At 39.2% G+C, this 72089-nt stretch overlaps 3 protein-coding genes across 9 annotated transcripts; 1 reads left to right on the top strand and 2 right to left on the bottom strand.

Annotated features, from left to right (window-relative positions):
• The first annotated feature begins 17284 nt into the window (after nt 1–17284).
• Nucleotides 17285–65718, top strand: Lyzl6 (lysozyme-like 6). Of its 7 annotated transcripts, none has more exons than XM_013503532.1 (7): nt 17285–17368; nt 24887–25019; nt 52875–53127; nt 62062–62275; nt 63115–63273; nt 64185–64263; nt 65379–65715. In XM_013503532.1, exons 3-7 carry the CDS (start codon nt 53062–53064, stop codon nt 65446–65448), a joined length of 588 nt encoding a protein of 195 aa, XP_013358986.1. In that variant the 5' UTR covers nt 17285–17368; nt 24887–25019; nt 52875–53061; the 3' UTR covers nt 65449–65715. The 7 variants fall into 7 exon arrangements, with proteins under 7 accessions (XP_013358986.1, XP_005402610.1, XP_013358985.1 ...); XM_013503531.1 differs by lacking the exon at nt 17285–17368 and adding an exon at nt 20738–20826 and having other exon boundaries at nt 24887–25011; XM_013503530.1 differs by lacking the exon at nt 17285–17368 and adding an exon at nt 20738–20826.
• On the bottom strand, nt 19374–20786 carry LOC102027848 (olfactory receptor 1D2). The gene has a single exon (XM_013503529.1). The coding sequence runs from the start codon at nt 20764–20766 to the stop codon at nt 19828–19830; it is 939 nt and encodes a 312-aa protein (XP_013358983.1). The 5' UTR covers nt 20767–20786; the 3' UTR covers nt 19374–19827.
• On the bottom strand, nt 41715–42662 carry LOC102003872 (olfactory receptor 1A1-like). Its single transcript, XM_005402915.1, has one exon. The coding sequence runs from the start codon at nt 42660–42662 to the stop codon at nt 41715–41717; it is 948 nt and encodes a 315-aa protein (XP_005402972.1).
• Nucleotides 65719–72089: the final 6371 nt, after the last annotated feature.

The raw sequence follows: 72089 nt of genomic DNA, 5'->3' as shown, positions 1-72089 counted from the left end.
ATGAGAGAGAGGTGGGGACCAGCAAGTGTCTTGTGGGGGTAGAGAGATACTTGTCTCTCACTGAAGTGGATTATTATCATTATCACAAGTGTGGAAAAAATACCTGTCTCAACCAAGAGGACCTGACAGGAAAATGAAAAGGAATCACTAGAAAGAATGGCATAGAGAGGCTTACATAAACCATGAAGCTTGAAAGGAGTAGTTTGAGATGAAAATAGATTATTGTTGCGAGAACCACGTGAGCCTCCTGTACTAAAAAGTACTGGGAGAAAAGATGAACATCATGTGGGAAACAGATGGAAGAGATTTGGTGAGAAGAAAAATCAGAGGCTGAAAGAACTGAAAATTAAATTGAAATACAGGTACAGCCACTTTCTTCAAACCAAAACAAATTGTCAGAGGGAAAGTGGGATGTGAGACTGTGGAATGCTACTAGCAACCAAGGAACAGAACGACAGGTGGAAAGAGATGATACTCACACCCAGGGGGGCGAGTGTTCCCTACTTCTAATGATGTTAACAGCAGAATAAACTAGTAATTCCAATAGAATAAAGAATGAGGTGATGAACTGACTCCATCAAGTGGAATAAGAACACAAAAGAGCCCATTTAAGAGAGCTAATAAAAACAAGCTGCACCATAATCAGCTCCACATGAAAACATACAAATAAATTATTAGACAGATGCAAGACTGTCTTGGGAAAGACACAAAGGCTCCATAAGAAAGATGGTAGAAAGCTTGCTCAAGTAATTGGATCAAGTGAATTTTGCTGGTCCCCTTGCAAGACATAACATTAAGAAGTATGTATATAAGACTAACAAGGAAAGCTTTGTGATTTTGTTCCAAAATACCGATTGTTAGCTTTTATAAGAACTTACCACTAATGTGGCATCTGAAGGAATGGAAATGAACAATTGTGTTTAGGTGGAATCCAGGTATGCCACTTAGAATAGTGAATATAATGGAAAAAGGATTTTTTTGTTTGTTTGTTTTTCTCCGGTACCGGGAATCAAACTCACGACCTTGCACTTGCCATGCAGGGGCTGTGCCACTGAGCTAAATCCCCAGCCCCCAGAAAAAGGATTTTAAAACTTTTAATTATAGAGCTTTCCATTTAGGAAAGATTCTGAAGAACTGAAAAGGATAAAACTAGGAGATAAGAACAACAGTATCCTGTTACAAGAACTCACCAATGACCCAGTTATTATCTACGATTTTAATTCAGTGACTTTGCTATTGCTAGCCAGTCTTGATTTGCCCTCTTGCATATCTTCTGCCTCTGCTTTCAATTTTTCCTCTGTGCTTCCCTGTATTTTCTTTCTACTGGGTTGTGGGCCTTTTCTTTATGGATTTGTGAGGATTTTATTTAGCATTATTCTCTCCTTTTAAGAAAGCTGGTGTCAGCATCAAATTTTCCCTTCATTCCCCCAATCGTGAAAATAGACCTGGACCCTTTAAATACGTTTCCTTGGCCAGCTGGGACCATATTAAGTTTGTCCGTGCAGGGTGCAAGAGGGGCTTGCAAAGGGAAAGAGCCTTGCTTCCTGGTTCTTTTGTGGTTGCCTGGCAAGCTCTAAGCCTCCCTTGGCAGGCTCCTATGGTGTGTGTTGCATCTCAAAATCTGGCTTCTGTAGTGTGGGCATCTCCACTGCCACCAGATTCTGGCGGTGGACTCAGAGTCTGCTGGGCATAGATCCTTCAGTGCTTGGCTTCCAGCAGTACCCAGGGGCCCGCAGCTTCTCTAAGCAACATCCCCTTCTTGCCCCTATTCCTTCAGTGGGCAGGTGGTCTAATAGTGAAGTGCCCCCAGTGAAACTCCAGTATGTGAATACAGAGCAGATTTCCAGTGAGTTCCACTGGTGTGGCAGCCACATGACATACCCATCCAGTGATCTGAAGTGCCTTAGTTCTGAGAGCTATGCAGCTCTTTCTTGGGTGCTCTATCTCAGCCCTGGGAGTAGTGTCTGTTCCTCATTGCTGTCATCTCTGTATTCATATTAGTAGCCAACCCCTCATCACTCTTTGTATTAAAAGTTACATCGCGGTTTCTCTTTTCTAATTGGGCTCAGCTGATAGACCAGCTTTCTCAGTGTCTGATAAGAAGCCTCTGTAACACACAAGGCCACATCTCCCACATTAAGACTCATCCAGGGGCCGAGGATATAGCTCAGTGGCACAGCGCCTGCCTGGCAAGTGTAAGATCCTGAGTTTGCGTCTCAGTACCAAAAAAAAAAAAAAAAAAAAAAAAAAAAAAAAAAAAAGAGTTCATCCAGAGACAGTATTGTGTTCTATACCAGGGCAAGTATTATGTTCTATTCCAGAGTTGCATAGAGGAGAATGTGCTGGCCCAAAGTTAGGTGATCATCACCTACTGCAATCAAGTGTACCCAGGAGGGTGTCACATGTGGCTGCCATAAATAACCTAGTGGGTGATAAGTGCAGTTAAGGGTCATGGCGAGCAGTAGATGTCTATTACAGATCTAGTACAGCTTACTAGAGATAAAGAAGGTGTTTGGAAATTTGAGTTATGCTGATAACCAAAAAATATTTGTTTAATGAATATGGAAACAGTAGTGATACTGAAGTAATACTGATATTGCCAAGGAGCCTGCTGATTTTTTTCCTGCTGACTTGATTTTTCAGTGCTGCTAGGCAAGTGCTATATGACTAAACTACCCCAGCCTTTCTTCTGATTTAATACTTCCACTTTACCCATCATTTTATGTATGAATGTATGTGTATGTATATATGTTTGCATTTTGTGGTGCTGGGGGTTGAATCCAGGGCTTGCACACATTTTTTTAAATAGCTGTATGGTATTCCATTTTATGACATATGGGTGGTTATTTTTTTATGGAAAAAAGGTGAAATAAAACTTCATAACAAAATAATAGGAGAATAACTATAGTTAATACATTATATATTGTTATCTTTAAAGTAGTTGTTCAGAGTACAAGATATGGGCATAAAAATTTCTCCAATCAATATTAGCACAAACTTTCCTTTTTAATGAACTAAGAGGCACTAATAGTATAACTGACTTGCATTTTCCCCTTTTCCCTACTGTCCTTTCCCCTTTCACCCATCCTACTTCCTTTTTTCCTTTTGAACAATTTCTTCCTATTTCACAATATCTATTGTACATCTTAGAACTTATTTATTCTTCCAGTTTCTCACACTAGGGAGATAATATGATGTTTATATATGTGAGTCTGATTTATTTCACTTATGAGTATCGTCCCAAGTTGCATCCATTTACTTAGAAAGGCCTCAAGTTTATCCTTCTTATGGCTGAGTAATATGCCATTGTATAAAAAGAACACATCTTTTTTATCCATTCCTCAGTTGATGGGCATTTGGGTTGTTTCCAACATTTAGCTATTACAAATTGTGCTACTGTAAACACGGGTGTGCATATATTGCTGTGGTATGATGTTTTTATTTCTTCTGGGAATATACATAGATGGGGAATAGCTGGGTGCAATGGGACCTCTAATCCTAGTGTTTTGAGGAATCTCCACACTGATTTCCACAGTGGTTGTACCACTCTGCACTCCCACAAACTGTAGAGAAGTGTTCCTTTTTCCCCATAGCCCAACCAGCATTTGTTATTGGTTGATTTCTTGATGATAGCCATTCTTTCTGGGGTGAGATGGAATGTCAGTGTTGTTTTAATTTGAATCTCTCAATGACCAGTGATGTTGAACATTTTTTCATGTATTTATTTGCCATTTGTATTTCTTCATCTGAGAAGTGTGTATTCATCTCGGATGCCCATTTTTGGATGGGGTCTTTGAATTCTGTGTGCCTGATTTTTTTTTTTCAATTCTTTATAGGTTCTTGATATAATTCCTTTGTCTGAGAGACAATTGGCTAAAATTTTTTCCCATGCTGTGAGTTGTCTTTTCACTTTGTTGGTGATTTCTGGAAATGGTTACAAGCAGTGATTGCAAGACCAGTTAAGGCCAAGTTAGTAGCTGTGCAAAAGCTTCTTTTTTTTAAGAACAAATTTTATTTTAAAAAAGATCTCAGTACCAATGAAATGCCAAGAGCTAGTTACTATAGTAGAAAAACAAAAGGTAAGAGGAATTTGCTTTACTTTTTTTCTGAAAATACAGAATTACCATTGTAATATACTGCCAACTCACTTGTTTTTATTTGGATTATTCTTTTTACGGATTTTCCAAGGATGTTTAAAAATTAGTGTGGCTTCTGCATGATATTAACATACATCTGGATTGCTTTTATCTTCAAGTAAATACATTCTTAAGGAATACAAAGAAAATTGGGCACTTGCTTACATAAGCATAATTAGGAAGACAAATTATGCTCACGAAATGTATTCCAAAGTAGTATAGTTTTGTTTTACCATTTCTGTAGATTACAAAAAACTTACATTCAAAGTACTAGTGCTTGAAAATAACAAATTATACTACTTATATACAGAGAAAAAACATAACTACATTATTTCCAAACCAATCCAGTGTGGATTTCATGGTGACAAAAAAGAGGAAACTTTCAAGGCAATGACAATGGTAATTTAAAAGTGATTTTCTGGCTGCAAAGTGCTAAAGAAGCAAGTATTCAAGAAAAACTTCAGGCTGGTTCTGAAATACCAAGAATGCAAGATGCAAAGAAAGTAAAATCCTTCATCACTTTAAAGTCTGTTTTAACTGTATTTCATAAAGAAATGAAAGAAGTGGTTGCAAGACCAGTTAAGGCCAAGTTAGTAGCACACAACTTACCCATCAGCCCACATTTCTTTTCAAACTAAGCTAGTCATGTATGTTTCACAAAATTTCCTCTATACTGCATGTGCTATATAAACTTGACTTTATCCACATTTTAGAAAAGGATGTTATCCATACTTATTATATCAGTTGTCCACAATGTACAGCAAACAGAAATGATCTTTTCATACCAAAATTCTCAATATCTGACATTCTCTGCAAGCCAAAAGCTGATCACAAAGTCGTATTTTATTCTTATTGAGTGTTGGTACATATTCTTTAGGAGATCTTGGGCCATTTTTAGATTTGTGGCAACTGATGTGATTTACTTTGGTCCTGAAGGTATAAACATCTTGGTATTTAATGACTGAATGACTCTTTTGTTAAAATTTGACCCTGAGTTTAAGTTCTAGAATATAAACTGTAAAATTAAAACCACTTCAAAACATACTCCTTGATATTGGCATTTGTATAACACTGTACTTTTTCTCTTCATTAACAAAGTGCATCTAGAAGTAGCTCCCCTTTAACAATGGAATAAGATGCCCAACCTAAGGAAGCAGGAAATGTCCTGTGTAAAGTAAGAATTTACTCAGATACATTTACTTAAAGTATAAAAATGTCATTTCCTAGTTCTCTTAAACTGAGTGTATGAAATGAAGCATTTTTACCCTGCAGGTAGAGTAACTCCCATAATCCCTGGCTTAATAAATCTATAATTCTGACAATACAGAATTCTCATATTGTTTTGGAAATCTCTTTTTAAAGGTAGATGTGTTTTCAAAATGTACAATAGATGATAGGAAAGGAAAAGAAATTGCTCAAAGGAAGGAATGACTGGGATGAGGGAAAGAAGAAAAAAGAAAGAAGGCAAAAAAAAATATATATATATGAATAGCTGTGATAAATGTACTGCTGATATATGATGGTTTATTTAAAGGAGCAGTTAATGCTTAAAATTTTTTATGTTCTGACCAATTTTGCATGCTTATATCCGGTAATCTGAGCAATTGATTTGAAGGCAACAATATGCAATGGAAGAGCCATGGTGAATTCCTAACATCTTGTCTAGTGAAACTCTGTATTATCTCTAATGATTTATCTAATAATTATTTTCTTATTCTCTTTCATGGTTTGAACAATCTTCCATTCTTACATCTGGTAATCTGAGCAATGTAGCTGAAGATAACAATATGTAATATAACAACCATTGTTAAATCGTATCATTTTGTCTTGAAACCCTGTATCACTTTAAATGTTCTTGCTTTGGTTTGTTTATGTTTGTGATACTGGTATGCTGCAATTGTTCTTTTTTTTCTCTCTCGTTTACTATTCTCTTTAAAATAAAATTAAAAAAAATAAAGTTAAGTGTTTTTATATTCCACTACAAATTTCTGGACATTGAAAGCAGCTCCACATTTCTTTAAAAATATTCACTAAATATAAAATTAACACATGAATAGGAAATAGAAGCAATTTCTAGTGAAAGCTATCCTCACAGTAGCAAATAATCTGTCTCATTTTTTCTGTAATGCCAGTCTTACATTTGAACCCTTAAAATACCATTTTAGCACTGTGGTTTGCCTAAATTATATAGAAAAAGAAAATTATATCAACTCACATTGAAACCTTAAAAGAAGTTATTAATAAAAATATAAACTTTTCAAATGCTCCATTGAGTCTCTTAACACAGCAAAGCACAGGCATTGCTTGGGGTTTTATTTTCAAGATTCTGTTTCTAGACAAAATACCATACCTTAAAATATAAGGTATTGAAACTTTCTTAAATTATGCTTCAGACCTGTTTTACTCAATTGTGTAACTTCTTCCAGCATTAGTAATCAGGTTATATCGAGCTCTGCTAAGCACCGGTTCTTTATATGAGCAACAAAGACTCAGGATCCTGAGTGCTACACTGAGCTCCTTAACTGTAAACCCAGATGGCACCCTGCCCTTCAGTGATGTTTCAGTTTCTGGTCCAATGTGACCAATGCCACAAAAAACATGAGATAGGACTTGTCTTACTTTGATGTATTTGCTAAACGTGAATGTAACCATTGTATAAATGATTTGTAAGCTCCAACTATTCATTTGAATGTTTAAACTAAGACATTTTTATCTTTAGTAATGATGAAGAATCTTCACATATTTATGTAATACAATATGCTCTATGTACCTGGCCCATTTATACTATTTAAAGAAGAGAATATTGTTTTAAGTGAATAAACCAAAATTGTAGAGTTGCATCAATATTTTTTATGTCCTTTGTTCTTGGCTTTCTTAAATGATGGCATCATATTCATCAATGGTTCTATACCAAATGCCTTTTCTCAAAAAATACATTTTGCATCCAATATGAAGAATAGGTAAAACTCCCAGTGTCGATACAGTACCATCAACAAAGCTGTCAGTATCAAATTTTGATCCTCTATTTTCTTTAGAATGAACAGTTGCTAGCGATGTCACCAAACTATTATGGGTTTTGGTCCTCATAGGTGTTGACAACTGGAATATGTTTTGCAAAATACTTGTTGCTTTAGGTGCTTGAGGTGGTGGGAGTTGTACTGGTTGAGACTCCTGGTGTTGCCATTTTAGAAGTCAGTGTGGATTTCATGGTAACAGCTGTCACATTGAGACAAAGGAAATCTTGGTTGTTCATGGTTTCACAGAGCTGCTGCTAATGTTGGATTTGCTTGTATTGTTGGAAGACACAGTCTGTGTTAAGTTACCACTGGAGTTGTGCAGAGTCATAGGAATCTTTGGAGATCCCTAAGGCTTGCCGGCCAGTGGGAGAACCAGCACCTGCAGTGACTCCAGGAGCAGAGTGGCCCCACCGCTTAGTGAGCCAAGGCCCATTGTGCTGCAGCAGAAACACAGCCTTTGCTATTCTAGGTCTCTTCTGTTTCCAGATGAATTTTAGGAGGGTTTTTTTTCTAGTTCTGTGAGGTATGCTAGTGGTATTTTGATCGGGATTGCATTAAATCTGTGTAAAAATTTTGCGAGCATGGCCATTTTCACTATGTTGGTTCTTTCTATCCATGAGCAAGGAATATCTTTCCATTTTCTGATACCCTTTTCAATCTTTTTCAGAGCACTGTACTTTTCAATATATAGATCCTTTTCTCCCTTTGTTAGATTGATTCCTAAGTATTTCATTTTTTGGATGCTATTGTGAAGGGTATGGTTTCCCTAATTTCTCTCCCAGTGAGTTTGTTGTTTGTGTGCAGGAATGCTACTGATTTTTTTTTTTCCGGTACCGGGAATCAAACTCATGAACTAACCCTTGCCAGGCAAGCGCTGTGCCGCTGATCTAAATCCCCAGCCCCAATGCTATTGATTTTTGAGTGTTGACTTTGTATCCACATATGCTACTGAATTTGGCTATTAAATCTAGAAACCTTTTGGTGGAGTTTTTGGGGTCTTCTATGTAGAGTATCATGTCATCTGTGAATAATGATAATTTAACTCCTTCCTTTCCTATCCTTATTTCTTTTATTTCTCTCTCTTGTCTAATTGCTCTGGCTAATGTTTCCAGAACTATATTGAATAGGATTGGTAATAGTGGACATCCTTTTCTTGTTTCTGATTTTAGAGTGAAAGCTTTCAGTTTTTATCCATTTAGTATGATGTTGGCTGTTGGTTTGTCATAGATGGTTTTTATCAGACTGAGAAAAAGACTATCTATTCCAATTTTCTGTAGGGTTTTAAAAAATTATGAATGAGTGTTGGACTCTGTCAAAAGTTTTTTGTGCATGATGAGATGATCATGTGATCTTTATCACTGGCTTTGTTGATATGATGTGTTACATTTATTGAGTTGTGTATGTTGAACCATCTCTGCATTCCTGAGGTGAATTCCACTTGGTCATGGTGTATAATCTTCTTGATGATTTGCTGCATTCTGTTTGCTAGTATCTTATTGAGGATTTTTGCATCCATGTTCATTAGGGAGATTGGCCTATAGTTCTGTTTTTTGGTTGGGTCTTCCTCTGGTTTTGGTGTCAGGGTAATACTTGCCTCCAGGAATGAGTTAGGGAGCATTGCTTACCTTTCAATTTCATTAAAGAGGTTGAGGAGTATTGGTATTAAATCTTCTCTAAATTTCATGTAGAATTCAGCAGTGAATCCATTAGGACCTGGACTTTTATTTGTTGGTAAATTTTAAATTACATTTTCAATTTCATTAACTGATATTGGTTTACATAGGATTTTTACATCTTCTTGATTCAGCTTTGGTAATTCATACTTATCCAGGAACCTGTCCATTTTTTCTGTGTTTTCCATCTATCCAACCATACCCTTCACCCTTCCAATCCCAAATTTTTGAAGTAGGTATTAATGATCTTCTGAATTTCCACACAATCTGTAGTGATTTCACCCTTTTCATTCTTCATTGCATGAATTTGAATCTTTTCTTTCCTTGTTTTGATAAGGTTGGCTATGGGTTTATCAAGTATGATATCCCAACTAAAGTAGTATAATTAACACTATCCATAGCATTAAGCACAGTTTAGAAACTGATAAACTGTGGTAACTATTCATTTTCTACCTTTAACCATAGAAGCAAAATCTACAGTTATTAACAGAACTGAATGTAAATTGGGAGGTTGTATGCAAAATGTTTCCCCTTGGTAGAGTGGTTTTACCCTGTGGTGGGGAAATTTAAGAAGGATAGTGGATAGAACAGATAACTGAAAAGAAATAAAATAGAAGCCAGGCTGGAGGATAAAGGATGATCACACAATATTTGGGACATTAGAGAAATGGTCAGAACAGAAAGAATGGAGTAAGCAAGGGATTATTGAAGTTGACCAGAAAAATTAGAGGGACTATTCACACATTTGAAAATATGATTAAGTCTACAGAGGTAAACTGAGGAAAGGGGGAAGGAAGGGGAATAGATTAGAGCAAAAATATAGGTAAAATGCAAATAAAAAAGGAAAAGGAACAGGAAACAAACCAGCAAAAAAGAAGAAAAATAAAATTTCTCTGGTGTCCACTGAGAGTCTAAAACTACTGGATAACACTGCCAAGCCTGCAGCAGAGTTTGCGCTGGATTTGAGGCTGATCTTGGCCTCCAGATTGGGGACCTGAGGCTAGTGTCTTCAGTCAGTGCATTCTGCATGTCCCTTAGCAGCCATCCACTTCTTAGTCTGTTTCTCTTTGTGGCGTCTCTCTCAGCGTTGCTGTGTTGTTTTCAGACAGAGACAGGGGACTGTTCCCAGTGTCACTCCCTTTTGGGTCCTACTGTTTCTTGCTCAGCCTTCTGTGTTCCTCTTCCACTGGAAGTCTCTGCACTCTCAGGTCGCTTATTGCAGAGTGGGGTGGGATGCTGTGATATGGTCTGGTCCTCTGCTCCTGCTGTTGCTGTCCAAGGCCGCTCAATCTCAATTCTTACTCCTCTCCCGAGATGGGGTGCCAACTTCTCATTTGTTGCTTTAAAAGTTCCACTGCCACCATCATCCACCTCTACTGTAGCCTGTAACTTCCCCAGGTGGGGAAGATGGGGGGTGCTGTGGGGTGCCTTTCTGCCCCCACCCCTGGCAGAATGGGGTCAGCCTGGGGCTGCACAGTCCTGAGGTGCAGGGCTGTTTAATTCCCCATGGCTTTCTAACCACAGGTCATGGGGGAGGGGTTAGCTGTTCCATTTACGACACACTCTGTTAGACTTTAATTTTGTTTCTGGTGATTCCAGTTAGTGCTCTGTGTTTTAGTTGAATTTGTCTGAGTAGCTCTGAATGAGGTGCCTCCTCTATTCAGTCACGTTGTTTCCTCCTATAGGTGGTTTTTTAAATACAGTTTTGTCCAGTCTTTTACAACTGCAAGCAGTCCTACAAAGAATATACCCTTACACATATCTTTGTGTCCACAGACAAGTATAACCACAGGATGAATGCCTAGAAGTGGTATTAGTGTGACAAAGCATATGCATCCACTGAGTATTTTCAGGTTTTTTGTCAAGCTATCCTTCAAATTTGCTGTATTAATTTAATGTTTTTGCAATAATGCATGAAAATACCTTATTCCCCTTGCCTTCAATCAATTTTTACTTTCCTGCTTATCTGTAATGTATGAGGTGTTATCCTAAGATATAGTAAATGTTTAAATAAAAAATTATTACAGAAAAACACACATTGCTATTAATGCCCCTCAAAGTACTTCCCCTCACTTCAAGCACACGTATCCCACGATTGTTGCCACTTTCTGAAGCAGTTCTGAAAGTACTCTTTTGTGATTGCTTTTACTTATGCTGTCACAGCTTTTTCATGTCCCCAGTTGACTCAAAATGTTTACCTTTTGTGGTCATTTTGACTTTGGGGAAGAATCAGAAGTCACCTGGTGCCAGATCTGATGAATACGGTAGATGAGGACATACTTCAGTGTTTTTGCCAGTCCGCCCTTCCACTGGACGGCAGTCAGCAGCGGCACTGTCTGTGTTTTTGATTACACCTCCTAGGGACCCTGATGAAAGAGGACTTTGAGACTGTTCCAGACAGTGACAAGAATGATGAGATAAGTGTGTTCAAAGTGTGGGGAGTTATTCTGAGGAGGATTTGTAGCATTGTGTTTTTACTTGTAATAATTTTTAAAAATTTAAATATGCACTGTGTTTTTGATCAGTCTATATACGGTATTCCATTGTAGTTTTAATTTACATTTAAAAAACTTATGGCTGTAGTTGAACAACTTCTCTATATTTAAAAGGTATTCACATTTCTTTTCTTTCTTTGCTATTTTCTGTTGAGTTGGTAGTCTTTTTTTACTGGTTTCATTTGTTAACGTTAAGGGAATTATTTCTTTGGTCATTTATGTTGGGAGTTTTGCTTCAGTATGTGACAGTATCTTGGCTCTTTTATTTTGTGTAAAGTTTTACAAATATTTTTATGCTGTCAAATATCTTTATACTGTCAAATCTAGCAGTTGTATCAGTGAGGAATATGTTCAACTACAGGAAATAAAAAACCAACTCTGAGCAGATGGAAGAATATTTGAAACAACAAAGATAGAATTTGTTCTTCAACTGGAAAATGTGTTCAGGGCATACCTTTCTGGGTTATCTGATTCTGATTCTATGAATTCTTTTACAATTCTGCTGTAGATAACTGGTGGCAAAGCAAATAACTCTATAGCCCTGTCAATGAATTATGTCAGGAGAGGGACAGCTCTCCCCCACTGTCACTCCCCCCGATAGTGCTCTGTTTGTACACTCATTTTAGTACTTCTATTCATAAATGTGTCTACTCTTTGGACTGAAACACCTTGGTAGTTTCTTCACTGATGCCTTTAATGAAATCTTTAATGCTGTACATTTTTACACTGTATAAGAACCACAATTGTATCTTATTTCTTAAATTGTCTTTGAATGAATATTAAGCTTGGAGATAAGGGAGTCCAGGGTTCAGTGATGCCATTGGGGAAGCAGGCTTTCTCTATTTTTCCACGTCATGATCCTTAGCACGGACTCTTCAACACCCTGTTGGTGCCTCGTGTTTCCTAGACGGCTGTTGCCTCTCCAGTCCGTGTGGGTGCTTTTCAGAAAGGAAGGGCACAGAATAAAGAGATTGAGTTTGTACCAGAGAAGAAAAGCTTTCTCAGAAATCAGTTTCTTTATACACCCCACTAGTGAGAGCTGGATCATGTGGCTACCTCTGAATGCAAAGGAATTTAGAAAGAAAAATACAATTGTCTGAGCACTTGATTCACTCTCTTCCACTATCAGGTTTGGTTCTTTTTAATTGGAGAGAAGAAAAAATGAATATTAGGGAAGCAACTAACAGTGTCCACCAAATAGCTCTCTTTTTTTTAAGTTTCCATGATTTAGTGGCTACTGTGGTTTCTGTCCGGATGTAATCCCCCAAACCCTCATGCAGTCATAGAGTTTTCTTGGAGGTGGCTGAATCTAGAGTATGTGCTTGATTCATAGTGCAGTGCTGAGATTAAGGGTGTGAGGATTAAGGGTGGGTGATTTCTGGATCAGTCCACCGATGGGATTGGCACTGCCCTAATTCTGGTAGACTGGATATAATGTAAGAGACAGAAAGAGCTTGTCTTGCTCTCTCTTGTTGCTTTTGCTGTCTTCCACGGCCATGAACTGTTGACTGTCTGCCATGTGCCACCCTGCCTTGGAGCCAGCTGATTATGAAGTGAAATCTCTACAAACTGTAAGATAAATAAACTTTTCCTCTTATAACTTTGGGTGTCGCCTGTTTTGTCTCAGCAACGGGAAAAGTAACTGAGACAGTGGCTAATCTACTTTGTCCTTAATCTAAGGTTACAAAAAATTCCCCCCCCATGTGTTCTTCTTAAACTTTTGTAGCTTCATTAATAAAGAGAACAAACTAAATCTTTGTTTCATTGGGAATTTGGTCTACATGGAAAATTGAGGTAGATATTCACTTGTGTTTTTTTTCTAGATGGTTAGATAGTTTTCCAAGCACTGCTTATTGAATGTCCGAGTATTTCCTCACTGATTGGAAATGTCTTTTTTTTTTTTTTTTTTTTTTTGTGGTACTAGAGATTGAACCCAGGCCAGAGCCTTTGTACTAAGTTATATCTTTAGCTCTTATTTTGAGACATCATTGCTAAATTGGCAGAAAGGGCTCAGTTTCCAAAGTGCAAGGAATACAGATGTGCACCACCACTCTGGCTTTAAAATGTCATCTTTAAACCAAGCATGGTGATGCATGCCTGTAATCCAGCACTCAAGAGGCTGAAGTAGGAGGACCACTGTGAGTTCAAGGTCAGCCTGGGCTACATAATGAGACTTTGTCTAAAAAAAAGAGAGTCATCTTTGTCTTGCATTAGGGTGCCATATTTATACTCACTTGCTGTATTCTGTGCTAGTTCTAGCAATTTAATTTACTTCAACTTAATAGTACTTTGAGTCTCTAGCAGTGATTGACTTACCTCCTTCCTATATCTCTGATTCTCCAAATTTCCTTCCTTGGTTATTCTTTGTATTATTATTATTATTTAAAATAAATTCGTCAGCATTAAGGAATTTAGATGTCAGTAGATTTAAAGTGAAAAAGTTACCTGATTTCCTCTTTATTTCTCTGAGTGATGTTACTCAAGGAAAGTTACTTTTAACACTTGCAGATTTTTTTTCCTGTTTCATGTTGTTTCACTATGTGCTTATACTGTTGTTTATTGATCAATTTTAATCATAGTTATGGTTTCTTAGGACAGACATGTAATTACTTCTCTTAAACCCTCCTTCTCTCCTTCATTTCCCCAAAATACAACACTATTTTTACTTTTTAAGGGCAATAAATGTGTACCGCTCATTATAACAATTTAGATATCGCTCACTGCGAAGTGAAGTAGAATCCTATTTTCTTTCTTATGCAGCTTTGCTTTTCCCAGAGTGAACAGTTACCTTGGTTTTAGCTTGCGGAGGGCATTCTCCTATAGCCCTCATTTGAAGGCTGCTTTTGCCCTGCCTCAGAGCCCACTCGAGCTTTTTGTCTTTTTATTTCCTCATAGACACTGAGTGGCCGTGGTCCTGCTGTGGTACTTTGCAGCTCTTCTGGGTTAAAGCTGTGATTTTTCTGGCTCCCACAAACTCCTTGTTTTTGATTTGCTCTTTGGTGTCTCTTGAGCTATCCTGCCCCCCGAGCACCCAGCTTCTCTTAAAAAGAATGGGAGACAAATCCGTTGAGTTCATTCACATCTGAAAATGTCTGTCAATGTTCTGCCTTTATGCTAGGTTACTAGTTTGGTTGGACACTGCAGTTGATATTAACACTGTAGTTGATAAGATTTATTTCCATAAAATTCTGAAAGCACTGCTCCACTATCTTCTAGCATCCAGAATTATAATTTCGATTCTTGAGGTTTTATAATTGGTTATCTTTTTTCTGTCAACAGTATTTAGGACCTGAAAAACAGTTTATATGAAATTTCTTGATAACATACCTTGGTGTAAATTAATTTTTTTCATTGTTTTGGACATGGGACATTTTCAATATTGATATTTGTGACTTCAGGTAAGGGAAATTTTTTGTTATTTCTCTGATTTTGTTGCAAATTTATAATTTTATATAATTTTAAAGATTAACTTTTGTAGTTCCCAAATATCTTTTTAAAAATTTTATTAGGGTCATATTAAAATTTTAATTTAAAGGCATTTGACTTTCATATTATATTGGACCTTCCTACCTACAAGCAGGGTTATATCTTTCTATTATTTGAAGGTTTCTTTTTAAAAAAATGTACTACAATAGTCTGCAGAAGAAAACGAAGAATTCTTTTCTTTTTTTTTTTGAGACAGGGTCTTGCTATGTAATGCAGGCTGGACTTGAATTCACTGTGTAGCCCAGGCTGGCCTGGAACCTACAGTGATCCTCCTGCCTCAACCTCCTGAGTGCTGGGATTACAGGCATGTGCCACCATGGCAGGTGAAGATTTCTTATTTATTCTTAGTTGCTTTTTTTCTTTCACTGCTATTATATGAGATCTTTTTCCTTCACTGTGTTATCTACCTGCTGTTTTATATACTGAAATGCTATTAATTGTATATTGATATTGCACACAGCCATCTTATTGTTACTAATAATTTTCAATAGATTCTTTTTGCATTTTAAAGTATGCAATCCTATTATCTGAGTAATAATAAAGGTAATAAAAATTTGCCTTCCTTCCTCCAGTGAATGAGTTCATCATTTCCTCCACAACACATTTTCAGTGTTTTGATGCTAGCGTATAGAAAATGATAGCCTTTCTTTCTTTTTTTTTTTTGTATTTCCAAGCTTTTATTTTACTTAATCTTTATGACTTAAAATTTATCAATTATGACACTATAGCTTGTTCAAAGATTTTTCTGGAAATATCCCACTCATACTTGAGAGGCCTGAAAAGCAAACCTCTAAACTATTAAGATAACACTGGGTTTAATGTAAAACAGCACAGTTAAATAAAATTTTTGAGAAATCAGGAAAAATGACAATGATGGTATCCTATGGGAAAGTAAAATTCACGCTAAAATAGAACTGATTACCCAAAAATGTAAATAATGATCATTTTTGAGTCTAACAGTGGGAAGTACCTGAACTTTTCAGGCTATGTTAAAAAAAAAGATGGCTCCACACACAAAATGTACTTTTTCTTTCAAGGTACTACTCCACTTCAAAAATTATGAGCAATGGGGGCAGACACATAGTAGGGAGATTTCATTGCAGCAGTGGGAGTTGGCTCACAATTATTCTCTCATTTCTGATTCTGTCCTTGAATTTCTGATTCCCCAGAAAGGAAATCACCTTAAGGAAAACTCTGTAACCTACACAGTAAATCTGACTACAAATGAACGCTATGTAGAGTTTAGCTCTGGGTCAGTTAACTGAAGAATGAGCAATACTTGTGTTGTCTTCTATTGTATGTTCATATATAAGTTAAAAAAACACTACACTAGACCTACTACAAAACAAGAACCCACTTAAAATTCTAATCTATATTCTTTTTGGCACGAGCCAAACATATGCTCAGAAAGTTTTCAAGTTTTTTCAAAGTAAACTACAGAGGAAACTCCAAAGACACCTTATCTTAACAAATGCATATCACAAACTAACACTGTAGGTGTTACACAAGACAGGTCTTTAAGTGACAGCAGCCTGCTCTTTCTTTCTTTTTTCTTTTCTTTTCTTTCTTTTTCTTTCTTTCTTTCCTCTTTGTATATTTCTTTATTTTCTGTATATTGTCAATAACATTTAACACACAAATATATCCTTCTTGTACACAACTTACTGAATTCTCTAATTTTTAATGTTTTTTGATTTTCAAGTATAAATCATTTCACCTGAAGTAATATATTGTTTTTGCCCTGTCTCTCAGGTTTAATTACCCTGCCCCCAGTAAGGTGTTACATCTTGTCCACGCGATTCAAAACATTAAAACCAGAGAGACCAGGGGTATTTGTGTCCGTCTTGATTTATAAGAAGGCTTCTTGTGCTTCACACCGGGTAAGACTCGCTGTTTACTGAGAATTTAGTTCTGTTTTAGAAATCAGTAATGTCGCATTTTATCAAATGACTGGTTGTCTGAAGGCCTATAAGCCACTGTCCATATGTATCGCTCTTTTAATGCATTTCTAAAATTAATCTGCTGATACTTCGTTTACAGATTTTGCATGAGAGAACCCTGGCGGTAGGTTCGTTCGTGGGGAAGAATGAATGTAAGGAACAATGGAGGCCCGGGACTACTTCTTTCCCTAGTAGGCGGAGAGGATCATTGCTTCTTCTGAAACTGGACAACACTAGAAGTTTAAACAGCTGGTTTTTAACTTTGTTTCTAAAACGCTCGCTATCCGACTAGGCAGCCACTAGATGGCGCAAGCAAACTGCTAGACAGAGAAAGACTAACGGGTGGCCGTCGGGGAAGGTAATTTTAGCGTCGATCGTTCTTGGCTTTTCATTGGCTGGTTCTGAAGAAGGCCCGCCTTTCCTATCTCCTCATTGGCTATCCGCGCTGCGGGGTGCGCTCCCTGGTCAGTCCCTCTAGGGAGCGCGAACTGGGGACACCCGGGCTTCTGGGTTTCCTGAGCCGACTTCTGCGTACGCTGGTAGTGGTCCCAGGGGCGTCTCCACCGCAGAAACGGGGCTGGACGAAGTTCACGATTTTCCAGGGAAACAGCTAGTTTTGCAGTGAGTTTGGGGATCAGCACACTCCCACTACAGAAAACGGCGGAAACTGTGTCTTTCCGTGGGCTCGAGAGAGGATACTTGCACACCCGACCGTGGGCCAGCCGGGAGGCTGCGGGGGCGTCCTGGGCCGGGAGCGAGAGGGCCATGTGGGACGCCCCCCACCCCCAGCGGGAGTCAGCCCAGCCAGGATCTCAGCTGCAGGGCCGGGCCTTCCAGGGCCTCTTAGTGACGGAAACCTAACCTTCACTCAGAGCCTCGCTGTGCTTCTGGATGGGCCAGGATATGGCCATGACACGGGAAGGCAGAGCTTGTTGCTGGGCTCTCGTGCTCTGACCAAAACCCTTACTCTGAGGTTGGAATGGGGCTACGATCCACTTTCCAGTTAGACCACTGGCTGGGTTCTGTAGTCAGGCACAGCTGCTTGGCTGAGCACCGCGATCACCTCAGCCAGGACGGGAACACCTAGTGCATTCCGGGCCCAAATCCATTCCTTGAGTTCTGCAGTTGGCCCGGGTTGCAGAATGCGTCCCAAGGTTAGGCCAAGTTTTGCTCAAGATGATTGGGACCAGCTGCTGTACTAGAATGGGGATTGTCTCTCTGCCTGAGTAGAAGCTCAGAGTGGGCTTTCAGGCTCTGAGGCTGAACTGAGCCACTGTGTGAACTTCTGGGCGGTGTAAGTCTGGCCCTGCACTTCGCTAAAAGGTTGTGTGGTAGGCGTCTCCCTCCCTGAGTGGTTTCTTGGGGGTGGGCTTTGAGGCTAAACTGAGCCACTGTTTGAATGCCCAAGTGGTACAAATCTAGCCCCTGTGACTTGCCAGGAGGTGCTGTGATGTCTTGTTCCCTGGACAAGGTCTGAGGATCAGCTTTGAGACAGAGCTGAGCCGCTGTTTGAATGCCCACTTGGCACAAGTCTTAACTTCCACACTTTGCTGAAATGCTTCGAGGGGCCCTCGTGGGGTAGGGGTGGGGCTGGAATGGGGTCTGAGGCTGGCCACAGAGGCTGTGTAGGGACTTATACCAGACTGAAATTTGTACCATGTCTGTGGGGCCACCTGTTCGGCTTTGCGGGTGGGTTGTAGTACTGGTACCTCATACTGGGCACCTCCACTAGCCGTAACAGAGCAGCCGCCAGAATCTGAGCACTGGCTGAGCACAGTGCCTGCTATCCGTTTTTGTCCGACCCCAGGTAGTGTAGCTATGTCATTATTCCAGTGTTTCCCCATGAAGTGAGATCCAAGTGAGCTTCCTGAGAGGCATTTTGCAAGGCTAGGGAAATTGGATGTCCGTCTTTAATTCTCTTTTCTTCTATATATAATTGTAAGTCTGGGGAAATCCTCTCTTGATGCCATTGTACCAACTTGATGGAGGATGATGGATGATTTTCTTAAGGTAAAACTATTTCTCTTACTCTTCTAATGAAGTTTTTTTTTTTTATTATTAGATACTGTGGTCCATGTAGGTGTCTGAGGCATTTTTCTGAGTTTTGAGTGTTTATTTATTGAACTAAGGGGTGCTCTTGCCTGGGGACAGCTTCTAGGTGAACTTCTGTATTTTGGGGTTGGACGGTACGTGGGTGGGGGAACACTGAGACCTCTATTTCACTGTTATGGGTGTCACTTCTAACATTATTTTTAAAAGTATAAGTTCTGTTTCTTTCTATTTCTCCTCTTATTCTGAAACTTCCATGCTCTATATGTGGGTATCCTGTAAGTCCCATAGATATTCTTTACTCTTTTTCATTTTATTTTTCCAACAGGATAATTTAAAATAATCTATTTTTGAGGAGCTGATTTTATTTTCTGCTTGATCTAGTCTGATCTTGGAGCTCTTTATCGATTTATTTCACTTCAGTTATTATATTGTGTGACTCCTGATTACTGTGTAGTTCCTTTTTACCATGTTTGTTGAACTTACCATATGTTTGTTGCACATGAAAAATGCATTTTCTTCATGCATTTGTTTCCTGATCTTGTGTAGTTATATATCTGTGTTCTTGTGTAGCTCACTGAACCTCTCTGAGATGAGATTCTGGGTGGGCCAGTTGGCGGAGTTTACAGGTGAGGAGGCCTGATGTAAAGGGGATATGCAGGCCGGCCAGCTGCTGAGGACAAGGGGACACGACACCTATTCTTGGGACTGGGGGCTGCTGTTGAAGTTACTTGTTGACAATCCACTGATTATCAGAAGAGGCTGATAATCCTCTCAACTTACCAGGCAAGTTGAAAAGTTTGATACTGCAAAATTCTAGTATTAGTATTAGTATGAGCTTATTACCACAGCTAGTGAGATCTGGGGACACTGGCTACACTTACATATCCTTTCACCCACCACAGATATATGCACTTATTCTCAGCTGAAGCTATGTCCTAATCACTGGTGCATAACCCATAGGATAATGACTTACATATGGTGAAGAATATTCTCAGTCTCCACTTCATTGCTCCTTTTCCAAATTGCTGTCATGTTTTCCTTTGAAAGGGTTTCCTTAGGAGTCTCCCCAGAGCCCCATGCATGTCTTTGTTCCTCAGACTGTAGATAAAAGGGTTCATCATGGGAGTCACCACGGCATACATCACTGTGGCTACCGAATCCTTGAGGGAGTATGTATGGAGGGGCTGCAGATATACCATACAAAGTGTACCATAGAACAGGGAAACCACGGCCAAATGTGAAGCACAGGTAGAGAAAGCTTTGTACTTGTTAGAGGCTGAGGGTATTCTGAGAATGGCTCTGACAATACAGACATAGGATGAGATCATGAACCCAAAAGGAGTGAGGAAGATGAGGCAGCCTGTGGCAATCAGCACTGTGTGATTGATTTGAGTGTCGGAACATGCAAGCCTGAGCAGGACGTACATCTCACAGAAGATGTAGTGGATCTTGTGAGACCCACAGAATGTCACTCTGGTCATGAGGGCAGTGTGAATGAGACCATAGAAGACAGACAGGGCCCAACACAAGGTCAGGAGCAAGACACAGAGCTTAGGGCTCATGGCTGTCGTGTAGTGGAGCGGGCGGCAGATGGCCACATAGCGGTCGTATGCCATCACAGCCAGGATGAGATTGTCCAGGGCCACCAAGGAGACCAGAAAGTAGAGCTGGGTCAGGCACCCTGCGTAGGAGATGGCTTTGTTCTGGGACTGAAGGTTCACCAGCATCTTGGGGATTGTGTTGGTCACAAAGAAGAGGTCAGTGAAGGAGAGATTGGCCAGGAAGAAGTACATGGGTGTGTGCAGGCGAGAGTCAGAGCCGATGGCCAGGATGATGAGCACATTTCCCATCACTGTGACCAGGTACATGGACAAGAACGTCCAAAACAGGATCTCTTGCTGCTCAGGAACCTCTGAGAGGCCTATGAGTAGAAATTCGGAGTCCTCACTCTGGTTGCCTCCATCCATTTCTGCAATGTGAGCACCAAAAGTTCTCTAGAGTGCTCTCAACTGGACAAGGACATGAAGGTAAGCAAGATCATCTGTTTTCTTTGCATTAAAATTATCTTAGAGCTGGGCTCTGTGGCATGAGCCTGTAGTTCTAGCTGCTCAGGAGGCTAAGGAAGGATGATAGCTTGAACCCAGGAGTTCAAGGACAGTCTGTGCAGCAGAGCAAGACTATGCCCCCAAATGTCTGAGACCAAATTTTATAATTTTCAGAAAACATAAGCAACAAATTAATAATAGGCACAAAAATGGAACTTGGAAAGTCTTTATGCAGTGTAATCATTCCAGCAACTTCTAATCTAGCAACTCAATGTTACAGGAATAATGTCTAAGTCTTATTTTGAATTCTATTTGCTTACCATACTTTTTTTTTTTTATTTTTTGTCTTTTTGAGACTGGGTTTCACTATGCAGTTAAGGCTGGCCTTGAGTTCACTTTGTACCCCAGGCTGGTCTCGAACTTGCAACGATCCTCCTGCCTCAGCCTCCCGAGTGCTGGGATTACAGGAGTGAACCACCACACGAAACTGCTTACAATACTCTTTAACTATTTCACAGTTTATGTGGTGTGCTATGATATTGTACAGGTTTTTAAAATTGTATTTTATTTAAGTCTATGCATTATAGGAAACGAATATAGTACACTTCACAAATTAATGGGGGTAACAAAAATATTTGAAAGGAATAAGAAAATTATTTGTTGATATTATGATTTATCTGGGAAAAGCAGGACAGTCCACTGAAAGATTGGTAGAGATAACAGTGGGTTTCAGAGTACTTAAAATTCCTATTATGGGTTCTGGGTTCTGCTTCTTGCTAGTGGTGAAAATTGAGGCAGGGTCTCGGGGGTCTTTAAGACCTGTTTTTTTCATGGAAAATTGGCTCATGGCTAGATACAAATAAATAATAAAATGCTTAATACAAGGAGCTGGCATGCAGTCAGCACATATAACCCATTATTTTTATATATAACAATAATCAGTAAAATAAACCCAAGTATAATGCAAATGATCTCTGTTATGCTACTAACGAACAAATATGCATTAAAGTGTTAACACAAGCCAGGCAAGACCTTCAAATTCTTCAGTGAGGTGAAAGTAAAAATTCAGTAAACGAACAGATCAGATTTCAGATAAAAAGATGAACCATTGCAAAGGCGTACATCCTCCTGGATTAATCTACAGTGAAACCTATTTGGTGTCAAAATAGTAATGGGGTTTTTAGGAAGCAAAATTAAATTTTATTTAAAACGAGGCTGGAAATAAGGAAGGGCAATATTGAAAAAGAACAGTAAGGTGACTGTTGTGGTGAATACATTGTGTCAACTTGTGGAGTCTAGAGGTTTGGCTAAGTGACTCAGCAGTTCTGCCTCTTGGGGTGAAGGACATGCCCTTACCCTTCTGGGATGTTGTTCATTGTGTCAGTTTGAGAAGTTTAGAAGGTTAACTGTGTGATTCAGCAGAGAGCCAGGGTGCTCACTTCATATTCATCCTGAGCCTGTGCAAGAGGAGGGCATGGAGGTTATGTGAATCCTACACGTCCCCTGGGTGGGGGTAGCCTGCTTACAATATAAGGGAGGGAAACAGGCTGCTCTTCTCTGCCATTCCTTCCTTTTGCTCTTGTTGCTTTGGCTCCCTTCTGCCACCATGAACTGTTGGCCTCTGCCTTAGAGCCACTTTGCCTTAGAGCCAGCCAAGTATGGACTGAAACCTCCAGAAACTGTAAGCTGAATAAACCTTTCCTTCCTTAATTCTGGGCATCAGGTATTTTATCTCAGCAATGAGAGAAAAGTAACCAAGACAGTGACATTTTGTTCTATCAAATGTCAAGGGCTCTAGAATAGTGTTCTACTGATCCTGGAGTGAACAGATTGGTAGAACTGCATAGAAAGTTCATGGACTGACACCAAAACATGTAATAAGTCATTATGGTAGCACTATATATTTGCAGATAAAGTTTGCATTGTTTAGGAAATAGCATTTTGACAGCTGTGTAATTATTTTGGGGAAACAAATCAGTATTTTGTATCTTACTCGACACATTTCAAAATATTAAGATTAAAATAACATATTGGACTCTTTTGGCTTTGAAAAGGTGTATACAGAGTAAACTTTTTTAAAATTTACAAAAGAAGAAACACATAAATTATATAGAATTACACTATTTGAATATAGGTTACTATTATTCCTCTTTTGATGTTTTTTTGATTTTAAAATTTGAAAAAATCTGGTTCTGTGGAGTCCTGATCAAAGAGCACTTGATGGCAGTGGTCCTGAGTGGGAACGATCTTGTTATTTTTAAGAAACTCAATATGGTCAAGTAACCAAAATGGTTAGAATGAAGAGGAGATGGGTGAGATATGCCAGGAATGGGACAGGTCATGTAGAGTCTTGTTAAGATTAAAAATTTTCTATCATATTTCTTCATGGTAGCCACCCTCTGCTGTCTGGTGTATTTTTAATTTTCTTCTCCTTTTTCCTACTTTTACTTGGGCTACACTCACTCTGTAGAGCCTGCTTTTCTCCCTTTTTGATAAATATAAAACTTTGCCACCGTTAAAAAAAGATTTAAAATCTTTCTCTGTCTCTCTTTTTCTCTTTCTTTCTTTCTTTCTTTCTTTCTTTCTTTCTTTCTTTCTTTCTTTCTTTCTTTCTTTCTTTCTTCCTTCCTTCCTTCCTTCCTTCCTTCCTTCCTTCCTTCCTTCCTTCCAGTATTGGGGATTGGTGTCTTCACACTGTGATACATCCCCAATGTCTTCCCACCCCACTTTTAAATTGTTTTTTAAGACAGGTTCTTACTAAGTTGTTAAGTTGCCCAAGTTGGGCTCAAATTTATGATCCTCTTGCTTCAGCCTCCCAGAACTGGTACAGCCTACCATGCCCAGCTTAAAATTTTGTTCTAAGTGCAGTGAAGAGTCTGAAAGGATTTTTAGCAGAAGAGTGTGTGTATATTTAGCATTTGTCTTCCTATTTATAGTTCTAAATAGTATTGTAATAAGTAGGTATGACCGTTTCATGCTTTACTGAATGCTTCTTCAGTGCCTGTTCATGCTAATGGCTTGCTGAATGTTGAACCACACTTTCATTCCAGCATGGAATATTGAAATTGACTAGCTATTATTTTATTTAAGCTTTTGTGGTCATATTTGTAAATTAAGTTGTTCTACAGTTTCTTTTTTGGATGCCATTTTCATAGCCATCTGGTATGATTTGGCATGCATTATCTTCCACCTTAAACTAGAATGTACTTACTGTCAATTTTAACATTTAAGAGTTACATGGAATTTGTTTTCTAAAACTAATTTTTTAAACTGCATTGCAATCTATGGGTTGTAAATAAAAGAACTTTAGTGTGAATAACTCCAGGAAGACAGAAAAGTGTAAATCGAGAATAAAAATCAACCTAAATTCTCCCAAACAAACACTCTTGACATTTTAGTGATAGACTTGCAGTTTTTTTATTCAGTCACCTTTATTCACTCAATGATGTGACGTGACAACCTTCTCCAAGTCAATATTGAAGTTTATTTCTAATTTCTTCTCATTGAGCCATCTTATTTTTCTGTCTGCATAATTTTTCTTTATTCTTAAGATTTAAAAATTATTTATTTATATTTCACCTTGCTTTATCTGATGCAGTGTCTTTTCTAATCTAAAAATTGTATATTCTTTCATTTTAGGATAATTTTCATTTATTCCTTATTGCACAGGATTCATATTGTAACTACAGTGGTTTTATAATTAGCATTTCATTTTGGTTAATGTACTCTGTCGTACAGAATCATAATAAATGCCAACTGCCTCTTTGGAAGTGAAAAGATAGATTAAAACAGTTATTTGAATGGACTCAATAATCTGAAATAAAGATATTATTCCAAGCAATCAGGTGAATGATTGCCTTTTGCAAAAGTTTTTCTTTATGAAAAAAGGGAAAAAATTTAAATATGTGTAATATTAGTGGCAGGGGTTATTGCACCTGTCAAAAGAATTGCTCCACTATCAAGAAATCTTGCATTTGGGTGAACAATAGGATCACTGAATATGAAAATATAAAGGAATATACACTTGATTTCTGGTTTTCAGATGTAACGAGCTCAAGTGACCTACTCTTTAATGCAACTGGTGAGAAGTGTTAAGAAAAGATTATTTAAAGCACCTGGAAGCAAAGAACAAATGGACATGGATTTAAGTAAAGATATGAGAAATGGGTAAGAAGGTGAGAGTCTGTGGAGTTTGGATTGAGATGCTTCCTTCCCATCCCAATTTAGGGACGAAGAGATTCTTCCCCAGACTGCTGCAACATAGAACACACAGATCCCTCTCCCTGGGGTTATAGCAGGAAGGATTTCATTCTAAGAGAAACAGGACTTTAGCATTTCTCATCTTGTCCTCAGCAGCCAATTGCTCCTCATGTATAGTCAAGGACAGGAAGACTTCTGATCCCGCCACTGTGGAATGGAGGCTCTAGTTTGATGTGTAAAGCTGATGACACAGAGGCTTGATTGCCCTTGATCAGGTTTAAAAGCTCATGGTACCACTGTATGAAAGGGAAGCTGAGAGGATCAGGCTACTGCTCTCTTCTACCAAATGCTTAGTCCCAAGGAGGGCACTGCTAAGAGAGAAGAGTGCTCATTTCACCATGCCACACTCTAGAGACTTAACTGCTGAGATTTTGCCTGGGAGAAGAATCAGTACTAAGATAGGTAGTCCTTAATTTTTTTTCCAAAAGAAGTGACTTTGTTTGCAACCAAGCAAGGAGACATTCAAGAAAGACCATGTCACAAGATTATTAAATCAGTTTAAAAAAGGGATAGGGATATTGCTCAGTGGCAGGGACTGGGTTCAATCCTCAGTACTGAAAAGAAAAAAGTTCAAAGGAAGAATGGCTGAAAAATTTTCAAGTTTATGGGAAAACAGTACCCTCTCCAAGAAGGTAAAAAAATCTCTCAAGTAGAATAAACCAAAGGTATCAACTCATAGGAGGTGTAGTGGATGGAAATTTTGAGTCAGAAGTTTGTGTCCAGTTTATCACATATGATTGTTAAGTGAACAAACAAATTGATAGCCTTTGGCGAGACAATGTGTTGAGTGATTTAATATATATATATATATAAAATATATATTATATATATAAAATCACTATATATTGAGTGATCATATATATTGGGTGATTTATATATTGAGGGATCATATATATATGATCCCTCAATATATAAAATGTAGTCTTCAACAAAATAATTTGTTTTTTTATCTCATTTTCTAGATGAGGTGACTGAGACTTAAAAGTTTGAGTTCCTCAAATTTGTTCAACTAGTAACTGATGGAGTTGAGGCTTGGCATTCTTCCCACTTCTCCATATTTCACACCCTAACTACCATGCCACACTTTAAATAAGAATAGTAGTGCTAACACCCAGAGTTTGGGAGAAAGAGCTAATTGTGTGGAAATACTTCTCCCATCTTACAGCTTTATTGTAAAACTGAGAGGCTGTTATGGTAATGGCTAAGGGAATCTACCCGACAACAAGTCCCCAAACTTCTGATACTTTTCACCTGTTTCCAGTAGGAAACCATGCTGTCAGGGTGAAGAGAAACAAGGTCCCACTCTTCCCCGCAGCCTGGGCTTGCACAAGCCTCCTCCTCAAACAGGAGCAGTCTGTGCTCACCCGGTGACTGCAGAGAAGAGCCCAGGACGTTGAGGTGGCTGATGCATTGTGTCAGGTCCTGAAGTGCAACTGTTTGGGAGAGAAAAGAGTGAGGGAACAAATTATCATGGGCTTCTCATTTAAAGGGATTGTCCAGTTCAGGAACTAGGGAATAAAAGAGAGCGAGAAAGATACACTAGACTATCACCTGGAGGACTTAAGTTCTGTGCCAGCAAAGGGGGCTGAGGAGGAAATGAATCCTTATCACGGAAGTGATTCAAACAAGTCACCAGAGCTGAGTGATTGTTCAGAGCTGATTCAAGCCATTACTGGAAGTAGGTGATAGTGAGAGTCTGTTTATGCAATAAAGTGTCAGGCTGTGGAGGACTGATGTGGTGATCTTTTGGCACTTGAGTGGAAACTAGAGTGATCCTGTAGACTGTGTATATAGATTTTTGCCTCTGTTATTTGCTCTCTTGAGCTTCTACATTGTGAATGAGCTCACTTATTTCTCCCAATGCTTAAGTGAGGCTTTGAGCCGAGGATCTAAGGGTCCTTGCCACTTAGGGGGAGAAAAAGAATTGGAAAAGAAAAAATTAGGGTGTAGGTCAGCAAGTGCAAGACCCTGCTTTCAAACCCTAGGTCCACCAGTGGGAGGGGGAAATGATGCCAAAAGAGAGAGGAACAGGTGGACTCATCCCAGAGAGCACTCCAGACCCCATCAGCAGCCCAAGGATGGGATGGAGCCCAGTGTGGACTCCCTGCAGTAACCTCAGCTTTGGGTACTCTCTGCCATCACCTCTTTTTGCTGTCCTTAGACCCTATCAGAAACTACTTCCTTCCACAGCTTGGTCCATGGAGTTTAGGGCCCTCTGGGACATTTGCCTGACAGGAGGGAGGGTGGGGATCCCAATGAAAAGACTGAGTAAAGCCAGAGAACTCGCAGAGGAATCAGTGTCTCTGCCTTCTAACCCTCAGTGCAAGAGTCTCAGATACTTTTTTGTTGTCAGGATTACCTGTGACACTTAACTGATTTTCTTACCACTTTCCTTGAAGTACTGGTTCTATTCTGAGAACCAGATCCCTTTTTACCAAACACTCAATGATTCTGATTGCACACTTCAGGAAACACTGCCTTGAGTCTGTAGCAGTTGGTAAGCTCTGGTCTTCGTGTAGCCTGATGGCCGTAGGGACACAAACATCTCTATGGTGTGGCTTGGCTGTGTGGGGGCAACACAGAAAAGGGCTACAAACTTGCAGTAGAAAAGTAGGCTTTGGTGTTTCCTCTATTGTTTCCCAGGTATATGACTTTGAGGAGTGAGCACATCCTCCGTGAACTTTCTCAACTCAGCATGTACACTCGGATGCGGGTAGTGAAAATCACACCCATGAAATAGTACTTTGAAAATTGTGGGGCACTTAAAATATTGAGGGATTGTTCTACTGTCCTGAAATACTAAGAAGTTAGGTTGTACAGTGTGCATGAGTGAAAATGGAGACAGAGAAGATAAAGGAGAGGATAGAGAGAGATAACAAGCCTGAGATGTTCAGACCTTACCCAGTTCTCTGCGTGGCCCTCAGAATTCTCTGGTTCTGCTGCCTCCACTTTTCTGCTTTGTAGGATGAAAAGTCAGTCAGGATGTGAAGGACTTGTTGCTTGTCTTAATGGCTAAGGATGGGGAACAAGAGGCTTATTCCTAGGGTCTTTAGTGTTAAAAAAAGTAGACAGAATTTAAGGCTCTTATCCGACCTAAATGGCCTGAGGGAGCTGAGAACTGATGGTTGAATCCCCACTCATGAAGAAGGGGTTGAAAATGGACCACATCAGGCTTATTTATTAGTTTTGGAGGGACCATGGGGAGGCAGTCCCAAGACAGTTTCTTGAGATGAACATGGATAATTACTCCAGTATTAATATCTAGAGGCAATGATCTTGGGAAATGAATCTTGTTTACAGGAAATAAACCAAATCATTATTGTGCAGAAGTCCTAAAAGTTTTCTTAGGATTTAAGGGTAATCCAGAAATAAAGAAAATGTCACAGGTCCTGCAGCCTGGCGTTGAGTCACTAGCGAGGTCTGAGACAGACTAGCACTAAGTAAAAGCAGTCATGTTTGGAGGAAAATAATGTTTCCAAGACCTCAAACTGTTTCTCTTAATAATTTTAAAAACATAATAAGTAGCTTCACCCAAGGGTAAGTACAAGGATAAGTACACATACAAAAGTAAGATTTCAAAAGCAAGAACCAAAACATGATGGCATACAGGTGCTAGATAATATAATTATCACACATAGACTGATAAACAAAAACACTTATGTTTGAGGAAATAGAATGAACCCAAAAAACTAAGAAGGAATTTTCATACATTGAACAGTCCTGAGTACTTGTATGAGAAACAGATAGCTAGCACTCCAGAAGTTACTTTATATTTCCTTCTAGTCACTTTTCCTACATGGTTATTATGTGTTCTCCCCACATCTTTTTTTTCCAGTACAGGAAGATTGAACCCAAGGTCTCGTACATGCTAGGCAAGCACTCTACCACTGGGCTCTACCGCAGGCGAGTCTTTTGTCTTTTTGATAGTTGTTATTCTAATATGTGTGAGGTGGGATTTTAATGTAATGTATTTGTTCTTATCAGTAATATCTGATACATTCTCTGGGCTTTTAAAATTTTATGTTGTATGTGTTTGTATTATGTTTTGATATATAGTTTATATTATACAATATGCTTATATATTATATTTTGAAAGGTATATATTTATTCTTATCTATACTAGAAAAAAACCTCTAAAGCCAGCATATCACACTCATAATTTAATGAATATCATTGTTTATCTAAGTATAAAATTATGGGCCAATATGAAGTCAATTTAAATACCTATTACCTGTTTCAATAATCACTGACTTAGACTAAACTTGCTTGTTTTATGTACAGTCTTTTCCCCATCATTCTTCTTTTTAGATTTCTTTGAAGCAAATCTTTCACCAATTCACTGGCAAAAATTACTATGTGTACCTGTAAACTTAGAAACTTTTAACCCTCTAGGCCAATATCTTACTGTAAAACTTAACACTAATTTATTCATATAGTCAAATACCTAGTTATGTTTCAAAATAACAGTTACCTTAATAACTTATTGTAATTCATTGTTTAGGAGCCAGAAAAGCAAGGTCAAATCAAATCTACAAAATAAGAGAAGGAAAGGATTACTAAAAATCAGAATATATCTATCTATCATCTATCTATCTCTCTATAAAGTGGAGAATGAAAAAACAATACAAAAGATCAATGAAATAAAGTGTTGATTTTATGAAAAGGTAAATTTGACAAATCTTTAAGCAAGTTGACAAAGAAACAAGAGAAAAGACTAAAATAAAATCAGAGATGATAAAGGAAACATTGCAATTGGTACCACAGAAATACAAAGAATCATCTGTATGAGTATAGGAAGAACTATATGCCAACAAACTGGAAAACCTAGATAAAATTGGTACATTTTTGGACACATATATAACCTTCCAAAATTGAATGATGAAGACACAAAATAACTGAAAAGATCAATAATAAACTACAAGATTGAGTAATAAAAAGTCTCCTAACAAAGAAAAGCTCAGAACCTAAGGGTTTCATGGTTTAATTCTACTAAACAAAGAACTACTACCAATTCTTTTCAAAGTATAGTACTCCAAAAGTTGAAAAGGGAGACCTCTATCAAGCTAATTCTATGAGGCCAGCATCATTGTGATATCAAAGCCAGGCAAAGACATAACAGCAACAAAAGAAAACATCAACAAAAATTACTGACCAGTATCCCCAGTGAGTATAGGTACTAAATGTGGAAAAGCTGAGTGTCTCTTCTTTTGAGACAGGGTCTCACTATGTAGTTTATGCTGGCCTTGAACTTGCTATGTAGCCCAGGCTGGCTTCAAACTCATGGGGATCCTCCTGCTTCAGCCTCCCGAGTGCTGGGATAACAGGTGTGCATCACCGTGCCCAGCCTCAGTATTTCTTCTAAGGTGTGGAAGGACAATAATAAAGGGATGTCAACTTTCATTACTTCTATTCAACTAATATTGGAAGTCCTAGCTGGATCAATTATGTAAGAGAAAGAAATAAAAATCATCTAAATTGGAACAGAAGTCAGATTATCAGTATTTGAGGATAACATGATTTTACACATATAAAACCTGAAGATTCCACCAAAAATGTGTGGGAACTGACAACTGATCTTAGTAAAGTCATGGGATACAAAATCAATAATCAAAAGCTGGCAGCATTTTTATGCATCAGTAATGAATCGGCTGAAAAAAAGAAGTACTACCAAACACACATAAGAATAAATACAACCAAAGAAGTAAAAGATTTCTACAATAAAAATTATAAAACACCAACAAAGGAAATAATAAATGACACACGCATGGAGTACTACTGAAAACGGTCTACAAATTCAATGCAATTCTCATTAAAATACCATTTGTCATAGAAAAAAGAAAAAAACAATCCCCAAACTCATATGGAACCACAAAAGACCCAGAATAGTTAAAGCAATCTTGAATAAAAGTCAAAGTCAAAAACAAACCCCCAAGACAAGAGAGCAAACAACAGAACCCCCCACCTGCACAAAGCTATAGGCATCATAATTTCTGACTTCAAAGTCCTGCTACAAAGCTACAGTGTGATAGTAAACGCCAGTGAATGTTTAAATTTATTTATTTTTTGTTTGTATGTGTTTTTTATTTTAAGAAAAAACATGTCAAAATAATAACAGAACAACAATAGTTAATACACTGTGAATCATAATCTTAAAAATAGTTGCTCAGAGTACAAGACTAGGCACAAAAAGAAACAAACATAATAGCACAAAACTTTCTTTTCAATGAGGAGAAACTTGTAGTATAAATGCAACAAATTGGCATCTATACAAAATATTTTTGATACAAGAGCAGATTAGGTAACTTGGGGAATTATTTGGACTTGTCCATACTTCCTATTTATTGGTTTTCTATTTTGCTCTCTATTTGTATATGAAGAGTTTTTCACATAAGAGACCATGTACTGTTTGAGCTTGTGTGTCTGGCTTATTTCACTTAACATTGTGTTCTCCAGTTGCGTCCATTTACTGATAAATGCCTCAACTTTAGCTTTCTTTTTTAAAAATTAAGTTTATTGGTACAATTTAGATCTACATAATGATCATATTCATCATAGAAAGTTTGTACCTGCACATGATATACTTGATGCCTCTTTTTTCCCAATCCCTTCTCCTTCCTTCAACTCCTCTTTCCCTCCTTACCATTTTATCTTTCTTTATCATTTTTTCCTTTTTCCTTCTTTCTTCTTTTCCCTCTTCCCCCTCTTCCCCCTCCCTAGTTCCTCTTTCCTTTTGAACAATTTCTTCCTATTTCACAATATTTATTGTATATTTTGGCCTTTATTTGCTTTTTCAGTTTCTAACACCAGGGAGACAATATGATATTTACACACATGTGTCCAATTTATTGAGTATGATCTCAACATGCATCCCTTTACCTAGAAATGTTTCAGGTTGATCATTCTTTATGGCTGAGTACTACTCCATGTAAAAAAAAAAACCCACATCTTTTTTATCCATTCATTAGCTGGTGGGCATTTGTGTTGTTTCCAAGATTTAGCTGTTAGAAACTGTGCTGCTGTAAATATGGTGTGCCTATATTGCTATGGTATGATGTTTTAATTTTTCTGGGAAGATAGTCAGAAGGGGAATAGTCAGGTCAGATGCAATCTCTAGTTTTAGTTTTCTGAGGAATCTCCACATGATTTCCACAGTGGTTGCACAGTCTGTGCTTCCACCAGCAGTGGAGAAGTGTTCCTATTTCCCCCACAGCCCTGCTTGCGCTTGTCATTGGTTGATTTCTTGATAATAGACATTCTTCCTGGAGTGAAATGGAATCTCAACATTGTTTTAGCTTGCATCTCTCAAATGACCATTTTTCACATATTTATTTGCCCTTTCTATTTCTTCATCTGAGAAATGTATATTCATCTCAGATGCCCAATTTTGGATTAGGTCTTTAAATTTGGGGGGAGGGGTCTAAGTTTTTCAATTCTTTATATGTTCTAATTTTTATTTTAAAGAAAATAGTACCAGAAAAGAACAATAGCAAAATACAAACAAAACTGCAAGGACATTAAAAATGATACGGGGTTTCAAACCAATTGATAGGGATTAACAGTGGTTGTTATATTACATATTGTTATCGTCAACAAAGTTGCTCAGATTACCAGATGTAAGAATAGAAGATTGATCAAATCACTAAAGGGAATAAGAAAATGATAAAAATATGGAACACTTCACAAATTTGTGTGTCATCCTTGCGCAATGCCCATGCTAATCTTTGTATTGTTCCAATTTTAGTATATGTGCTGCCGAAATGAGCACTATATGTTCTAGATATTAATCCTTTATCTGTGAAAAAAGTCACTAAAATTTTTTTCCCACTCTGTGGGTTTTCTTTACACTTTGTTGGTGATTTCTTTTGCTATACAAAAGCTTTTCAATATATTGATATCCCAGTTGTTGATTCTTTGTGATAATTCCTGTGTGACTGTGGATTTGTTCATGAAATCTTTGCCTACACCTATGTCTTCAAGTGCTCTACCTATTCTCTCTTCAAGCAGATTTAGTGTTTCTGTTTTAATATTTATATCTTTAACCCATTTTGATTTTAGTTTAGTGCATGATGATAGACATGGGCTTAGTTTTAGTCTTTGGCATGTGGAAAGCCGGTTTTTCCAGCACTGTCTATTAAAGAGGCTTTCTTTCTTCCAGTGAACATGTTTGGCTCCTTTGTCAAAGATAAGGTGATTGAATATGTTTAGAGTTCTTTCTGGGTCTTCTAATCTGTTTCTCAGGTCTGGGTTTTTTTTTTTTTTTTTTTGGCTAATACCATGCTGGTTTTATCACAGTAGCTCTGCAGTATAATTTCAAGTCAGGAATTGTGATGCCCCCTACATTGCCTTTGTTGTCAAGAACTTTTTGGTAATGTAGGTCTATTCTGGTTCTAAATGAATTTTAGAAATATTTTCTCGTATTTTGTGAGGTGTGCTGATGGGGTTTTGATTGGGATTGCATTAAATCTGGATAACAATTTGGGGAGTTTGGCCTGTCACTATGTTGGCTTTTCTTACCCATGAACAAAGGATATTTTTCCATTTTCTGATATCCTTTTTGATCTCCTTTTTCAAAGTACAGTAATTTTCAATGTATAGATCATTTGCTACCTTTGTTAGACTAATTCCTAAGTATTTCATTTTTGGGGGATGCTATTGTAAAAAGTGTGGTTTCTCTAATTTCTCTCTCAGGGTGTTTGTTGTTTGTATACAGGAATGCTGTTGATTTTTGAGTGTTGACTTTGTATCCAGTTACACTACTGATTTTTAAAAAATTAAATCTAGAAATCTTGGCTGGGTATGGTGTGGACACTTGTCATCCCAGCACCCAGGACGCTGAGGCAGGAGGATTGCCACAAGTTCAAGGCCAGCCTGGGCTACATAGTGAGTTCAAGGCCACCCTGAACTACACAGTGAGACATTGTCTCAAAAAAATCTGGAAGTCTTTTGTGGAGTTTCTAGTGCCTCTATGTAGAGAAGTGCATAGCAGGGCTGCTAGTCTCAAGTTTATCTTTCTTATGGCAGAGTATTATTCCATTATATGTAAATACTTCATTTTCCTCATCCACTCATTTGCTGATGAATGTATGTGCTGTTTCCAAGATCTAACTATTATAAATTGTGCTGTTATAAACATGGGTATGCATGTATCCTTGTAATATGAGGCTTTTAACTCTTTTGAGAAGACACAGAGATAGTAGTAGTTGGGTCAAAAGCAATTTCTATATCTAAATTTTTGAGGTTCCTCACTGATTTCTGTAATACTTATGCTACATAGTTTACATTCCCACCAATAATGTAGAATTCCTTTTTCCCTACATCCTCACCAGCATTTGTTATTATTAGATTTTTTTGATGATAGCCATTCTTTCTGGGTAAGATGTTATCTCAGTGTAGTTTTGATCTGCCTTTCCTTATTGCTGCAATATTGAACATTTTTCCATTTGGACTTCTGAGAAATCTCTATTGATTTTTAAAATTTTATTTTGAAGAAAGTAGTAAATAATAATAAAAAAGAACAATAGCAGCATACCAGCATCACAAACATAAATAAAAACAAGAACATTTAAAGTGATACAGGGTTTCAAGACAAAATGATACAAATTAACAGTGGTTGTTATATTGCATATTGTTATCTTCAACTATGTTGCTCAGATTACCAGATGTAAGAATAGAAGATTATTCAAACCATTAAAGAGAATATGAAAATAATTATTAGATATTAGAGATAATAGAGTTTCAGTAGACAAGATGGTAGGAATTCACCATGGTAGTTCCACTGCATATTATTGCCTTCAGATCAGTTGCTCAGATTACCAGATATAAGCACACAAAATTGATCAGAACATAAAACATTTTAAGCATTGACTGTTCCTTTCAATATACCATCAGACATCAGCAGTACAGTTATTGCAGCATACCAGCATCCTTTTTTCTTCTTTCTCTCATCCCAGTCATTCCTTCCTTTGAGCAATTTCCTTCCCTTTCCTACCATCTATTGTACGTTTTGAATTTTACTTATTCTTTCAGGTTCCTACACCAGGGAGACAATATGATGTTTACACATGTGGGCCATTTATTTGACTTATGAGTATGGTCTCTAGTTGCATTCATTTACCTACAAAAGCCTCTAGTTTATCTTTTTTATAGCTGAGTAATACTCCATTTTATAAAAATACTACATCATTTTTATCCATTCCTCAGTGGATAGGCATTTGAGTTGTTTCCAAGATTTAGCTATAACAAATTGTGCTGCTATAAACATGGGTGCACATATATCGCTGTGCTATGATGTCTTTAATTCTTCTGGGAAAATACTCAGAAGGGGAATAGCTGGGTTAAATGGGACTTCCAATCCTAGTTTTGTGAGGAATCTCCAAACTGATTTCCACAGTGATTTCACCAATCTACACTACCACCAGCAGTGGAGTAGGGTTCCTTTCTCCCTACCGCCTCTCTAGCATTTGTTGTTGGTTGATTTCTTGATGAAAGCCATTCTTTCTGGAGTGAGATGGAATCTCAGTGTTGTTTTAACTTGCATTTTTCAATGACTAAATGTTGAACATTTTTTCATGTATTTATTTGCCATTAGTATTTCTTCATTTGAGAAGTGTGTATTCATCTCAGATGCTCATTTTTGGATTGAGTCTTTGAATCTAGATAGAAGTCCTTTGTCTGGGGGGCAGTTGGCTAAAATTTTTTCCCAATTTGTGGATTTTCTTTTTACTCTATTGGTGATTTCTTTAGATGTGCAAAAACTTTTCAATAAAATGAGATCCCAGTTGTTGGTTCTTTGAAGTATTTCTCATGCAGTTTGGTTTTTGTTCATGAACTCTCTTTTGCTATTCTGGGACTCTTCTTGTGGCAGATGAATTTTAGGAATGTTTTCTGTAGATCTGTGAGATGTACTAATGGTATTTTAATTGGGATTGCATTGAATCTGTACAACAATTTTGGGAGTATGGCCATTTTCACAATGTTAATTCTTCCTATCCATGAGGGAGGAATATCTTTCCATTTTCTGAAATGCTCTTCAATTTCTTTTTTCAGAGTAATATAATTTTCACTATATAGATCTTTTACTTCTTTTGTTAGATTGATTCCTAAGTATTCCATTTTTTAGATGCTATTATGAAAGGTGTGGTTTCACGAATTTCACTCTCAATCTGTTTGTTGTTTGTGTACAGGAATGCTATTGATTTTTGAATGTTGACTTTGTGTCCAGTTACACGACTGAATTAGGTTATAAACTTTATAAGCCTTTTGGTGGAGTTTTGGGGTCTTCTATGTAGAGTATCATGTCATCTGCAAATAATGATAATTTTTCCTCTTCCTTTCCTATCATTTTTCCTTTATTTCTCTCTCTTGTCTAATTTCTCTGGCTAATGTTTCCAGAACTATATTGAATAGGAATGGTGACAGTGGACATCCTTGTCTTGTTCCTGATTTTAAAGTGAAAGCTTTCAATTTTTGACCAATTAGATTGATGTTAGCTGTTGGTTTGTCATACATGACTTTTGTCAGATTGAGGTGAAGACCATCTATTTCTATTTTCTGTAGGGTTTTTATCATGCATGTTATCAAAACCTTTTTCTACGTCAATTGAGATGATTATGCAATTTTTGTCTTTGGCTCTGTTGACATGGTGTATTACATTAGTTGATTTGCATGTATTGAACCATCCCTGCATTCCTGGAGTGAATCCCACTTGGTCATGGTTGCATTCTGTTTGCTAGTATTTTATTGAGAACTTTTGCATCCATATTCCTTAGGGAGATTGGCCTGTAATTCTCTTTTTTGGTTAGGTCTTTCTCTGGTTTTGGTATCAGAATAATACTTGCCTCCAGGAATGAGTTGGGGAGAATTCCTTCCTTTCAGTTTCATTAAAGCATTTGAGAAGAACTGGTGTTATATCTTCTCTAAATTTCTTGTAGAATTCAGCTGTGAATCCATCAGGACCTCGGCTTTTCTTTATTGGCAAGTTTTTTTATTACATTTTCAATTTCACTTGCTCATATAATTAGTCAGGATTTTTATATCTTCTTTATTCAGCTTTGGTAATTCATATGTGTCTAGAAATGTGTACATTTCCTCTGTGTTTTCCATCCTATGAGAGTAAAGATTTTCAAAGTAGGTATTGATGATCTTCTGGATTTCTACAGGATCTGTAGTGATTTCATCCCTTTCATTCCTTACTGCATGTATTTTAATTTTTTCTTTCCTTTTTGAATAAGGTTGGCCAGGGGTTTATCAATTTTATTTATTTTTTCTAAGAACCAACTGTTTGATTCAGTAAGTGTTTGTATTTTTTTGTCTCCATTGCATTGATTTCTGCCCTGAGCTTTATAATTTCCTACCTTCTTTGGGCTTGGGCTTGACTTGCTGTTCTTTTTCCAGAAGCTTGAGGTACAGTATAAGATTGTTTATTTGTGCTCATTCTGTTTTCCTAAGGTGGGAATTCACTGTTATAAATTTCCCTCTGAGGACTGCTTTCATTGCATCCCACAGATTCCTGCAAATTGTATCTACTTTTTCATTTCACTGTACATAGTGTCTAATTTCTTCTTTGATTTCATCTGTGATCCATAGATTGTTCAGAAGGATGTTGTTTAATTTCCATGTGTTTATGGAGCTCTTGCAATTTCCTTTGTCATTAATTTCCAATTTCATTGTGCTATGGTCTGATAGTATGTATGAGATAATTTTAACTCCTTTGCATTTCCTTAAGCATGTTCTGTGTACTAGCATATGGTCTATTTTAGAGAATGTCCCATGTGCAGCTGAGAAGAATGTGTATTCTGGTGCTGTTGGGTGGAACACTCTGTAAAGGTCTACTAAGTCCATTTGTTCACAGGTTTGGCTTAATTCTGTTATTTCTTTGCCAATTTTTTGTCTAGTTGATCTATCTCTTTGTGACAATGGGGTATTACAGTCCCCTGTTATGACTGTGTTGCTACTTATTTCATTTTTCATGTCTGTTAAAATTTGTCTTATATAGTTGGGTGCTCCTGTGTTTGGTGCATAGATATTTATGGTTGTTTCCTCTTACTCTTGAAGTTTTCTCCTCAGAAGTATGTAGTGACTTTTTAAAATCTCTTTTAATTGTTCTTAGTTTGAAGTTCATGTTGTCTGCAAGCAGAATAGCTACACCCACTTTTTTCTGGATTCCTGTTGCATGAAATATTGTTTTCCATCCTTTGATTTTTTTTCAATCTATGAATTTCCTTTTGAGTTAAATGTGTTTCTTGTACACAGCATATTGTTGGATTTTATTTCTTGATCTACTCTGCCAGTCTACTTCTTTTGGTTGGTGAATTTAGATTGTTAACATTGATGGTTATAACTGATACATATTGGCTTATCTTTGTCCAGTTATTTTCTTGCTGTTGGTTCCTGTTTTTTCCCTCTGTTTAATTGCTTGCTCTGCTTGATGGTTCCTTTTCATTGTTGTTCTTGAAGTTGTAGTCTTTTTTTAATCTCTTTCTAGAATATCTTTTAATACTCTTTGTAGCTTTGGTTTGGTGCTCATGAAGTTCTTCAGTTGTTTTTTTTTTTTTTTTTTTTTTTTTTTTTTTTTGGTTTTTCTCCGGTACCAGGAACCGAACTCACGACCTTGCGCTTGCCAGGCAGGCGCTTTTTGCCGCTGAGCTAAATCCCCAGCCCCTTCAGTTGTTCTTTATGTGGAAATATTTTATTTCTCCATTAATTTTGAAGGATAGTTTTGCAGGGTACATCAATCTGAGTTGGAAGTTTTTTCTTTCAGGACCTGAAATATTTCACTCCAAGTTCTTCTTGACTTGATGATTTGTGTTGAGAAATCTGCCGTGATTCTGATGGGCTTTCCTTTATAGGTGATCTGTTTCTTTTCTCTAACAGCCTTTAATATTCTGTTCTTTTGTTGAATTTCTGGGATCTTGATCACTAAATATCTGGGTGTACATTTATTTTGGGTATGGCTAGTTGGAGTTTTATATGCTTCACTTACCTGGATGTCCAATTCTTTTGCCATGCTTGGAAAATTTTCTGGTATTACTTCTGCAAATAATCTTTTTATGTGATTTGTGCTGATACCTGCTGTTTCATTGATACCTATTAATCTTACATTGTTTCTCTTTGCTTCATCTTGCAGCTGTTGAATTATTATTTTTTAGTTTCTTGTTATTTTTAAAAGATCTTTCCTTTCATGGTCATTAGTGGCAATGCTATCTTTAAGGTCTGAAAGTCTATCTTCAGCTTCATTCAAGCAGTTTTGCCAGCTTTCGATGGAAGTGTTAATTTCCTGGATATCTGTTTGAATCTGTTTCATGAATTCTAGTTCTTTCCTATATTGTTCATTCAAAGTTTCCATTAATTTTCTATGCTCCTCTGTTTTCTTTTCTATGTCTCTTTTAGATGTGCTAAACAATTCTTTCATTATTGTCATTTCTTTTTTAACTGAGAGATTATTTTGGATCTAATGTCTTCTATGGCCTGATGGAGTTGTTTCTTTACTTCAGCTGCTATAATTTCAGAAATTTCAGGTATATGACTTTCAAGCTGTTCTGTGGTGGTACCTCCTGGACTTGTTCTGAGTTGGGTGGATGTCTGTGATTGCATTGTGCTCCTTCATTTTGTCATTTTCAGAGATCCAGAGATTCCCTGGAGCTCAGCCTCACTCCCAGGATGATGTTGGAGTGGCGGGGCAAGGACCCAAAGGTTCCCAGTGCTCATTGTGCCTCCCTTGATGGTGTGTTGGTGGGTTGCAATCCCCAATGCTCCCCCAGCTGTCTTAGGCTCAGGCTTGCTCCCACTCAGGGGTTTCCAAAGCTGTCTGGGTTTCAGCCCTGTTTCTACAAGGGTGTAGTCGTGGGTGAGTCATGGTCATGGGGGCTCCAGATACCTCCTATGACCCAGCCCAGTTCCCATGCCAGTGGGAGAGGGGTGAGCACACAGTCACTAAGGCCAGTGAAGCTGTCTGAGGTTCAACTTAGCTCCCTGCAGGGTGCAGGCTGGGGGCAGGGAGTGGTACCCAAGGCCCCTGAGGTTGTCTGGGGCTCCAATTGGTTCCCAAAATGGTGGGGCAGGTGTTCTTGAAGCTGTCTGAGGTTGAGCTCAGCTCTAACAGGGGGGAGGAGTGGGGGGTGACACCCCAGACCCCTGAAGCTGTCTGGGGCTCTGCCTGTCTCCCACAGTGGTGGGGAAGGGGTGGGGCAGCTCACTGGTGTTGGGAAGTTGTCTGAGGTTCAGCTCCTGTTGTAAAGGTATTTTTAATTGGGATTGTGTTAAATCTATTTACCAGTTTTAGATATATAGTCCTTTTGACCATATTAGCTCTGTCAATCAAAGAGCAGGAAATATCTTTCCATTTTCTCATGTCATTTTGAATCTCTTTTTTCAGAGTACTATAGTTTTCTTTGTAGAGGTCTTTTACTTCTTTGGTTAGGTTAATTCCTAGGTATTTAATTTGTCTTGATGATATTATGAATGGTATCATTTTCCTAATTTCTTTCTCAGTGAGTTCATTATTGCTGTACAGGAACACCACTGGTTTTGTGTGTTGATTTTGTTTGCTGCTTTATTGCTGAATTTGATTATTAAATCTAGGAGTCTTTTGGTAGAGTCTTTTGAGTGTTATACATAAAAGATCATGTCATTCACAAATAATGGTAATTTGACTTCTCTCTTTTTTATATGTATTTCTTTGTCTTTCCTGATTGCAATGGCTAATGTTTCAGGTAGTATGTTAATCAGAAGTGATGGTAGGAGGCATCCTTGTCCCTGATTTTAGAGGGAAAGCTTTCAGTCTCCCCCCATTTAACATGATTTTGGCCTTTGGTTTTTCATAAAAGGCTTTTTATCAGATTCAGGTAAGGTTTTTCTATACCTGTTTTCTTCAGGTATTTATCATGAATTGGTGTTGGATTTTATCAAAAGCTTTTTCTGCAGCTGTTGGCATGATCATGTATTTTTTGTCATTGCTTCTGTTAATGTGGTGAATTACATTTATTATTTTACATATGTTGAACCATCCTTGCATCTGTGGGATGAAATCTACTTGGTCATGATATGTGTTCCTTTTGATAATTTATTGCATTCTATTTTCCAATATTTTACTGATGATTTTGATATCTATGTTCATTAAGGAGATTGGCCTAGTTTTCTTTTTTTGTTGGGTCTTTTTCTGGTTTTGGACTCAGAGTGATGCTGGGTTTTAGAAATAAGTTTTTAAGCACTCCTTCCCCTTCAGTTTCATTGATGAGTTTGAGGAGTGCTGGTGTAATAATGTCCTTAAAGTTCTTGTAGAATATAGCAGTGAATCTACCACATCCTATTGGATTATTTTTTTAGGATATAGTTTTTTTTTTTTTTTTTTTTTTTTGCTATTGTTGCAATTTCATTGCATGCTATTGAATTATTTAGAATTTTTATATCTTCTTTGTTTACTTTTGGTAATTCATATGTATTTACAAATCTGTCCATTTCTTCAAGAGTCTCCAACTTGTTGAAATACAATTTTTAAATAGCAGTTAATGTCTTTTGAATATTGACAGTCTATTATGATTTTTTCGTTTTCATTTCTAATTGCATTAATGTGAGTCTTCTCTCTCTTCCTTTTAGTTTGTTCGGCTTAGTGTTTATCTCTTTTGGCTCTTCTCTAGAGGGATTCTATTGTGGAAGAGCTTTACCAGAGCAATCTTCATGTCTTGGTTTCTCAGACTGTAGATGAAAGGATTTAACATTGGGGTCACGGCCATGTACATCACAGTTATCACTGCATCCTTTAGGCTGTAACTGGTCAGAGGTCGGAAATACATGCCCATAACTGTCCCATAATACAAAGAGACAACTGTAAGGTGAGAGCCACAGGTGGAGAAGGCTTTGTAAATGCCCTTAGTGGATGGAACCCGTAAGACTGTGAAAACGACCCGAACATAGGAGATAATGATGCATAGTAATGGCACAGAGAAAACACCAACTCCTAGGTACATCATCTTCACATTAAGGTGGATGTCAGAACAGGACAGCTGGAGCAAGGGGGTAATGTCACAGTAGAAGTTGGCCACTTCTTTGTTGCCACAGAAGGACAGACTAGCTGTGAGTAGAGTGTGGGGAAGGGCATTGGCATTTCCAACCACCCAAGACCCAACAACCAGCAGGACACAGAACCATGGGCTCATAATTGTTGTATAATGAAGTGGACGGCTGATGGCCACAGCTCGATCATAGGCCATTGCAGCCAAGAGGTAGCTATCTGTGTTACCCAAGGCTATCATGAAAAACATCTGTGTGAAGCATCCCTCAAAGGATATGGTTTTACTACCTAGAAGATGGTTAACCAATGTCTTAGGGATTGCTACAGATGAGAAAAAGATGTCAACAAGGGAGAGATTGGCAAGGAAAAAATACATGGGATTGTGTAGGTGAGTGTTATAATGAATGGCCATGATGATAAGCACATTTCCAATCAGTGTGATAGGATAAATGAACAAGAAGAGGGTGAAGAAGAAATCTTCCTGTTCCTGCTGACCAGTAACTCCAAGGAGGATGAAATTCATGGTAGAAGACTGGTTTTCTTCTCTCATAGCTTCTTCAGCATGAAGGTCAAGGGAATTGAGCATCATTAATACAGTTTCTGTGTGTAATGACCTCCCACATTCACTTTTGACTCAAATGATCAGCTTTCTGTACATCTGAACTTATGAAATCTAGAGATAATTAATACATTGGGTCAAAATCTCTATTGGTAGTTGGGTATGGTGGTGCACGCCTGTAATCCCAGCACTCGGGAAGCTGAGGCAGGAGGACTGTTGTGAGTTCAAGGCCAGTCTGGGCTACAAAATAAGTTCAAAACCAGCCTAAACTGCATAGTGAGATCCTGTCTCAAAAAGACAAAAAAATCTCTATTGGTGAATGAGATTGTTATTCACCCCTGGACACTTATGTGTAATGTAATGTGTAACGTAATGTGATGTGATGTAATGTAGTGTAATGTAATCTGTGAACCAGAGGAGCTCATCCTCCCAAACAGCACTGTCACACTACACCTAGGATTTAATCATTTCAAATTCCATATTCCACAGTCTAGATAGACTCTTTGTGAGCTTTTATAGGAGAAATAACAACTATGTGATGTAAATATTTACTCAACATATAAGACGTAGTGTCTACTCTTAAGGACTGTACAGTTTAATGGAGAAACTAGAATCACACACTAATTTCATTACAGATAATAAGGAAAAGGCTTCATTTTGGAGTCTTTGAGAAAAACACTTTGGTAAGAAGGGTCTGTTAGTAGAATTAAGAATTTTTGTATTGAACACACACAGGGATGCCAGAACCAGGAGATAACAGGTGTCTACACTGGCTTTTGAAAATTGTAAATCACAATGATAGCTGTATTTAGGTATCAAAATTATCCCAGTGAGTTTTCTCTTTTCAAGACAGACCTTCATCACTGTTTTTAATAGCATTTGTCTTTTTCTTAAGCTCTCAGATATACATAATTGTACTGATTTTTCTCTTCAGTTTTCTGTTCTTGCTATTAGATGTTTCTTTTCATGACTCATTGTATTGGTCAGCTTTCTTATTGCTAGGGCAAAATATCTGACTTACATAACTCAAAGAAGGAAATGGTTTATTTGTGGTTCATGGTTTGAGCAGTGTCAGTCCATGGGCAGCTGGCTTCCCAGTAGAAAATGGGTGGAAAGATATGGTGGAGGAAAGGTGCTCAACTCATGACATCTGGGAAGTAGAGAACAGGGAAAGACCCAATCTCACTCCATGACCCACCCAGACATACCTAGAAGTTTGCTTTCTCAATATCCTAGGTGTCTATCCAGCTAATCACTTGATAATGAAGATTCACTTGCACATTAATGCAACTCCAGAGTGACTAAAACTATTGCTAAGTAAAATTTCAGTCCATTTCTGTGGGCTTCTGCCTGCCCCCCAAATATCCATGTTTGTTCATCCTGTCAACATGTCCTGCCAAACCCCTCACATGTACATAAAGCCTAAGAAGACTGCAAGATTTTGAGGACAGAAAGACCATGAATTGTTTATTTTTAACTTCTCCAGTTAGGTTATTGTAGAATATTATTCATCACATACACCCAAGGAGTTTGGGTTAATGATTCCTCAGTTAAATCCTGTTTTATATCTTGGATTCCTCATATGAGGGATTCTTGCAAGGACAATCTCCTAGTTTATCTCTCTTCTGACTGGCTGATTTTATTACTTCTACATTTAAAATAATTATTATATAATTCAACCTTTATACTTTGTGTAGTAGTGCATTAGCTTAGACCATCATACTTTTCTACCTGAAACACTATAAGGTACCATTAACTCCTTCACCACAGGTTCCCTCCTCTTTGATCCATCTTGCATAATAGGTATACTAATTATGTCAAAGAATATTAGCTGCTTGGAAAAATCCATGCTGTTCTTTCCTTCATGGTCACGCACTTAGACTGTATGTCCATGTCTCCCTTGTGGTGAGGTAGGATCATGTGACTGAGAGCTATACAATTCACCTATGTGTTACAATTCTGGGCTACCTTCACACACCCTCCCTTGTGCCTAGTATATAAAATGTCAGTGAAACTGAACAGGATTATGGGAGTCATATGGTAGGATGAGACTGTATCCCTACTTCTTCACATCCAGAAGAGGCATTTATAACAAAATGCAGCCACTTGGACATAAGAGAGAGTGATCTTTTACTCTAAGTCATTTTACATTTTGGGATCCATTTGTTACATTAACCCAGGATATCACAATTAATTCCCTAGTTTTTCTAAACAAGATTTATACAAAAATGTATTCAATCTTTAATTAATTCTATCTCCATTTCTCAGTGTTTTTTTACACTAATATGTGAATGATAGGTAAGGGACAGTATGTAGGTCTACTTATCTTTGTCATATTCATTTATGGTGTACTTTTTCATCTCTATACCTGAAGAACTTTGAATTTGTCTCTTAAGATACCCTTCCTCTTGTTCATAGAGAATCAAATACCTCAGGTTTCAAAGGGCTCAGTAAACCTGGAGGGCTCAGAGGTCATGCTTAGCGCATATGATGTGGGAATGTAAGATTTCAAAGATGGGGTTCTTAGCAACATCAGACTAAGCTGATGTTGATAGTTCCACTGTTATTAGAATCTCAGACATCACAGATTAAACATGCAAGTAAAAAGACACACACCAAAACATGTAACAAAACTCAAAAGAAAGATATGGCCATACATTGGTTTGAGAAACAAAAAACCCAGGGCAAGAATTGTAAGTCACAGCCAATACTGTGGTGGCACTTCACATTTAAAATCGGGAATAAGGCAGGCCCTAAGGGCTGGTGCAGGGCCCTTTGGCAAAAGGGATGTGGCTACAGATATTCATGAAGCATGCAGAGCCATAGTCTCTGTATAAAACAGTTTAAATATTGCACTATTTTTGAGAAGGGACCTGAAAAATCTTTTTCATGTAAGAATTGGAAGGAAAAAAACAAAAGTGTAGAAGTCACAGAAAATATGATTATCTACAAATACAATCAACGAGAATTTCCAGATAAACTGAGATTTTTTAGCACATTTGTTTTTAGAAACTAATATGTAAAAAATTAACAGTGTTATTATAATTAAGTAAAATTAAATTAGAAAATATAATGTCCAAAAAGCTGTCTCATGCAAAATAACAAAGTTTGAGGAAGTTAGAGAAAATTCTAACAAAAGTGTGCAAAGCTGGTTTCAGAAAATAAGAAAGTTTAATAAAGTAGAAGAAAAGAAAATGGGGTTATCACCAATAATATTATTAAAGAGCCTCAAGGCAGAAATTAATTCTCTTCCAGTTAATTTCTAAATTCAAGGAAAACCCAATCCAAATACCAGAAATTTCTCTTGAACATAGAATTTAGCAAACATCCTAACTAAGACGAAATGAGGAAGGAAAATATGGAGGAAGGAATTGTTCCATCAAGTATAAAAATAGTTTCCTTTGGTAATTCAAAGACTGTATTGGTACTGACATAGACCCCTGTAACAGACTGGAGAGCCCCCAGAGAGAGACAGATTAAGCATTAGAAGGTGGTATACGATATGAATTGGTTCATCAGTAGACAGGAAAATAAATGGACTATTTAGCAAAGGGTCATAGGAAATCTGGTTACCTAAATATGAAAAATAATACAGGAATAATTCCTAAAGTGCTGGGGATCGCAAATTCATAATGGCTAATTTTGCATACTTCCCTAAGAGATAACAGAGGTGGGGATTATCAGTATCACCTTTTTGAGATTTCCCATTAACTCTTTAAGGATGGGCCATCCTTTCCCACCCACTAAAACTAAACTAAACCCACTAAGATTAAAAAACAGTCCAGGGCAAGATCCTTCTTAGCATGGGATCATCTCCGCCCTCTTGAGTCATCCCAGAATTACAAGCTGCCCACTGAGTCATCTACCTCTGAGTCTTCCACCGATTTTGAATCTTCTGCTAGCTCTTCCTATCATTGTATATATAAATAGTGATTGGTTTGAAGTGTCTATGTCTCTGCCCATCCTGAGGCATTGACTTCCTAGCCTCTCTACATGCATTACTAAATTTGTCTCTCTTTCTTATTTCATCCTTTTACCATACCCCTCATACAGACAGCTGGGGATCTTGGCTAGGTCTCTGATTCTAAAGTATTAATTATGAAAATAAAAACTTCCAAAAAGTTAGAGGAAAATAACAGGAAAGATGTGTATGACATCAGGATGGAAGCTGATGTGTTTAAGTAGGCAGAAAATATACCAAACATAAGAAAAATCTTACAATATTAAACTACCTTGAAACCATTGTATAAAAAAGATATCATAGAAAAGGGAAAGAGAGACCGTGCATTGAAAAAGGAATTTTCTGCACACATATTCCATAAAGGATTAACTATCAAAATGCAGAGACATCCTGCACACTGAGAAGAAAAGCACCAAAAATGCAACAGGAAATAAGGGGAAATAGACATAAAAAGGTCAGTCATGGAGAAGAAATTGGGATAACAAATGAGGAAAAATTTTAAAAGCTGTTTAAATTAAACATAAAATTTAATTCAATATCTTATATCTTGGAATACTTGAAGTATAAAAGTTTGATAATTTCAAATGGTGGAAAGAAATTAGTACTGGCATTTGGCAAACAATTTGTCTATATCTAGGGAAAGCTGAACGTCATCCACCTTCAACATAGCAATTCTGCTTCCCTATCAGCCCCTGGAGAGACCCCTGCACATGGACTCAAGAACACATGCACAGAGATGTGTGTTGTCACACAGGAAACTTAGAAATGTTCTACGCATGGAGGAATAGATAGACAAACTGTGCTGCCTTCTTATTCATGGATTCTGCTCAACAGATTTTAGAATGAATTCACACAGATAAAGTGGGCAAAATAATGTGATACAAAATGGCTAGAAAATACATATACAGCACAACACAATACATAGAAAATTTAACATTGCATAGTACACTTGTAAGTAACATAAGTGATGCAATAGTAGTTATCTCTGGGGTGAGATTCAGCCAAATAAAATTTTAGGTAGAAATGAAGAATTTCAAGTGTATATGTAATTTTACAAGGTGTGATAAAAATATGGTGAATGCATACATTTAAAACTTTGTTCTAGTAAAAGACATATTGTCATTGATATCCCTCAAAATACTGTCTCCTTACTTCAAAGACACTTCTACCATCATTCTTGCTACTTTCGGAAGCAGTTCTGAAAGTCCTCTTTCATTATGGCTTAGGTTCTTGGCTGCCTCTGTGTCCTGAATTCATTCAAAGCATTTAAATTTTATGGTCATTTTGACTTGGCAAAGACCCACGAGGCACAGGGTGCCAGACTGCGTGAATAAGGTAGATGAGGACGCAGTGTACTGTGATAGCATAAAGCCTGCCTTTCCATCACCATAGTGTTTTTATCAGCCGCTTTTCTGCTCAGGGGCACTTGGTAGCAGCATTCACCATAGTTTTGTTGACACCTTGTAAAGATACTAACGATAGTCTACTTTCAGAACTGCTTTAGAAAGTGGATAAGAATGACGGATAAGTAGGTTTGAAGCAAGACAGAACGTTTTGAGAAGGATTAATGGTAATGCATTTTGTACTGTAATAATCTAAAAAATTTACACACTTTTTTGATCAGCTCTTATTGTAAGGAATCAGAGCAAATGAATTAATGTTCTACTTATTAAATCTACATGATGAGCGTTTTTTGTTTTTTATATGGTGTTCTGAAAATTTAGCAATAGTTTAATAAATGAATTCAATGTTCAATAAGATTTCACATGTCTGGTCATAGTTTTGTTCATAATATAGCTATGGAGTTGGTTGCTCAAGGTGAAGTTCCACTGAAGGTAGGAGGCAAAGAGAAAGTGCTTTGCAAAGAAATTGTGACTAAAGGGGGTTTATTTATAGTGGGTGAGGTATTCATGCCTCACATCATGTAAGTGAGATAAGGTCAATGGAAAAAAAGATTTAGGTTATAGAAAGTAAAATAGTAAGTGGGAAAAGTAGGGGTATCTTCCAACAATCTTTTGCTAAAATGCTATTTCATTGTTCAAGGCTTCTCCTCCAGTTTATGTACTTTGTGTACACTTGCTCTTCAACACATGGTGATCTCTAGTTTCTTAATATTTCTGTTGCATCTCAGGTAACCAGTCTCATTATGTCACTTTCATCCTCATGAAAAGGGATTATCCTACATCCTTATCCAAATAGTCCTCAAACCATGTGTCCATTCTTTTCCTTGCTCCTTCCAGAGTGGCCAGGGGATATTGGAGAAATTACATAAACTTGGCACTAAAATCTATGATGCTCAATTCTTTTTAGACCTTTAGAAGTCTTTGACAAGCCTCTCCATTTTCTATGGAAACCTGTTATGGTTGATACATTGTGTCAACTTGGGGAGTCTAGAGGTTTGGCTCAGTGACTCAGCAGGAAGCCAGGGTGCTTACTTTGTATACATCCTGAGCCTGTGGAAGAGGAGCGCATGGACATTATGTGAGAGTTACACACCCCTTAGGTGGGGGTAGCCTGTTTACAAGGTAAGGCAGGGAAAGAAGCTGCTTGCCGCCATTTCCCCCTTTGCTCTTGTTGCTTTGCTATCTTCTGCCTTGGAGCCAGCCAAGTATGGACTGAAACCTCTACAAACTGTAAGCTAAATTAACCTTTCCTTCCTTCATTTTGGGCGTTGGGTATTTTGTCTCAGCAATGAGAGAGAAGTAACTAAGACAAAGTCCATCCAACTTTTGTCACTGTCCTCCAGCTCACCTACAGGAATATTGTGCAGAAGGCTCAGATGCCGATTCACTCTTCCCTAAGTTGAACTTGAAGGAATATGTTGTGCAAAAATATTCCTCAGTGTTTTTGCAGTATATCGTCTCCACATACATAACTCTATCCTTTTTCTTTTTGCCAAGGACTCACAAAAATGTACATTGATCTCGTCTGCTTACATGCTTATTCTTTTCTATTTTCTCAGCTATTTCACTCCTTCCATTTCTTCAGCTCCTGTATTTCTTCTCTCTAGTATCTACTTCAACCCCAGCTCTTTCCCATTAACCAGCAAACATATTATAAACTATTTATTCATTCAATTAATTGACTCCAATCTTGTAACCCTGTCTAGCAACTACTGTTTGCCTCATCTCAATTCTCTTGTTTGAAGCAGACTTGTTTGTATAGATGTTTGTTTAGTGGATTAAAGAAATATGTTTGTAATATGTAGATATGGGGTGGAGTGGAGCCCCAGTTTCTGACCCTTGGAATGGATGTGGAACAAAGAGTTGTCCTGGATGGGTCCTAATGTCAAGGAATTTCTTTCCCCCTTCAATGCAAATTGCATTAAAATCACTCCCTCTCTACCCATCAGTTAATACAAAGAGTCCAAGTTCCTTATCCTAGAGGAAATATCAACGTCAAAGAGATCAGACGCTGGAGAATAATGTAAGGGAAGCCTGTGTTCTATCCAGAGCAAGAGTACAGGAAAAGCCAGAGACTAAGAATAAATCACCCTGGCAAAGAAGTTTGGATTCTGTGTTGTGGAAGATTTAGTCCAATCCAAGGATTTTATACTTCCCTCATTTGACACCAAGAATTAGCAGTGTGGATGTGAGTTCCCTATCCCTTTCTGATAATAGAGATAGTCAGCATTTTATTTAATGTGAACACAGGCATTTGAGCATATACATTAAGTGCCAAATAAATGTGGGAAGATTTTGACTGAAAATTTGCTGCAAGGATAATGGCAGGTGATTAAAAAAAGAATTGAAGAATGAAAAAAAAAGTTGCACCAGAAAAGGAGAAATGGTTGGTGTAATCTGTGCAAAGAATTAAAGATGTGTGAGGTATTTAAGCACAGCAATGTCACAATGTAGATCCACAAGGTTGTTTCACTCTTGTTAAAGGGAGAGATGATTTCTGGAGAAACACTGGGGAAAAAGCTAAGAAGCCTCTCATAGCATGAGGGAGAGGAACTGAGAGGTGCAAAAATATGGATAATGAAGGGATCAGCTGAGTCTAAAATTCACTGGGCAAAACTTAGAGTCTACTTACCTGGTGCAATCTCTGTGAGGGTCAAAGGAGGGAATGGATATGATACAGTTGCCTGTGCCTTATCGCTTGGTGTTACCGTCTCAAATACCTCTTCTCCAGTGTCCACAGCCTGTCAGCTGGGGCACAAGATCAGATGTTTTCCCAAAAAGGTTCTAGCTTCATAGTTTTCACTCTTCTTTCATAAGTGGAAGGTTTGCAGGGATCCGGTCTAGCACTTGCTTGCATTTCTTTCACAGGTGAGGTGTGCTGGAGGGTGGCATCCTGGTCCTGTGTGGCAGAGGTGGAGAAGACAGGACCTGCGTGGTTTGCAGAGTGGAGCCCCAGTTTCTGACCCTTGGAATGGATGTGGGACAGAGTTGTCCTCGATGGGTCCTAATGTCAAGGAGTTTCTTTCCCTCTTCAAGGAGGTGGGGTGGGTTTCAGCATAGAGAAGATGGGGAATTGGTCACCAGGTTATAAATTCTTCTGAAACAGGAGTCTCCCGGGTCTTCATTTAGGTCAAAGTCAGAGTAATTGTTGCAACCCATTGATGTTATCCTCTGTCTGTGCCCTGAGGGGAAGCAGTGACTCTGGAGGGTAATCTTCTCCAGAAGGGAGGGGAGATGACAAGGTTTCCTGGAGAGTGCTCTCTAGGGTCCTAACTCTTGAATGGCCTTTGTGTCCTCTGTAGGAATGTGATTTCCTCTCCCGTGCTGTTCACTATCAGCTTGAAACTGCTGGTTGGCAGCTGCAAGTACCATGGTAAAAGTGAGCTCCCAATATTTTTTTCAGGCCAGCTGAAGTCTTTCTGTTGTTCAGTGCAAAAGAAACAATCCTGGTTTATCTGTGATTTTAGTTGAGGAAGGTTAGGGTGTAAGCCATGCTTTCTTTAACCTAATAAGGTGATAGTAGGTCTTTAAATTTTCTTGATTGTTAGAGATGCAAGGGTCCTAGGTGTTCTTTCATCCACTTTATATATGTGTCAGCTTTATCTGATGATTTAGCACTTCTTGTGGCAGAGGAGTCACCACTCTCTGTGGGGACCAATGTTTAAGACTCATGTTCGTGCCTCGGCTGGTTCCCCACTTACTGAATCTTCCACATACTGATTGTAGCTGACCTTGGACCATTATTTAACATACTTATACATCACTAAAATGGGAATAATTATTATAATGCCCACAACATCCTCAGAAAGTTGCAAGGCTGGATTAATTAACAATGCAAAAACTTCTTCTAAAACAGTGCCTGGTGTATAGTTAACAGTAAATACTAACTTGATTTTCCTACTTCTTTAATAACTGTGTACTAGTACCCTTTGTACTAGTACTTGTACTTATTCATTACCTATTTTACTGCTAGTCATATAACATCTCTCCACAACTTCTGTCAGACTCTGCAACTGGTAGTTGTGAAAACTCTAAGGAACTCACGTCTGTCTGCTGGCTGCTTGAAGGCCAATATTCAGGTGATAAGATTTGGTGGGAAGGAACTGAGGACTATCTGAGAGTCAGCTCTGAGGTGATGGAGTGGTGTACTCCTCTCTGACACCATTTCGGGGAAGTCAGCTACTCAAAACATATTTTATGGAGAGGAAAATAAGTGCAAGGGACAATGGGCTGGCAGGGTACTGCCTAGTAGAGTCTTCATCATTCAAGGCCTGCATTTTTTTCTCTTCTGGGGGAATATCCTTGAAATAACTAACAACTTTCATCTTGTCAGATACTCCCTTTTTTCAACAAATTTACAACACTGGAAAAAAGGGGAATTTGGGGCAATTTGCAAGGCAGAGCTAATCTTTTTGGTTTCTCTGTCTCTCTCTCTGTCTTTGTGTCTCTTTTCTTGGTCTCTTCCCTTCCTTCCTTTATACCTTCTTTCCTTTCTACCTTCCTTCCTTTACTTTTTTCTTCTTTCCTTTGGCACTGGGGATAGAGCTGAGGGCCTCACATTTGCTAGGCAAGCGCTCTACCACTGAGCTGCAGGCATCCTCCCCCCTGTTCACTTGCTACTGTTGGTTGTTTTGAATCTTGGGTATATTGCCTATGGAACCCTTGGGCTTTCATCTCCACAGCTTGAATTGAATCTTTAAGTTCTTTACTCCTAGCATCTATAGTCTTTTCAGTGGATCTGTAGTCAGAATGGTCTGAAATAAAGTTATAAACTGAAATAAAGAAATAAAGTTAACAAGGGTCAAATCAGAATTTTTCTTGTTCTAAAACTCCCTACAGTGGTTTTCAAGATGGTGAAGTGGCAGCAAAATTCATCCTGAGATCCAGAATCCAAACATTAGAAAATAACAAATTTTGGAAGAAAAAAAGAGAAGTAAATCACCAGGAACTGTGAAAGAACTGACAGGAAAAAGCTGCAGAGCAGTTTGAAAGACAGATCACAAGGCAGGAAAGAAAACACAACACCATGGATTGTCTCCCTGGTTTCTGGCTCACTGCTTGTGGGGAAGGAATCCTGCTCTGCAGAAGTAAGGTGAGTGCTGGGGACTCCAGAGAGAAATGGTGGTAGTGGATTTGGCTGGTAGTGTAGGCTTCCAGTGGAGCCCATGGTATTTGTGATCTGAAAGGCCAGCAAGGGGTTTTACTCCACAGGAACTCTTTCCACATGGCAGGAAAACAGCCAGTAGGGATCAGAGCACAAGTGTCCACCATATTGCCTGGGAGTGCTTGGCTGGGCACCATTTTGTGAAGAGGGTGATTGTTTGAATCTAGGAGTATGAACAGTTGGGGTATGGCTTTACTATACTTCAGGATTCCTACAGTTACTCTCCTATAGTGCCTGGGTGAGATATCCACTGAGAGAGAATAGGCTGGAAAAAGACTCCCTGAGGAGTTCACACTTCTGCTGGGAAGGGCATAAGCCCCATCCTCTGTGCTGGGAGACCAGGCTCAGTTTGAGTTGTGCTGGGTCTGAAAGTGCTGGCAGTGAGTACTTGAGCTCTTGCCCTATTTACTGCCTTTGTTCAGTGTCACATGCATCTCTTGATGTTCCCAGGGAAAAATGGTGAGAGGATGGAGAAATAAAGACAAGAGACAAAGCCGGGGTTCAGGTGGAGCCCTCTCTCCAGATGGGAGAAAAGGAACTGTCCAAGAACTGTAGAGTATTTATTTATACACTCAGGAGGTTGATGTCAATTTCAACCTCTCTGCCTAGAGAGTTTGCAACTAGTTTGCAAGCTGGAACAGCTCGTTTACATATCTGGAGGAGCTCCCGGTGATCTCTGCCAGCTTTGTCTTAGCTCCACATGTGTGATTGATTTCCAGCTTCACCTGCTCCCTAGAGCACAGATCTGGTTCTGACTGCCTTCCTCATCCATGTGAGTGAGGACATGTCTCGGTGTGGGCATTGCCACAACACACAGTGAACAGACAGCCCTCTGGAATGGGTAGGAGGCACCTCATAAACCCACATGCTGTAAGGCTGGGTGAAGGAAACTGAGAATTTCTAGACCCCAAAATTGTGGTTTCAGGAAGAAAATCACTCATTCAAAAATACAGAGAAAAAATTTTTTTTCCTGTGTTTTGACTTTTTTTCTTTCCTATTTCTTCTTCATTGATTTGTTGGAATTGGGGAATTTTCCTTTACCCTACTTCCTTATTTATCTTTTCCCCCCTCTTTTTCCTTTTAATTTTTTCTTTTAATATTTTTATTATTCTCCATATTATTTTTTATTCTTCTTTCCTCCCTTGTTTCTTTTAGCTTCTATTTTTCTTATTTTGTTATCTTTAGCTAATTATATCAGTATCCTTCCACTCTCTAATAGGCTCTTTTGTATCACTTCTCTCTTCTCCTTCTCATCTCCCATTGTGTAATTTTTCAGACTTTGCTTTTGCATTCTGCCATTCCCCACCCCTGGAACCTCTAATTGTATAACCATTATGCTTCTCTAAGTTTTAGATAATTCACGCAATGTTATTAACTGTCTGTCTTTTTCTTTCACTGCTGAGACAAAAACCCAGCACCAAAATTAAGGAAGGAAAGATTTGTTTAGCCACAGTTCATGAAGGTTTCAGTCTATAACCAGCTGGCTCCAAGGCAGGGTGACATGGCACAGGGGCAATAGTTCAAGGCAGCAAAAGACAGCAAAAGCAGAGTGGAGGACCACCTTGGCGACTCTCCTTGAAAGAGGAGAAATTGTCTCCATTTTAGCTGAGCCTGACCCTATTTCCATGTATTGATGTGTACAGAGCTGGCGAGGACCCTTTCTTTATCCCTTCAATCGGCTGTAAGCAGTGCATATTTGTCTAGCCAAGGTGCTGATGGTAGTCTTTGAAGACAGCAGACATGTTTCCCCAGAACCTCCGTTATTCCCCCATGAGCCAGGATGATGTGGAATGTTGAGCCAGTGCTCCACGTGGATTTCCTGGGGCTTGAAACTTTACACATCAGAGCTGAAGCACTGATCCCAAAACATTAGATACTATCTCATTTGTATTATGCAGATTACTCTTTTTGCATATCCTTCTCTCCGCATTTGCAGAGGTGATTTCAGGCCTCCTACCTATCCCGGCTCAGGGCGTTCACCTACTTCCCACCATTCTCACAGTCTCTCATCCTCAAGCCACTCCCTTCTTCATAAATGAATAGATCCCAGGTTCAGCTTTGGGTCAAGGCCTTTGATCTGGATGGCCATCATTGTGGCTGGACTTAGGACCCCTTGGCTTCCCATAACTTCAAATATGCCTTTCTGTCTTTATTCTTGCCATGGGTTGCGGTGGAAGTGGTGGATTGGTATTAACCCACTAGGATCCCAATAATTTTTCATGAGATTACACATATAAACTTCCTGGGCCATGATGATGTCTTACTGAGAAGGGCTGTCTATAAAGCAGCAAGAGCAAAAGGGGAGAGCAAGCCTCTTTTCCTCCCTTATATTGTAAGGAAGCTATGTGCCCTCGAGTGGGTGTAGCACTCACACCATTGTGCCCTTCCCTTGCACAGGCTCAGAATACTTACATATGTACATTTCTGATCTGATGTCTTCTATGGCCTGATGGAGTTGTTTCTTTACTTTAGTTGCTATCATTTCAGAGATTTGAGGTGTATGACTTCCAGGCTCTTCTGTGTTGATGTCTCCTGGATTTGTTCTGGATGGGGTAGAGGTCTGAGATTGCATTTTGCTCCTTTGTTTTGTCATTTTTGAAGATCCAGAGGTTTCCTGGAGCTCAGCCTCACTCCCACGATGGTGTGGGAGTGGCAGGGCAGGAATCCAAAGGTCCTCAGTTCTCAGCGTGGCTCCTGTGCTGGTGTGTGGGGGCAAGGTGGGGTTGTAGATGCTCCTGAAAGTTTCTGGCATTCAGTTGGCTCCCATGTTGGTGGGAAAGGGGCAGGGGAGGCTCACTGGAGTTCCTGAAGCTGCCTGGGGTTCAGCCTGGCTTCCACAAGGGTAGGGGGGTGCAGGTTGTGGTCACTGAGGCTTCATATGTTGCCCAGGACCCAGCCTGATTCCCACACAGTATGGGAGGGGTGAGGGTAGAGTCCTCAAGGCCACTGAGTCTGTCTGGGGGTCAGCTTGGCTCCCATGGGGGTGCAGGTGGTGATGGAAGTGGCCACTGAGGCTCCAGAAGGTGTCCAGGGCTCCACCTGCCTCACACGCTGGTTGGGGAGGCTCAGGGCCAGCTCATCAGGGTTCCTGAAGATGTCCAGGGTTCAGCCCAGCTCCCGCGGGTATGTGACAGTGCAGGAAGTGGCCATTGAGGCCCCAGAAGGTGTCCGGGGCTCCACCTGCCTTACATACGGGTCGGGGAGGCACAGGGGCAGCTCACTGAGGTTCCTGAAGATGTACAGGGTTCAGCTCCTGTATATTTCAATTTAAAAAATATATTTATGCTAACAAATACCTGTTTATATGAATTTTATAAAGCTTCATTTGAAGATGGGTTCTACTCCTAAAAATAAATGATATAAACCACTGCCAGATGAAAATGATCATGCCATACTAGAAGGTTTAGCTTTAAAGGAGACTCACGTCACATTGTTTCCAGCAGGGCTCTGTAAATTATGGCTAATGGAACCAAACTAAATGTTCAAGGGGAGAGATTATCAAATTATAGTGCACCACTTTGGCAAATGGAATGCAAGTCCTGTATTGGAAAATGCTGTAGCATATTAGTTTTTAAACTCAGTTGCCCCTTGGAGCTGTGTGGGGAGTTTTTAAAAAATCCCCAAACCCAGCCCCATCCCAGATCAATTAAATTCACTCCAGAGTGGGCATCAATAGTTGGCATCAGAGGCATCAGTGTCACTATTGTAGATGAATTTTCAATGACTCACACTCATAGATAATCTGCTTTTTTTTCCACTTATATAATATACAGTGATCATCTGTGTATGTCACTGAAAAATTTGACTTCTTTTTGTTAAATTTCTACACACAGAAATACATGGCATAGGGTATTGTTTGATGTAGATGGGGGTTGCCCTGTGATGGAGTTTTACAATCAGAGGTGGGTGGTTGCGGGCCAGTCCAAGAGGAGAGTCTTTAGCCCAAACTTGGGGAAAGAGAGTCTTAAGTACTTCTGGGTTGGTTCTCTCTCTCTCTCTCTCTCTCTCTCTCTCTCTCTCTCTCTCTCTCTCTCTCTCTCTCTCTCTTTCTCTCTCTGTCTATCTCTAGTGGGACCATGATGGCAAGCAGGAAATATGGTTGTGGAGCTGGAAGGAACAGAGAAACAGACTGTCCCAGGGAGAAGGTGATGGTGGCCCCTAACTTGGATAGGCTGTCTCTCCACAGGAGTGGGATTGGGATTCCAGCAAATAGAAGAGCTCATGTGTGATTTCATGTCCTCCAAGGCTGCAAGTTTGTGCCTGGCAGAAGGGGAGAGGCAGGAGTACCAGTTGTCCCAATGATGATAACTTGTTTTCTGACAGAGGAGCAATAGGCTGGTTAATTACAGAGTGTTTTGCTCCACTGTTGAAAGGAAAGTCATAGGTTGGCCCCCATGCGGATGTGGACTGTGGGCTTTCAGGGGCCCAGCTGAAGAAGGGAGCTAGGTCTGGCCTAGTCTGAGCCTATCAGACCAATGAAAGTATTGTCATCTGATCCAGGTTGGGGTTTTTGAGCATCTTTATCTCTTTGTTTGAATGGGCATTTCTTCTTCCAGTATCCATAACCTTTATATCTTGAATATTGATCTTTGGCCAGAGGGCATGGTCGGCTACCAGACTGGAAGGAGTTGAAGTGGTAGGGTAGGAGAAATGGCTGAGGTTGGGGGCCTCATCTGGAGATAGTCAATGGGTTTCAAGGCTGCAGTTGGGGAGGAACTTGTCTGCCAAAAGCCACAGCTTGGCAGTGTGGTGTGTGGACTCAGCAGAGCACTGGCCAGGCACAGGCAGCAGACAGGAGATTCAGAACCAAATTTAGCCAGTAGTCAATGTGGGGAAATTGGTCTGGATGGTCTTCTGTCCCTGCCTCCATCACTGTGTCCCAGACGCAGCTGATTTCTCTTTTAGCTAATGTCTCTCAGGGGGCCAAGTTGGACTGAGTCTCAGCCAGCTGATTTCACAGAGATCTTGGAGCTGGTTTGGCTTTATTTTAACTCCATAGTCTCCAGAAAAGCCCTTTTAAAAATTCTTTAGGCTACATTCCAGAACTGTAGGTTTTGACTGATTAGATCCCATTCTGGCTTTCTACGTGTATGTGGTGTTTCCTTGTTTGGAGATGTAACAGACAAAGGTGGGGTGCCCTCTTTGATAGAGAACCAGGCAGATGCTGCCTGGCTGCTTCCCTCTTGGTGATGAAGGTCTGTTTTGGCAATATGTGCAGCTCGGATCCCAGGTCAGGTCAGTGATCCCATTACAGAGATGTGAGTTGTTTTTGAGTCATACTGCAGACTACATACTCACAGGATAAGCCCACTTGAACTCCATAGCTGAAGCTGTAGAACTACACAAAAGAACGTCCAAAGCAGCTGGATTTGGCAAGGGTGGCATACATTCACTCACACATTCATTTAGAGGTTAAAACACTCCACCTTTCACCTGGAAAACAGAAACTAACTAGGAAGTGATCAAGCTCCTCTTTTGTCTACTGGGACAGGTCTAACTACCAGAAGAACTCAGGGTGGCCTTACCATGATTCAGAATTCCTGACGGTTTTGTTTCAGTCTCTTTTAGAGCTGACAATGCAGGTGGGATACCCTACCCACTTGGCATCCCAGAGGCTGCAGAGGAGACCTCTAAACAAAGAGGGGCTTGCCTACTGTCAGAATGCTGCTGGGATATGGAGCGGGGGAGACCTGCCTCCACGACCACAGCAAGGACCATGTAGGGCTATAGCTGTCTTCTCTTGTTTCCCAGCCCAATACACCAGAAACTGTTGTGGGAAAGTTGAATCAACAGTAGCCAGGAGCTCAGAAGAAGAAAGAAATGCTGGTGGACCCCAGAGGAGTAGTTTCCAAAGTCTGAGGTGCTGATTACAGAAAGTTTGTCTTTTTTATAGGGTGGCAAGTGGGAGTTACAAAACACTAAGATAAGCATAGCTGAGGGCCATGGTACAATGGGTATCTTGTGGTGAGCACAGCTGTATGTAGCAAAGTTGTTCTTAGTACATTGACAGAAGTTTCCGTGTGACAACAAATCATAGGATTTAGCTGAGTTCAGTGGCAGAGAACAGAATGGCTGCAGCTTTATTGGACAAAGTGGCTGCAGTTAGGTCAGGATTTCTGCTTTAAGGTCACCGTTCCAAAGAAAGTTAATCTAATTACAATAGGTAGATGCCAGTTCAAGTGATAGAAACCCAGTTCAAATTTGTTCGTGCAAGAAGCGACATTTATTGAGTTTGAAATTGCAGGTTATATTTAGGTCCTGAAAGGGCTGGATTTGGGACTAGACTCAGACACAGACTGCTTCCTTTCCATGGAAGCCTCATCTCTCACATGAGCTATATCCATACAAATTTAAACTGCTAGCTCTGGCCTGTACCCATGGGCCTCCTGTGAGAAGTTGTGCTGCCCCAAAGGGATCCAATTCAAATTCTAGCACTGGGGCGCAAACATCCTGTTGCCTGAGGACAAGATCCTGTGACCAGCAACCCCCACCAACATTGGGTGGGAGAAGTTCTCCAAAGATGGTCTCATTCCCAGAAGGGAAGGGAGTTTGCAGTCTGAACCCTGTACTTCCAAGAGATCTCCCTCATATTTGTCTTTTCATATTCCAAACCCGCCTGCCATTTCTCCCTGAAGCTTGGCCAGTTTCCAGGCTTCAAACCAGTGTATTAGAGTGATGATGTCACAAAGCCAGGGTTCCAGAAGGCCGGGGTAGCCCAGCACTCTAGCCTTCTTTAGAATAAGAGGAGCCATTAGTTGGGCACAGCTGGAGTGAGTGGTGAAGAGGGGGAGGTCCCTGCCTCAAACCGCTTTGTTCTACAGATCCTCAAGAAAGTCCTGGGCTGACTGGGATCTGGGCCCAAAGAGGGATGGGAGAAAGGTAAGCTTCCAAGGGGCCTGGGGACACAGGCACTAGCACCACTGTCTTCCCCAAGAGGATCCCCAGAGGGTCTTAAATGGGCAGAGTTGGAGCACCTGGCTTCCCGAGGCTCAGAGACATCAACTCTGAGGGAACCTGCTGAGACCAAGCAGTATAGTTGTGTGTGCAATACACACTAAACAGTCATTTGTTGTTGCCTGAAATTCTAAACAGGTACAGTCATTTTATTTGCTAAATCTGACAACCTTAGGATGGAGGGCAGTGAGAACACAAAAGAATGTCCCCAAGCTCAGGCTGGTGTGGAATGAAAAGACAGAAGTGCGCAGACAGGAAGCCAGCCCACCAAAGAGGCCATCTTGTCATGCTTCAGCTGCCGGGCACCCAGGGGCAGGGTGGAGGACTCTGGGCCTTTGCCCTCAGCAACACCTCTGTTTAAGGGGAAAGACAGCCACCTCTGTGACAAAAGTAGCCCCAGGTTTTTTCACTGTATTGACCATTTTGAAGAATACAGGCCAGTTACTTGGGAGATTGTCCCACCAGTTTGGTTTTGCTTCCTCAGGTTAGAGCCAGAGTATTATCCTTGGCCAGAAGAGTACATAAGAGGTATTATGTCCTTCTCAGGGCATCATACCTGGAAGCACAATGTCCCCGTGTACTCACCGATGAAGTGAATTTTGACTGCACAGTCAAAACCCTGTCTGGCTCCTCCACTATATAATTACTATTTTCCCTGGGCAACAGCTAAGAGACCTGTAGGGAGACTCTGAGAACACGTACATGTCCAGGTCTTCCTCCTTCCTGCCTCTTGAAGTTTAGCACCCACTGACGATTCTTGTTCAGACCAATCTATAATGACTGCAAAATGTGAATGGTACAGTGTTTCGTTCTGGGGAAATTTGGGTTTACTTGGGGAAAGTGTTTTAAAATTCACTGTGGTGATAGTTGTACAACTCAGCAAAGATTTTGTTTGTACATTTTAAATGAACCAATATATGTTGTGCCTAATATCTCAATAAAGCTGCTACAAAAATATTGTTCCAGATTTGGTCAGCTGATATCCTTTTGATGTAGTTCTTATGTTGATTTGACTGCCCCAATCCATATTTTGAGCATTTCCTTAATTTATGGTTCAGGAAGATAATCTAGAATTATCTATAAGATAATCCCTTTCCTGCTCTTGCTGAAGGACTTGCCGTATTCCAGGAAGTCCCAGTTCCATTGTGTGGGGAATGTGAAACCAAAATGTGAGCATTTATTATTTTATATAATCATCCTGTCATTCCTATTATGTAGGTATTAGTATATTTCACTTTATAGATGAGGCCCAGCAAGGTTAAATGTGTTGCCTAGTCACACAATGCTCTAGCCTTTGAAAGCAGACAATGTGAATCCAAAGCCCTGATTTTCACCACACACACACACATACACACATACACAACACACTCATAAAATGAAGGTTATTCCTACACCAAACCATTGTCACTTGCTTTCTGATATATACTTTTGAGTAGAAGCAAAAAGGTAGGACCTATAATAATCAGCCCATCAGGAACTGCATGAAGCAGAGTAGCCCCTCAGGGAAAGTTGTGTGCCTAGAGTCTGGAGGTGTGGGGTTGGGGATCAGCACCCAATGACCTGGCTCTTTTTCTGGAAGCACATGTTCAAATGTGCATGTAGACATGTTGGTGAAGCATGGCTTTCGTCAGTCTCTTTTGCCAAACTCATTCTCCACCATAACCCAATGCCACTCTCCACTGGTGTCCATTGCAAGTGGATCTGCAGATGAAACCAGATTGGCCTTGGCTTTTAACTATTGAAACTGGAAAATGGGTATATAAAAAAAGATTTACTTTTCTTTGGTAAATGTTTAAACTTTTCTGTGATAAAATATTCTAAAATAATAAGAGGAAAGAGATTAAAAGTTGGTGATGAGCAGTGAGTAAGTGAAGAAAAATATTTGTCTGCCCTCTCCTGATTCTCCAGGCTCTCCAGGAAGACCAGCAGAAGCCTGTGAGACCAGAGCAGTGGGCCCTGCTGGGGACCTTATCCCCTCTGAGGATGGCCCGGGTATGGCTCATTTCCTTGGCCAGCTGCCTCCTTGTTGTAAATCAGGCTTTCATCATCAAACGCTGTGACTTGGCCAAGATCCTGCATGAGGAGCAGTTGGATGGATTTGAGGGCTACTCCCTGAGTGACTGTGAGTGCCATGTCTTTGGCCCCTCCCCTTCTCCTCCTCTCCTATGCATGCCTAGGAGCCACCTTCCTTTTCTCCCATCATTCTTTAAAGACAAGTTCAAAAAAGCACACCCCGCAAGATGTCTTCCCCAACACTCCTACTCATTGGATAATTATCTACCAAGAACTGTTTATAGCTCTAAAGGCAAAGTTCCTCCTTTCATAGTGTTCACATCCTAGGGTAACACACACACACACACACACACACACACACACACAGAGTACTGCTGGGGCTGATAAATGCTTGACAAAGAATAAAGCAGAGGTAATTACACTGTTCTTGATGGAAAAGCCACATTAAACAGCACTGCATGAAAGGAGATATCCAGTCATCCAAATGTCTGTGGGAACAACATTTGGGGCAGAGGAATAGTCAGTACAAAGACTTCCTATTCCCAAGTGGTAGAGATTATTTCTTTCTTGCGTGGAATTTGGGCACAGTTATCTTGTGACACTTTCTGCTTGTATCCTTCACTGTGGTTTTTTTAAGGTACCTATTGTAATTCTTGCACTTTAGGCCCATTGAAAGCAACATCTGTGTTTGACCCAGATGTTGCTGGGCTTTGCATAATTCCTGGCACACAGTAGGTGCTCAGTAAGTACAGAAAGCATGAAAGGAAGGATCCTGTATTGATGGATGGACCAAAGGATGGGAGGAGATGCCATGGGTGTTTCTAGCTCTCCAGCCTCGTCTGGCCATCAGGCCATGTTCCTTTCTTCTCCTTTTCTCCCTTTCTGCTATTTTCCTTCCCACTCAGCTTGATCCTCTCTAAATCATGACCCTCCTCTTCCTATTCTAAGGGTTGTGCCTGGCTTTTGTGGAAAGCAACTTCAACATATCCAAGGTAAATGAAAATGCAGATGGCAGCTTTGACTACGGAATCTTCCAGATCAACAGCCACTATTGGTGCAACGATTACCAGAGTCACTCGGAAAACTATTGCCACATGGACTGTCAAGGTCTGGCCAGGGCCCCAGGGTGGGAGAGGTGAGAGAGGAGACAAGATCTACTCACAGACCTCTCTGCCTACCCACAACCAGGGCATGTGGAGAGGGATACTTCAGAGAATCAGGGGCTCCTTTACTGAGCAGAGGCTTAGCCAGGTGGTCCCCATTCCCAGGCAGGCAGGAAGTTCTGCAGATACCTTGAGCCTGAGGGTTCAGAAGGGCTCTGAGCAGCCAGGAGTAGTAAAGCAGCTACAGCAGCCAGTTGGTGGAGAGCATATTCTATATTAGCCACTTCACAATCAGAGCTCATTTCATCCCAGTTTCTGTGCAACAGAAACTTTGCAACCTCTGTTGTATAAATAAGCAAACTGAGACGAGGTGCTAAATGCCACTCAGGACGTTGAAAGCTCAGTTCTAACCACTGAGTACTACTTAGGCTAATGGTCTGACCAAAGTCCAAGTGTAGTCTCCTCACTTCAGAGCTGATCCAAGAGGCTTGACAGGGCCTATGACTCTGCCCTTCATCTCCTCCTTTCTTCTCTGGCTAATGTCCCTGGACTTTTGGCCTGAAAATCCCTCTCCAAGGCAGGCCTTTATCTTGGCCTCTGGGATGCCTGCTTTGGCATTTCCTCTCCCTAGAAACACTATAAACTTTGGGTGGACCACCCTCTACCCTGGCTAGGAAGAAAAGTATGGACAGGCCCAAATCTTAGTCCCTCTGCCCCTCTTGCTCCAACCCCCATCCCCTTAGAGCCAGCAGTCATTGTAGGTTATCTCACTGCACTTGGGAGTGAGGCTTTTCTGACCTGGAAAATGCTGAGTGAGGGCTGAGCAGCAGGTCCTGTGCAAGAAGGCCTGGAGTTGGCCTCTGTTTCTGGAGTAATCCTCTGTGTTCTCATGGGTGTTCTTTTCCTCCCTTCCAGATGTGCTGAGGCCCAACCTTCTCGCCTCCATCAGCTGCGCTAAGATGATTATGTCTGGATCAGGGGGGATGAAGAACTGGTGAGGGTGATACACTGGGACCCAGTTAGTTGGCAGATCTCCAAGAAGCAATATATGACAGAGAAGGGCAGTAGGAAGGGCATCCTGGGCACTCACTTGTAGCAGTCTAGAAAAATGTAGATGAGCTTTGGACTCAGAGTTAGAAAACCTAGGTTTGGTTCTTTCTCTGATATTGTATTAAATCAAACCCTTTTGGCTGCAGTAACAGAAAGCCATTTGGGCTAGCCAAGGGGAATTTATTCTGAGAGGAGGTGGTATCTCACCGAGCCCACTGGGCTGAGCTTCAGGGATGGAACTGAACAGAACCAATGTGGGAAACTCAGAAGCTTCCCAGAGCAGGTCTCTGCTTCTGTTGGTGCTTCCTCTGCCTGCAGTCCATAAACTATAGGTGCCTAAGTTTATGAGCAAAGCAACCCTAGGGTCTGGCTAGGCTCAGTCCTAGTGTGAGGCTGTGGGACAAAGGATCTGATCTGTTCAGCTTGGACCATGTGTTTCCTCTTAGCCCAAGCAGCTGTAGCATGGGAAGAGTTAAATACAAACAGGATTACAGCAGGGGCCCTTTCCCTGTAAATGGCAATGTTTTCTATTAAAAGTGTGGTGCTCATCAGCTGAGCAGACACCCTCAAAACTTTCAATTCTTCAGCAATGAACATTCAGATGGTCACTTACCTTTTCCATATATATTTACAAACTAGGGCTATAAATAATATCCACAAGTGCCTCTGCACGTGACTGAGCATAGAAGGAGTTGGGAGCTCTGCAGATTCAAAACACTATACAGGAAGGGCCGTTGATAATTGTTAAGTCTTAGCCTTTTGCAAGAGTGTCTGTGACTGCACCTGGGATTTTTAAAAAGTAACTCTCAGTCCTTATAAAACAGTCTGCCTACCGAGAGAGGGAGAGAGGGAGGGAGGGAGAGAGATATGCAGATTTGAAAATGTGAATGCTTACGGAAGAGAGCAAGTAACAGACATGAGGGAAATCTGAAGGACCCAGAAGAAGACAGTAATGAAGGCGGTGTGGACATTCCTCTGCAGGGAGACTCACCAGGACTGGGTGAAGTGTGTGAAGACACTACTATGTGACAACAAGAGCCATGTCTTTTTCCTCCACAGGGTGAGATGGAGGATGCACTGTGCAGACCGGCCACTCTCCTACTGGATGACAGGCTGCCGTCTGGGATGAAGCAGGTTACAGGGCCACTGGGACTCATCCAGAACCCGTGTCCTCATTTGGGGATTCTTTTCTTCCTCTTGCTTCTTCCACTTGGCGTTACTTTCTTTCCCTTCTCATTCACAAGTAGAACTGACTAGAGTCCCAGGGACAGATGCCTTTCTTAGGCTTTCTCCTTGTACCCATACAGGCCCTATGCTCTTGTTCCTGTCATTTACAACCAAGAGGATCACAATAAATATCTATTATTTTTATTTATTAAAGCACTCCTTGGGCAAAGAATATGTTAATGTATTCATTATTAGTGTGATGTACGTTTGGGTACTCACTGTAGTAGGAGTGTGTTAGGTATTACAAGAAGGAAGACAAAACATAGCAATTTTCTTTAGGTGTTCATAATTGAGGCAAACAAGCAGAGATATCCACAAACATCACAATGCATAAAATAGAATCTATGGTCATTGGTTTGAAACAATATCAAGAACTGAGTAATTTTCCCAAAGATGATGATTTTTGAAGTGAAAGAGAAAGCTCAAAAGTAGTTCATGGGTATGGCTACAGGTCTGGTACTGAGCGGTACCAAGGTAGGGAAAGTAGGATGGGATAGAGAAATGCTGCCCCGGTGCCATTCATTTTGGGTTACTCTGAGGAGATGGGCTAGAATCTAGGTGCTCAAAAGCTTCTCTGGAAAAGATTCTCTGCCTAGAAAGTGCTGATGTGGAGTAGAACCACTTAAAATCAAGGCAAAGGCCAAAAAGGGAGGGATATCCTGTACTTAGCCACCGTCAACAGTGTTTGACCAAACTGACGTATTGTCCTGGGCCATGTATGCCTGCATCTTAGACCTTAACTACTTCAGTTGTAAGAATTTTGACTAACTGGTGGTTTCCAGACTTTAGGATTTCACAGGCTGGTACCATGTCAAAAAAATTAAAACCGAAGATAGCCAGCTTTTAATTTTAATGTTTCATAAAGAGTATTTGAAATAAGCATTCTCTATTTTAGCATCTCTTCACAAAACATTTTTTGAGAGAAGACAATGCTTTTCTAATTCACAACATGAAGTTGACCTGAAATAGTAGAACTGAACCAGGACAAATAATGCTGTCATAAAATTTACATTTCTCACATCTGTTTCAGAGGAACATACTATGTCTTAGGGCTCTCCTTGGTGTCACAGACTGCTTTAAGTAAAATCATTTAAAAATAATAGATAGCAATATATATATTTTCAAACTATGCTGTGATATAGTTAGAAAGGCAACTAACTATAATATCTGTGATGATAACAATGGCAGGATTAAGATATTGGTTAAACATTAAGAACCACATTTCCATTATAGCTGTTATATGAAGTGTATCTTTTTTTTTTTTTTTTTTTTCTGGTACTGGGAATTGAACTCATGACCTTCAGCTTACCAGGCAGGTGCTGTGCTGCTGAGCTAAATCCCCAGCCCCTATCTTTTAAACTGATAAGGCATGTGTTTGCTGTGGCTGCTACATCACTAGCAAGTTTCTTCTTGAGTAACAGATACTTCATTGGTCAGGACTCAAGTTAAGTTTTCTTCCCCAACTTTGCTCTTTTGGAGGAGAAAGAAACATGTCTGTCTTTTGTATACAGGGAGAGTTATGAAATGAAGCTATTGTAAGCTTTTAACTCACAATTTCACGGGGGAATGAATTAATATTAGGAATACTTCTGAAGTACTTCCAACTTTTAAAATAATACAGCTTCTGAATAATTTCTCAAAACTAGCTTTCAGTTTTGGTATATGATGCTAAACAACATAATTGATCTGTATTTTGGCAAGTTTTTCTGTTAACTACGCTTTGCCCTCAATAAAAGATAAAGTTATAATCTCAAATAATTTCTGGATATAAAGCATCTTGAAATGTTTTATTTTTCACTGCACACATATATTTGTATGTATAAGCAAGTTACTTTTACTATGAGATAAAACTAGACACTAGAGGCAGCCTGATCTTTTTTAGAAATCCTCCTCTATGTTGAGGCAGGCAGTTACAGTTCACTGCAGAATATGACGAGGCTGTAGTAAATTTTCTTAATGTCTGTTGACCTCACACTGGCAGCTCTGACCACTGCAGCTCCATGCTCATCCATTTCCTCCTCAGCACTGGCCTCTAAAGTCCTCTGTCAGAAACAAGATGTTGATTGAGTAGCCAATTCTATTTTCAGTCTTTTCAATAACTCTTTCTCTTCATTTTGGGTCTAGTCTTGGTATCACAGTGACCATCAATAAGCTCAAGAATGTTTTCCTCTGTAGAATAGCCAAGTAATAATTTCTGCGCCTCTACATTCCCTGAAAAGTAGATGTATATGTTCATTCTGGCTTCTCTCCACTTTCCGACTGTGGTAACTACATATGCAAAGAATGCTGCTCTCACGCGCCTGTCTGTGAATGCTGCCCTCCACAGGTGCCCCTGTCCCATGTTGAAGTGGAAAATGGAGGTTTGATACACAGGGAGGACACTGAAACAAACCAGTCCATTAGGTGCAAGGGAAAGCAAAGAGAAGAAAGGGAGAAAATGAGAGAGCTAAGTGTGTCTTGTCTGTCTCAATTAGTCATGGAGAACAAGATCCTTGGTCTTCTGATCTTACCTTTGACTGACTGTGACTTTTATCAAGGAAGAGCCTGGGTCTTTACTCCTCTTCTATCTTCCCACATGACTGGACTTAATGGTACTTGGTGCTGTATTATTACAACATGGTTCTTTTTTTGAAAATGGCATATAATGCACACACCCTAAAAGTTCAACGGTACAGATCACAATTTGGTGATGTTTAATGTATTCACAAGTTTATACAACATTCTCCATTTTCTAATTCCGGAGCATTTTCATCACTACTAAAAAGTCTTAGTCACCCATCCTCCCTTTCGTCTCCCCCGAGTTCCAAGCAGCAATCTATTTTTTGCCCCTATGGATTTGCCTATTATGGGTATTTCATATAAATGAACAATGTTGTATGTGGCTTTTGGTGTCTGGTTTCTTTCACATAACATAGTGTGCTCAAAGTTTATCTCTGTGTTAGTTTGTATCTTTCTAGTAATATCTTTCTGAATAATATCCCGTTGTATAGATGTATCACTAGATCAGTTTATCTCTCTCTCTCTCTTTTTTTTTTTTTTTTTTTTTTGTCTTTTTGAGGCAGGGTCTCACTATGTAGTTCAGGCTGGCCTTGAGCTGACTTTGTAGCCCAGGCTAGTCTTGAACTTGCAATGATCCTCCTGCCTCAGCCTCCTGAGTGCTGGGATTACAGGGTTGCACCACCACACCCAGCATCAGTTTATCTGTTTATTAATGGCATTTGGGTTGTTTCTACTTTTTGACTCTTATGAATAATGTTGCTACAAACACTCATGTGCAAGGATTTGTGTAAATACATAATTTAGTTCTTGGATGTATACCTAGGAATGGCATTGCTGGGTTTTATGTGACTGTTCAACTTTTTGAGAAACTCTCAACCTATTTTCCACAGTGGCTGCCAACATTTTACATTCCTATATGCAATGTATGAGAGCTCCAATTTCTTCATATCTTTTTTAACACATTATTGTCTGTCTTTTTATTATATCCATGCTAGAGAGTGTAAATATGTTTTTCATTGTGGTTTTGATTTACATTTCTCTAAAGAATTAAGACATTGAGTATGTTTTCATGAGCATACTGGCCATTTGTAGATCTTTGAATAAATGTTTGGTCATATCTTTCCCTAGTATAAAATGTTATTTGTCTTTTTACTTAGTTGTGAGAGTTCTTTATATATTCTGGACTTTTTATATTAGTCTTTGATTAGACATATAATTTATAAATATTATCTTTCATTCTATGAATACATTTTCACTTTCTTAATAGTGTCCTTTAAAGCACAAAAGTACAAATGTTTTCTGTTTTTGTTTTGTGACAAGTTCTTGCTATGCAGCTCAGGTTGGCCTCAAGCTCACAATACAGTCCAGGGTGGCCTTGAACTCACTGCCTCAGCCTTTTGAATGCTGGGATTGTAGGTACAAATCACCATGCCAAACCAGTTTTAAATTTTGATATAGTCTAATTTACCTATGTTTCCTGTGGCTATTTATACTCTTGGTGTCCTATTTTAGAAACTGTTGCCTAAAACAAGGTCATTAGCACTTACACGGTTTCTTCTGAGTTCTAGTGTTAACAGTAGGTATCTGTTCCATTTCTGTGTCAATTTGCAATTATAATTCAGTGTCCAGTTTCATCATTCTTCATATGGATACCAGTTGTCCCAGCAACACTGAAAAGACTCTTCTTTCCATATTGAGATGTTTTGGCACCCTTGTCAAAAATCAACTGACCATAAATGTGAGGATTTACTTTTTAAAAAAATTTTATTTTAAAGATGAAAGAATGAAAATATATTAACAGACACCCAGACACTGACAAAATAACACAAAAACAATACCAGCAATACAGAATTTCAGATAAGGGGATAGGAAATTAACAATGGTTGTTGTATTACATATTGATATCTTCAAATTGGTTACTCAGATAAATATAGGCATGTAAGATTGATCAAACAGTTAAACATTAACTGTTCCTTTCAATAAAGTAATAGAAATTAGTAGTACAACTATCTTAGCTATCCTGTGTACACATATGTACATATTTTTCCCTTCTTTCTTTTCTATTTTTCTGCATCCCAGTTGTTCTTTCCTTTTAAGTAGTTTCTTTGCCTTTCACAGAATCTGTTGTACCTTTTAGATTTTATTCACTCTTTCAGGTTCTTACACTAGTGAATACAGTGTTTACACAAGCAGGTCTGATTAATTTCACTTATGAATATTGTCTCTAGTTGTGACCATTTACCTATAAAAGCCTCGAGTTTATCTTTTTAAATAGCTGAGTAATACTCCATTGTATAAAAATACCACAACTTTTTTATCCACCCCCAGTTGATCGGCATTTGGGTTGTTTCCACGATTTAGCTATTACAAATTGTGCTGCTATAAACATGGGTGCACATGTTTTGTGCACCATATTGCTATGGTATGTTGTTTTCATTTCTTCTGGGAAGATACTCAGAAGACAAGTAGCTGGGTTGAATGGAATCTCTAATCCTAGTTTTTTGAGGAATCTCCACACTGATTTCCACACTGGTTGCACAAATCTACACTGCCATCAACAGTGGAGAAGGGTTCCTTTTTCCCTACAGCCCCACCAGCATTTGTTACTGGTTGATTTCTTGATGATAGCCATTCTTTCCTACGTGAGATGGAATCTCAGTTCATTTTAATTTGTGAAAGACTAATTAAATTTTTAGTCTTTCATTAGTCTTTCATTTCTCAAAAGACTAATGATGTTGAATATTTTTTCATGTATTTATTTGCCATTTGTATTTCTTTATCTGAGCAGTGTATATTAGGATTTACTTGTAGACTTTCAATTCTATTCCACTAATTTAGGTATTTTTTTCTTTTTTCTTTTTTTTCTTTTAAAAATAAAAGGAGGAAAATATTAACAGACAGACAACACTTTACAAAATAGCAAAGGAACAGTACAGACAGTACGGAGTTACAAACAAAGTGTTAGGGAATTAACAATGCTTGTTGTATTACATACTGATATCTTCAAAGTCTATTCCACTAATTTATATGTCTTCCTTATTTAAGCACCACATGGTGAATGCTGTAGATTTGGGTTTTGAAACTGATGTTTGAGTCCTCCTACTTTGTTCTTCCTTTTCAGGATTTTTTGGATATTCTGGGTCCTTTAACTTGCCATAGGAATTCTAGGACTACCTTCTAAATTTCTGGAAGGAACCAAGAAGGATTTTGCTTTTCTTTTTGTGGTAATGGGGATCAAGCCCTTAGAGCAGAGTTCCATTTTGAAAAGCTTTTTCAATGTTGCTTTCATCTTAATTTCCCCTTTATTTACCCCTGATATTAAAGAGTATGCCAGATACCCTGATTTGATCATTACAGAATGTATACATACATTGCAACATCAATATGTATAATTAGTCAATTAAAAACAATGTAAAGCTAAAAATATATGTTGCATTTCACAGGATAGAAACTTCTTTTCAAGGACATATTTAATTCAGAATAAGATGCTTACAGTTAAGTATTCCCACTCCAGTTTTTATTCTAGACATTTTTCAGCTTAACATTTTGTTACAGTAGATCAAATGAGCTACACCTCAAAGCTGACTTACAGGTCCAGGTTGTGTCTACTCTCTGCAGATGCAAGTGACAGAAGTCTTTGTTTTTATTTCCAACTTCCCTATTGGTAATAAAGAAGGCCTGTGACTTTAAAGAAAAACAAGGAATTTCCTGTGATAGCAGAGTGGGGGCCTGGACAGCCTCTACTTACTCCTCCAGACCAATTCTCTGCCCTTCACCACGCTCTGTGCAATGGGCTTTCTTTTGCATTGACTTCTGTTTGTGTCTTAGTTAATGGAAAGCTGCAGCAGAGATGGGAGGGAGAGGAGAAAGCGAGGAGAGACAAAACTTACTAGTAATTAAAAGAGGCTACATCCTTAAGTAAATTCACAGCTCCTGCCAGGCAGCTGGCTTGACACATCTCTCCCTCTCTCTCTCTGCTACTGCCTTCTCTTCTTGCCCTTTTAGGCATGGAGTATAAAGGCCTTTCTGTTACTAGTGTCAGGA

This window comes from Chinchilla lanigera, unplaced genomic scaffold (genome assembly GCF_000276665.1).
Source record: "Chinchilla lanigera isolate Chin_1 unplaced genomic scaffold, ChiLan1.0 scaffold00080, whole genome shotgun sequence".
Classification (NCBI taxonomy): domain Eukaryota; kingdom Metazoa; phylum Chordata; class Mammalia; order Rodentia; family Chinchillidae; genus Chinchilla; species Chinchilla lanigera.
The sequence above is the reverse complement of the archived record's forward strand: the minus strand, read 5'-3'. Positions and strand labels throughout refer to the sequence as shown.

Bases quoted from the DNA above. Each gene is read 5' to 3' on its own strand.
- LOC102003872 (XM_005402915.1), bottom strand. From the start codon at position 42,662: ATGAGAGAAGAAAACCAGTCTTCTACCATGAATTTCATCCTCCTTGGA.
- Lyzl6 (XM_005402554.2), top strand. From the start codon at position 53,062: ATGGATTGTCTCCCTGGTTTCTGGCTCACTGCTTGTGGGGAAGGAATC. The intron at 62,276-63,114 runs GTGAGTGCCATG...TCCTATTCTAAG, and splicing joins GGGCTACTCCCTGAGTGACT to GGTTGTGCCTGGCTTTTGTG. The intron at 64,264-65,378 runs GTGAGGGTGATA...TTTCCTCCACAG, and splicing joins TCAGGGGGGATGAAGAACTG to GGTGAGATGGAGGATGCACT.
- LOC102027848 (XM_013503529.1), bottom strand. From the start codon at position 20,766: ATGGATGGAGGCAACCAGAGTGAGGACTCCGAATTTCTACTCATAGGC.